The sequence below is a fragment of the Chenopodium album genome, chromosome 26 (assembly GCF_948465745.1).
Source record: "Chenopodium album chromosome 26, dcCheAlbu1.1, whole genome shotgun sequence".
In the NCBI taxonomy this organism is placed as follows: Eukaryota; Viridiplantae; Streptophyta; class Magnoliopsida; order Caryophyllales; family Amaranthaceae; genus Chenopodium; species Chenopodium album.
In genome coordinates this window covers 32,883,157-32,955,245 of record NC_137859.1, presented here as the reverse complement: position 1 = coordinate 32,955,245, position 72,089 = coordinate 32,883,157, and the positions used below count along the sequence as shown (strand labels likewise).

General features: G+C 34.8%; 4 protein-coding genes and 1 pseudogene across 5 annotated transcripts in view; 4 read left to right on the top strand and 1 right to left on the bottom strand.

Moving 5' to 3' along the window:
- LOC145617053 (ABC transporter G family member 39-like) overlaps nt 1–9,161 on the top strand; it is a 19,558-nt gene extending 10,397 nt beyond the window's left edge. The window contains exons 3-19 of the mRNA XM_081671752.1: nt 1–16; nt 1,541–1,628; nt 2,648–2,953; nt 3,041–3,131; nt 3,315–4,212; nt 4,435–4,535; nt 4,661–4,764; nt 4,865–5,027; nt 5,136–5,323; nt 5,635–5,970; nt 6,230–6,520; nt 6,627–6,710; nt 6,876–7,009; nt 7,168–7,395; nt 8,047–8,218; nt 8,389–8,643; nt 8,892–9,161. The exon at nt 1–16 is cut by the window's left edge and continues 73 nt beyond it. Of these exons, the coding sequence (XP_081527878.1) occupies nt 1–16; nt 1,541–1,628; nt 2,648–2,953; nt 3,041–3,131; nt 3,315–4,212; nt 4,435–4,535; nt 4,661–4,764; nt 4,865–5,027; nt 5,136–5,323; nt 5,635–5,970; nt 6,230–6,520; nt 6,627–6,710; nt 6,876–7,009; nt 7,168–7,395; nt 8,047–8,218; nt 8,389–8,643; nt 8,892–9,161 (3,725 nt within the window). The remainder of the gene's footprint in view (nt 17–1,540; nt 1,629–2,647; nt 2,954–3,040; nt 3,132–3,314; nt 4,213–4,434; nt 4,536–4,660; nt 4,765–4,864; nt 5,028–5,135; nt 5,324–5,634; nt 5,971–6,229; nt 6,521–6,626; nt 6,711–6,875; nt 7,010–7,167; nt 7,396–8,046; nt 8,219–8,388; nt 8,644–8,891) is intronic.
- Nucleotides 9,162–16,124: 6,963 nt separating this feature from the next.
- LOC145616243 (1,4-alpha-glucan-branching enzyme 2-2, chloroplastic/amyloplastic-like) lies at nt 16,125–35,882 on the top strand. The gene is made up of 22 exons (XM_081670937.1): nt 16,125–16,464; nt 17,968–18,116; nt 18,689–18,894; nt 19,949–20,047; nt 21,486–21,528; nt 22,436–22,495; nt 23,640–23,720; nt 23,907–24,023; nt 24,146–24,229; nt 26,090–26,211; nt 26,483–26,602; nt 27,063–27,192; nt 27,276–27,386; nt 27,800–27,928; nt 28,679–28,782; nt 29,501–29,645; nt 31,079–31,226; nt 31,342–31,442; nt 32,367–32,444; nt 34,098–34,253; nt 34,849–34,923; nt 35,122–35,882. Exons 1-22 carry the CDS (start codon nt 16,317–16,319, stop codon nt 35,302–35,304), a joined length of 2,589 nt encoding a protein of 862 aa, XP_081527063.1. The 5' UTR covers nt 16,125–16,316; the 3' UTR covers nt 35,305–35,882.
- Nucleotides 35,883–36,173: 291 nt separating this feature from the next.
- Nucleotides 36,174–39,550, bottom strand: LOC145618017 (growth-regulating factor 3-like). 2 transcript variants are annotated; one of them, XM_081672795.1, is made up of 4 exons: nt 39,166–39,550; nt 38,477–38,674; nt 37,759–38,086; nt 36,174–36,743 (listed from the first exon to the last, which is right to left on the bottom strand). In XM_081672795.1, the coding sequence occupies exons 1-4, from the start codon at nt 39,425–39,427 to the stop codon at nt 36,299–36,301; spliced, it is 1,233 nt and encodes a 410-aa protein (XP_081528921.1). In that variant the 5' UTR covers nt 39,428–39,550; the 3' UTR covers nt 36,174–36,298. The 2 variants fall into 2 exon arrangements, with proteins under 2 accessions (XP_081528921.1, XP_081528919.1); XM_081672793.1 differs by having other exon boundaries at nt 36,177–36,746; nt 39,166–39,547.
- An 11,409-nt stretch (nt 39,551–50,959) lies between these two features.
- On the top strand, nt 50,960–51,355 carry LOC145617052 (uncharacterized). Its single transcript, XM_081671751.1, has one exon. The coding sequence runs from the start codon at nt 50,960–50,962 to the stop codon at nt 51,353–51,355; it is 396 nt and encodes a 131-aa protein (XP_081527877.1).
- Nucleotides 51,356–71,477: 20,122 nt separating this feature from the next.
- On the top strand, nt 71,478–71,852 carry LOC145617050 (putative lipid-binding protein AIR1 pseudogene; annotated as a pseudogene).
- The last annotated feature ends 237 nt before the right edge of the window (nt 71,853–72,089 follow it).

Sequence of the window (72,089 nt, the reverse complement as noted above, 5' to 3'; positions counted from 1 at the left end):
TTATTAAACCCTCTCGGTATAAATCATCAAATAGTCACAATCTCATTCTTTGAATCTTCTCCTTCCTATTGTGTTATTCTAAAAAGTGTATAGTATGTGCGTGCTTAATGTCTTAGAAGTTCAATAGCTTGACTTACAATTTTGCAAGCACACATCTTAATCCAAAAAAAATATTTGATCTTATATTAGTTAAATTAAACTTTATTAGGAAAATATTTATTGTGATTAACCTAATACGATTTCACATAATTGGTTTTTTATATTAGTAAATCATATAGGCAAATTTTTTATAGGATTTTTGTGAAAAACTACCCTTAATATACAACTTTTTGTGATAAGCTACCTTTAAAAAAATTGTTGCAAACGACTACCTCTTTAAAGAAAAAAAAATGTTGTAAGGGACTACCACTTGTCGGAATTTGGCCGTTGACTCACTTTTCCGACGTTGACTACTCACGTGCCGGTCACGTGACCTTAAAAAAAAATTCTTTTTTTCTATGCATGCACCACCAGCATTGCCCCCATCTTCACCACCGCCCCACCACCACAACACCTCAACCCACCTCAAAACTCCCTTACAACCGCCCTCACGCACCCAAAACCAACCCAACCCCACTTGAAACCGCCTCCACCCCGTCGAATCCAACACAAGCCCTCGATTGCTCCGCAATTCCGCAACCCTCAAATAACAACATCAAAAACTTCCTCAATTGAGGAAAGAAAGGGGAGGGTTCTGGTTAGTTTTTGAGGGGGTCGAAGGAAGGTAGGCGAGATTTCAAGGGTGAGATATGCGTGGGTGGGATGAAATTTGACCGGAAATTGATAATTTATTTGAGAGGTGGCAAAAAATCAAGAATCGAGGGAAAGGGGAGGGTTTTGAGGTGTTCGGAGGAAATGATGAGCAGTAAAGGGAGGTTTGCAAGGAAGGGCTGCTGGATTTAATGGAAGTGGGGGTAGGGAGGAGAGTGGCCGGAAATCTATAATATGTTTGAGGGCTGCAAGAAGGGGTAAGGAGGGCTAGGGAAAAGGAGCATTGTAGGGGGTGGGGGATGGTCAGAAATTGGAAAAGGGAGGCGGAGGGGCAACAAGCGCGGCAGTTGGCAACTGTGTAGGGGTAGCCGGAAACTGGACAAGGGAGGGGGAGGTGACGGCGAGGGGATAGGGGTGGTCGAAAACTAGAAAAGGGAGAAGGAGGATGGGTGGGGGTGGTCGAAAACGGGAAAAGGCCGCCACATGGTCTAGTCAACGTCGGAAAAGTGAGTCAATGACCAGATTCCGGCAAGTGATAGTCCCTTACAACATTTTTAGTTAAAGAGGTAGTTTTTTACAAAAAGTTGTATATAAAAGTTAGTTTTCACATAAAATCCTTTTTGAAATTAGTAGTGCAAAAATCATATTGTTATACTCCGACCTCCGTAATAATTTTTAGAAATTAAGGATGTATTAACATAAACACAAGTTACATGAATGGATTAATTTAGAATCTATCTTAGATGTATATAAATTGATGCAATTTTTTATTCGATGTGCACATTGTTAGGATGACATTACTCTTGGGGCCTCCAAGTTCAGGAAAAACAACATTTCTTTTAGCTCTTGCCGGAATGCTTGACCAAAGTGATTTAAAGGTGATTTAATCTTATTATATTGGTGCTAATCGGCTTGAATAGTGATAACAATAACGAGAACGAACAATAATATATACTTCCTATGTTCTTTTTTACTTGACCTGTTTCTTTTATCACGCTTGTCAATGCAAAATTTTAACGATGAATAGCTTTAATTCTCCACAAATAAAAAATATAAAAGTTATACATTATGACAGTATTTATTGAGACGAATTAAAAAAGATCCAACATGAATATGTTTTTCCTTTCATATTATTCACAAAAGACGGTTAAAAGAGGGTTGGTGAATAGTGTAAAAGTCAAAGCGGGTCAAGTAAAAAAAGCACGGAGGAAGTACAAAATATGGTAACTCCTCCATTTTTTTAAAATACATCACTTTCTAAAAAAAGAAGTTTTAATTTTGAGGCATTACTTTCTTTTAAGTTAGGAAAATTTGACAATTACCACCTTCTGTTATGTCCATTTTAGCAATTATCACCTTTTATTTTTTTTTTTTTTGAAAATTACCACCTTCAATTTTCAAAAATATCAAAAGTTACCACCTTCTTGCCCCCCAACTACCACGTGACGTCATTTTAGGCCCATTCTTTCCTTTTCCTCCCTATTTCCCTCACATTTCTCATTCCTATTTGGATTCTCATCCCTCCTTTCACTTTTTTCCCCCCAAACCACCAATAATTGTTCATCAATTTTGATTTGGAGGAGTGAATTGAAGTGTTTTTGATTGTTTGGGGGGAAAAAAGTGAAAGGAGGGATGAGAATTGAGTTAGGAATGAGAAATGTGAGGGAAATAGGGAGGAATGAGAAAGAATGGGCCCAAAATGACGTCACGTGGTAGTTGGGGGGCAAGAAGGTGGTAACTTTTGATGTTTTTGAAAATAGAAGGTGGTAATTTTCAAAAAAAAAAAATAGAAGGTGGTAATTGCTAAAATGGACATAACAGAAGGTGATAATTGTCAAAATTTCCTTTAAGTTAATTAAAAAAGTCTCTCTAATTCTCTCCTATTACATGGGAATAGGTAACGGGAAATATAACATATTGTGGCCACGAACTAAACGAATTTGTTCCTAAGAGGACTTGTGCATATGTTAGTCAAAATGATCTTCACCATGGATTGATGACAGTAAGAGAAACGTTAGACTTTTCCGGACAATGCTTAGGAGTATGGACTATATATAAGCTTATGGAAGAACTACTATTGAATCAAGAAGAACAACGAGTAATGACGCCCGATCCTAAGATTGATGATGCATTGATGAAAGGTGTGGCGGCTACCAAAGGCCATGAAGCATCCCTTGTAGTTGTCACTGAATATTTGCTCAAGGTCGGTGATCATCTTTTTAGTTGATAATTAGTATACTAGCCTTTTATAAACAAGTTTAACATTGTGATAGTTAGACTTGACATACAGATACTAGGCTTGGATAATTGCGCTAATACCATTGTGGGTGATAATATGAGAAGAGGTATTTCGGGTGGTGAAAAGAAGCGTCTTACCATTGGTAATATATTTCATTTAAATAGAAAAAAGACATTTTCAAATATTACCTTCGTTTCCAGTTATTTGTAACAAGTGAATATTTTATGTCGCACAAATAATATTCCTTTGTTGCAAATAAGAAACAGAGGCAGTATATATGTAACGTCAACCTATGACCTTTTGTATGATTTTCATTATTATGTAGGTGAAATGTTGGCGGGACCAGCAAAAGTATTATTAATGGATGAGATATCAACCGGATTAGATAGCTCAACGGCTTTTCGAATATGCAAGTATATAAGTGAAATGGTTCATATAATGGACATGACAGTAGTCATCTCTTTGTTGCAACCTAGTCCTGAATTATTTGAACTTTTTGATGATGTTATTCTCCTCTCGGATGGCCAAATAGTCTACCAAGGGCCGCGTCACCATGTCCTTGATTTCTTTGAATATGTTGGCTTCAAATGCCCTAAAAGGAAAGGAGTGGCAGATTTTCTTCAAGAAGTTACATCGAAAAAAGACCAACAACAATATTGGTCTAAGGATCAACCATATAGATATATTCCAGTTTCCGAACTAGTTGAAGCTTTCCAATCATTCCATGTAGGGGAAGAGTTATCATCGAGCCTTAAGATACTATACCAAAGATCTAATGCTCACCCTTTAGCCTTGGTAAAAGAAAAGTATGGTATCTCAAATAAAGAACTTATTAAGGCATGTTTTTCGAGAGAATGGTTGCTAATGAAGCGAAATGTAATCCTCTACATATTTAAAAATGTCCAAGTTATGATTATGGCTTTGGCTACAATGAGTGCGTTCTATAGGACAAAAATGCACCACGAAACTGTGGCCGATGGTGAGAAATATATAGGAGCTATATTTTTCAGTCTTACAAATATTGTGTTGAATGGAATGGCCGAAAGTACTCTAACAATTTTGGGACTTTCGGTGTTTTATAAACAAAGAGATTTATTGTTTTACCCTGCTTGGGCTTATGGGCTACCTGTTTGGATCCTTAGTATCCCTGCTTCCTTCATTGAATCCGGATTATGGACTATTCTTACCTATTATACCATTGGTTATGCTCCGGATGCCACTAGGTAAGTCCTCGCTATTTATTGAGTCGTGTTCATCTTATTATGTGTACATTAGAAAACTCATATGAAATTATGCGCGTTAGTTTTATCAATCATTATTTTCCTATTTGTTTTGTGACCAATCTCACTAAAACTTATATGAAAATTATTGTGATTTGTTATTAGGTTTTTCTGCCAATGGCTTGCTTTCTTTTGTATCCATCAAATGGCTTTATCAATCTTCAGATTTCTTAGTGCTTTGGGGAGAACACTAGTAATTGCTAACATATTTGGCACGATTGTACTGATATTTGCTTTCGTCCTTAGTGGGTTTGTCATTGCAAAAGGTATGCTTTGAACTTACTAAATGATAGCTAATAAAAATTCAATGGTAAAGTCCTTATTTTGATGTTAATATTATGGTTTTAATCATTTTAATTCTCACAAAATATGGATATTTCCACACATATAGGGGATGTTGGTCGATGGATGATATGGGCTTACTACCTTTCACCTATGATGTATGGACAACAAGCTTTAGTCAGTAACGAATTTCTTGACAACAGATGGAGTAATGTAAGTTTGTGATCTCTCCTAAGTCCTATCTATACTTCCCTCACTTTGAAATCCATGTCTAATAATGTTTCGGTTGCTAAAATTGTTTGTATTGTTATAGCCTAATACAGATCCTAGGATTAATGGAACTATTGGTAATGTCATTCTTGCATCAAGAGGCCTTTCGAATCATCAATATTGGTTTTGGATAAGTATTGGAGCATTGCTTGGGTTTACTCTTATCAACAACATTTTATACATACTATCGTTAACATTCTTAAATCGTACGTGATTCATTTCTCTCTTTTCATTAGGCCTTAAAAATCACAAATTATTTGACAACGTACGTATGTGATTTTTTTTTTTTTTCATGCATGTTATTTTATTTTCAGCTTTTAGTGATTCAAAAGCCTTAGTTGAAGATGAAGATAAAGGCCAAAAGAAAAATGATGAGGAACTTCAAAGCACAAATTACGTCGTATTAGGTCATTCATCAAGATGTACCAAAGGAATGTATTTGCCTTTCCAGCCTCTTTCATTAACATTCAACTGCATCAACTATTATGTGGATGTCCCAACTGTAAATCTCTCATCTTCCAAACATTTACTTTTGTGCAGTTTTTTTTTTTTTTTTTTTTTTTTTTTTTTTTTTTTTTTTTTTTAAGTGCAAAGCTTTCAAAAATAAAAACTTGTTTAATCTCTATTGATTTTGAGTGTCATGGTTAATAGAATTTTTAAGCTTTCAAAAGGAAAAGTTGTACAATTGTGATAGCCTTAATATAGGTGCTTTAATTCATTTGTATATATGGTAAAAGCAATAATGAAAAAATATGTGATGAAATTATTTTCATGTGAAAGAAGGTCATTAAAATTTTGAAATTTTCACTCTAGGAAATGAAAGGTCAAGGTTATGATGAAAAGTATCGATTGCAACTATTACAAGATGTGAGTGGTGCTTTTCGCCCTGGAGTATTGACCGCGCTATTGGGTATAACTGGTGCCGGAAAAACAACACTATTAGATGTGTTGGCTGGAAAAAAGACTAGCGGATATATTGAAGGTAGCATCACTATATCAGGTTATCCTAAGAATCAAGAGACATTTGCAAGGATATGTGGTTATTGTGAACAAAACGACATCCATTCACCATGTACAACTGTTTATGAATCTCTTTTATTCTCTGCTTGGCTCCGTCTTCCTTCAAATATTGATGCTAAAACAAGACAGGTTTGTTGCATACATTTGATTTTGATCTTTACATAGGTAGTTCGTGTGCACAACATTATTAGATTAAATAAAAGTGAATCGTCGGAATCCAGCCAAAGGTTCCTCCTAACAACCTAAATGAGATATAAGGACCTTTTTACCACATTTTTCATAGAAGTCGACCACTTAAAAATAAAAAAAAATAAATAAATAAATAAAAAAAAAAAAAAAAAAAACTTTCTAACAAATTTTTCTTGTTTTCATTGTTCTCAAACAATAGATGTTTATTGAAGAAGTAATGAAATTAGTTGAGCTTGAACCACTAAAGGATGCTATTGTTGGCCTTCCAAGGATAAGTGGGCTTTCAACCGAACAAAGAAAGAGACTAACCATTGCAGTAGAGCTAGTTGCAAACCCATCGATTATGTTCATGGATGAGCCAACTTCCGGACTTGATGCAAGAGCTGCTGCTATTGTCATGCGTACAATGAGAAATGTTGTAAACAATGGTAGAACTGTTGTATGTACCATTCATCAACCGAGCATAGATATATTTGAGGCTTTTGACGAGGTAGAATTTAATATGCATGTTATGATATTATATCATGTTCTCTTTATTTCTTAATGATTGAAAATGATTCAAATTCAGTTCATTGTGTTTTGCACTTTATTTGCAGCTTCTATTGATGAAGAGAGGAGGGCGTCTCATATATGCTGGACCTCTTGGAGACCACTCTTCAAAGCTCATTGAATATTTTGAGGTAGGTGATAGATTAGATTGTTAAAAAAAAAAAAATAAAAAAAAAAATTGCAACATATATACATCTAGACTTTCTCATTATTGTTTACTTTTGTTCATATGTAACAAAATTATTGGTCACATTTAGTGAAACAAAACACTTAACAAATGGTCTCTTACATTGAAGGGAATCCCTGGGGTTCCAAAGATCAAAGATGGTTACAATCCTGCTACGTGGATGCTTGACATTACAAGTCCTCAAGCCGAGTCTCAAATGGGTTTGGACTTTGCCGAAATTTATGTCAACTCTCATCTTTATCGGTATGTAATTAATTAGTTTTTCGTATAAATATAGGATTACATGGCATAATCACAGGTTTCGATCTTTATAATCAAAATTTTTGTTTCATCTTTTTTTGTAACTTTACTACTCGCAATTAATTACTCGTATATATGTTCGTGAAATGCATTTATGGTAGGAGTAATCAAGAAATAATCAGTGAGCTGAATAATCCTTCGCCAAATGACAAGGATCTTCAATTCCCAACCAAATACTCACAGCCATTCAGTGTTCAATTTAAAGCATGCTTTTGGAAACAATACAAATCGTATTGGAAGAATCCACCTTATAATGCTGTTCGATTTTTCATTACAACACTTATTGGAGCTCTTCTTGGCGTTATATTCTGGAACAAGGGAAGTAAATTGTAAGTATTGGTTATATTGCTTTATAATTAGGATTATATTAATTTGATCATAGCAATGTATGCTTAATCACTTTAACCAAAATTCAACATGAGAAAAATGTTATTTATTGCATTTTGCACATTAAGCTAAAGAAGTTGTTCATTATCGAATATTAATCTAGAGTAATTATTGTGGTTAATCATCATGTACTACTCCGCTTTCTACACTATTCAAATTCATGTAATGTACTTTGACTAATATAAAAACAAAGTGATGTTTATTTCACCTTTGTTTCTACATACTATTGAAACATTTGATTGTACCAAGTACAAATATCTTGATGAAGCCGTCGCACCCTCGAACATAGATTCACCCGGCCTCAATCCAATAGTTAGCTAACTTATTATTACTAATAAGGCCTTAAGTTGTCAATTATATGCATCATGCATGTAACATTTGACAAATATCATCTATTAGTGGATCAGAATAGTTTTCACTATAATAAAACTTTTCATAGACTTGTTAGTTTAAGTTTCATATGTTTTCATAAGCCAAGTGAAATATGTATAGTGCGTAGTACGTGCCTATAAAATTGCAATTGTGAAATTGTTAGATATTTTATATTTTCTAGATCATTATGTCAATCAACTAGTTAAAAAATTTGTCAACAGATCCAAACAACAAGATTTGATGAACTTGTTTGGGATAATGTTCTCTACAATACTTTTCCTCGGAGGGACTAGCGCTTTGAATGTTCAAGCTGTGGTTGCGAGTGAGAGAGCTATTTTTTACCGTGAGAAAGAAGCTAGAATGTACTCAGCTCTACCTTTCGCACTAGCTCAAGTATGTACTCTTTTATCTCAATATTCTACTTTTTTTTTTTTTTTTTTTTTTTTTTTTTTGAGGAATTGTACAAGTATTTTAACTGAGGAAATTAAAGAGCTAACATTTTAAGCGTGCGAAAATGTGGTAGATTTAATTATTCAATTCCAATATGATTTTCATGCATGCAGCTAGCTATAGAGGCAATCTACATTGCAATTGTGAATCTTGTCTATTGTCTACTCCTTTACTCTATGATCGGATTTGAGTGGACGATTGGGAAATTCTTTTACTTCTACTACTACATCTTTATGTGCTTTACGTACTACACAATGTTCGGGATGATGCTTGTTGCATTGACACCGCGACAAGAAATTTCAGCCATTTTCTTGACATTATTTGTCACCTTATGGAATCTATTTGCTGGTTTTTTCCTTCCTAGAACGGTATGTTTTCTCTTCTTAAGAATTTACTCAATTACAATACAAAAGAAACCACTGATCTACTTAATACGCATACTGAAACATCAAACAGTATTTCTAAGCAAATAAAGTATATATACCTGATGATATAAAATAAGTCAATCATGGACTGCGTAATCATTAAAACAGTGTACGTGGTAGTCATATTTCAAACGACCACTATAAAATTGAGGACGAAGGTTGTAAATTATACTTAACATTGCATTTTGCAGCTAATTCCAATATGGTGGAGGTGGTTTTATTGGGCTTCACCCGTTTCATGGACAATGTACGGTTTGTTGACATCGCAAATTGGTGACAAAAACAATTTAGTTGAAATACCTGAAGTGGGTAATGTGCCCTTGAATCTTCTTCTAAAAGAAATGTTGGGTTATGAGTATCATTTCTTACCCTTTGTTGCTGTTGCTCATATTGGTTGGGTTCTCCTCTTTTCCTTCGTTTTTGCCTTTGGCATCAAGTTCCTCAACTTTCAGCAAAGATGATTCAATTCATATTCTATACTATGCATGTAAAAAAACAATATGAATGAACTTTATTTATAGGGAGAACATTGCCTTTAATTTCTATTCATATTCTTATGTATTCATGGATTTTTGGCATGTACTGATCTTTGCGATTTCAAGCCTCAATCAAACTTACTCATTTCTTATCCACCCCAACTCATTTAAGCTAATAGGGTTATATTAGTCCCTTGTTGTATGTAACAAAAGTGATCAGATTAATGCAATAAACGAAACAAAATAAATACAGATTTACCTATATAATTATAATTCCTATTAGTGCATGTAGCGCATGCAGCTAAGTTCCTGGGCGACAAGAGGGTAGTGTGCGTTTTATGAGGACCGTTCCTGACATTTTATGGACCCCAGGCAAAATCATAAATAAGGGCCATTAGAAAAAAAAAAAAAAAAAAAAATTCTAAAATAATATAACATATACTTTGTATCTAGTAAGGAGTACAAAATATACAATATATTGCATACGTACTCCATGTACGGGTACTACAGTAAATAAGAACAATGTTTCATTGTAACTTTATAGTATGATCTACTGCTATACTACGTAGTATACTTTAAGAGTATCAACAACCCAAATATTCTTCAATTACAAAGATTTAAAATAAAGTTAAATACTTGATCATAAGTTTGTGAATTTAAAAGTTAAAACTAGAGTATCTAAATTAAACAGTATTCCCCAATATTTATCCATGGATAAAAATAGAGAAAGAAGAGAGAAACTTTACCTAAATGTGAATGAGAATAAACACAATTAGTGGACACAAATACACGCAAACAACTCGATGAGATGATTAAATCAATGATTTTGTTATTTTCATTCATAGTAGGATAATTAAAGTGTACTCTGTACTGTATAACATACGAAACTTACGAATATAATTGAAACTAATGAGTAATAGTTTTAAGGATATTTTACGTGCTTATAACATTTTCATGATTTCATTTACAACTAATGAGTAATAGTTTTAAGGATATTTTACGTGCTTATAACGTTTTCATGATTTCATTTACATTATCAAAATATTTGGGGAATTCATAAGAGTGAAAGGCAAGAACCCATTAAATTTACTTGGTGGGAAATGAAGTTTTTTACTTGTATTTAATGCTTAGGGAATTGGAAAACAGGAATTGCAACAATTTTATAGTGAAACGAAGCGTATAAAGAATTAATGGCAAAGAACTAAAGAGTGTTGTCATGCATTAGAGTTTTCCTTTTTTAAAAAAATTTTAAGAAAGATGGAGTAATATATTTTTTTGGGCCCCCACTGGCCATGGGCCCTAGGCCACGGCACTCCCCACCTATCCTCAGGGCCGGGGCTGCCGGTTTTATCAATCTTGATTGAGAATGATACATGCATATATTACTCCGTACATATAAACTAATCTAAGGAGTTTATATAATATCCCTAAAACAAATACATACATTAAATTATATGTAACTATGTAACTATACTCCGTACATGTAAACTAATCTAAGGAGTTTATATAATATCCCTAAAACAAATACATACGTTATATCACTTATATGTAACTATATAAATCCCTTTCTTTTTAAAACATGACTCCAGTCTTAGAGAGAATGTGTGAAAATATGTAAATATATATTGTGTTAATAGGAGTATGATAATTAAAATTGTATGTCGAAAATGAAATGAATCAAAAGGTGACTCTCATGCATCAAACCGCATGTAAATTGGTAAAATTGTATTTGGAGTTAAAGGAGTGTAACAAACTTGCATTGGTTGCTCATGATACAAATGTTGACTAAGCTAAGCTTTTAAAGTGACGTGACTCACACTTTGATCCTGGTGTGAGTGGTCTTATGCAAACACAACTACACAAGACGTCAAATTTTGTAACATGTAGGTCTAATACAAGTAGTAGAAGTTGACACATAAGAATTGACGTTAATTTTTTAGCACATTATCTCAACTCAACAATAATTTGTTTACCAAACTTCAAATGGGAATATGGGATATTATTCTTCTGTGAACTAGCTAGTGAGTAAATCAATTAGAAGGGTCTCTTGCTTCATGGTTCAATATTATTTTACATCCTTCTTTTTAAATCAACTCATTGAAAATATGGGGTAATTGGAGAAAGTATGCATTAGTGAATTTCCATCTCCAATTAAAGAGATTTTAGTTCAATGGATTCTAATCTTATGAACTCAAAATTATGGGACAAACTCACAACTAAAAGTGTTATGAGCTCTCTGATAGGTCATGCATGTAAATTAGTGAGGCATGGTCGATCTCATCGCTATGATTAGAGAGCAATAGTGTATAATTACAACTTAGGAGGGAGCTGACAAGACGGAACCAATGCAAGCCACATGTAAAAAGTAGAACATTATTTTGGGTGTTTTTATGTGTGTATGAAACAATTCTCACACGACATTGGAACTTGGAAGAGTTTTAGAAATTTGACTATTTGTAGATTACTTACAGTACATGAATTTCGAATGAAAAATCACTTGACTTGTATGATAATCACCAAATCCATCGTTGTAAGAGTACACTATACTACGAGTATTTATTTTTCATAATCCTATTCATCTTTTGTTTTTTTCGATTTTACTCATATTGTACTAATTTCTTATTTTAATTGTTTTTGAATAACTCATACTTTTTTTTTTTGAATAACTCATACTCCGTACTAATTTGCTTTATTATTAATATTAATATTAAAATTATTATAATTATTTCCTATCACTCAATGTGATCACTGACATATGTGTTAATGGACGTGGTGTGTCACAAGACATCAGGACTACAAGCACCATTTATACTATATACTAAACTAATCGCCAGAGTTATTGCTTAAGTACAAGTATCACATTCACAACAAAAATTTTCCCACCTAAGTATTTTTACTTTTTTTAAAAAACATTGTCTCTCTTTTTTTCCCTTAAAAATAACATGATAAAAAAAATTAAAGAATAAATTAAATTTTTTTTTCAGAGGGAATAAATTAAAATATTTTTAATGATTTATGTACAACAGAATTTTAAGGGTGACATTAAATGAATTCAAATTTTTTTAAAAAAAAAAAAAAAAAAAGTTATATATAAGGATGTTCATTTAAACTAACTCTATTTTAATTGACTTTTATTATATGAATTCGTGCATTTGCACGGGGATAAAACTAGTTCTTAAAAAAACTGAAGTGGATTTTTTTTTTTTTTTTTTTTTGGTCCTTTTTGAAATATTGCAATATTTCTAAATGGCGAAGTTTATTGTCAGTAATCATCTACTTTAATTACTTTTATTATTATTATTTGGAAAATCAACTCTTTGTTTCTTTCCCCCTCTTCTAGCCTTGGCCCTTGGACCGCTCGGTCATGGAAAAAGAATGAACCATTGATCATTATGAAATTAAAGTACCTCTCAAAAAAATAATTATGAAAATAAAGTATATTATTTGATGATACACTAGTACACTACGTAATAGCTAATCTAGTGATTGTGATTATCGATAACCCTAGTTTGACTAATAAATTAAATTTTTTTGTCTAATCGATATGCAATATCTACTTTGACAGAAGTAGGTTTTTTTTTTTTTTTTTTTTTTTTTTTTTTTTTTTTTTTTTTTTTTGTGTTCTGCATGTTTCACCGGGTTAATCCGAATTCGGGAATCAGTTCTGGGTGGTTAGGTTTCAGTCCCTTTCCAATTGTTGTTACGGGAGATCAAACATGGGTCTTATCTACCAAGTGTAGTCCCAATCACCACTACACCAACAACCAATTGGTTAGATTGTTTAATTAATCTACTAATCAGTTGTAATATGCTATATTTATTACTTGTCAAATGATAGTTTATTAAGCGTTGACTTTTTCTTTTTAACAGAGTATAGTTTTTCTTTTTTTTTTGGTATTTCTACGTTGTATCATCTTTTTTTAAAAGTTACACACGCATTAGCTTTTTATATATTTTATATGGAGTACTATTTCATCACTGTACCGTCAACATGGTGTTAGGAATTCTGTCAATATTTTTATCGGAATCCAAGCTAAGTAAGTTAAATGACCTAAAAGTTAACTCTAGGTACAGGTAAAAAAAAGAAGTGAGAGGTCCTTAAAGGTGAAACTACCAAAAGTGAACTCCTTCCTCTATGCATAACTCACATTCCCCACCTTCTACTCTTTCGGGGAGTTTGGATTGTGGGAATGGGAGTTTGGGGATTAAAAGGTGGGAATAGGATTGAGAATTAATTGATGGGAATACATAAAAATATGTCAATACCTTGTTTGGATAGTGTGTGAGAATATATAGGGAATAGATAACAATTTTAGATAAATATTCTTACTAAGATTTATTATTTCATTCTTTTCATTAATGGTAAAAATGTCATTTTCCCCTTATTCCCATTCTCATCCATTTATTACCTACCCTCCCTAGGTAATAAAATAGTGGAAATTCACCCATAAAAAATTTCATTCCCAAACCCCTTTTTATTCCCATTTCCACCAACCAAACAAGGCTTATTTTTTATATTGGGATTAAAAATCCCAATCACACCCTTAATTCCCACTTACCAAACACCCCCAATCTTATGCCCATATTAAATGGTGCTTTGTTAAAAAAAAAAAAAAAAAAATGAAGGAAATAAAATAGTTGAAATTTTGAAATTTTATATTGAATCAATATATTTTATCCCTACCATTTTAAAAGTATGAGTAAACTCTTTTTACCTGTGTTAAGAAGATTATGCCCCTAAAAATGTTTACCCTACCTTTTTAACGGTATGAGTAAACTCTTATGAATATTATTGAGAAAATCATGCCCCTAAAAATTTTTATTTATGTATTTACCCTCTTTTAAAAGTAGGGTAATGATATATGTAGCCGTAAGGGCTATATATAAGCATTAAATGCGTACACTTCCTAAAATGGAATTAAGTTGAGAATTCATAACAAAATTATGCGCATATCGATGTGATTAATGGTAATCAATCCTCAAAATTTCCTTTTTAAGCTTCTTATACATACCCTTTTAGGGCTATGTTTATCATCTTTTTTAAAAAAGTATGACCACATCTTTATGAATAGTGTTGAGATGAATGTGTCCCTAAAATGTTCATTTACATATTTTCCTTATTAATGTTAATTATTATTTTATTTTTATTTTAACATTTAATTTATACCCATAAAAGTATTTTACACATTTTACCTAATGAACGCTACTAACAACTAAAATTATACCATAACGCCTAACCTAAAAACCTTTATGGCATGACTAGCTATAATGTGCGCGTTAGCCACCTAGTTAAGTTATAGTTACAAAAGTTAATTAAAATAGAATTTATAAATAGTGTTTGTCAAAAAAAAAAAAAAAAGATTCTAAATAGTGTTAAAAGTCAAATCTTGGGATTTACCTATTAATGAAGGAAGTTAGAACGAGTGAAGGTAAAATACGGAGTAACTTGAAAGCAAAAAGATACTCTTTTAAGGAAAGGACATGGGCACCGAAGAAGATGAAGTAGTGAAGGGACCCAATAACTTTTTTTAATATTTCTCTCTATCATACTCACTCGTGATATTTGATTCATGCGTGGATCCACCTGAATCATTTTCCACACCTCCTTCTAATTGAAGATGTAAATATCTTCAACACAATTTCACAACCTTTTAAAAAAAAAAGGTGTTAGCATATTGACTGAACCGAATTTAATAGAACTGAACTGAATATTTTAGGAGCTGAACTGAACTGAATATTTTAAGAGCTGAACTGAACTGAATATTTTAGGAGCTGAACTGAGTTGAACTGAACTGATAATAATCGTATGAGAACATGCCCTTAGTGACCTAATTAAAATAATGAGAGAAGAAATATGTGGGTTGAGTTCTTAAATTGTAAATTTTTTTCATTTTCACAACACATGCAAAAATTATAGTTTAAAGTTAATCGTTGATTTGTTGCACATTGACATGAATGATTCAAGTGAAATTTGATCATGCATTATTATGTTCCAAAATATTGCAACATTTAATTCTTTTAACAGAGATGTTTAGTGCTTTTAACACTTCTTATTAAGTTATTAACTAGGGCAGCTAACACACCATATTTAGTCATGTCCGGGAACTCTTTTAGCTTGACCTTATGCCATAAATTTGTGACACTTAAAATTAATGAGAATAAATAAGTAAGCAAAGTTTTGTTATAGATGTCTTATGTCTGCCTAATATTCATAAGACCATAGCTAGGCATGTTCGAGACCTCTTTTAGCTTGACCGCCTTATGCCACAAATTAATTGTTGACACTTACAATTAATAAGGACAAATTAGTAAACAAACATTTTTAAGGGTATAAATGTCTGTACACACCATTCATAAGAGCTTATTTGAACCTTGTAAAAGGTAGAGAAGATATGTGACTATTATTATGTTATTGATTAACAATTGAAAATAGAAATGTGACAAAATAATATTACAACAAAACATTGTAAAATTATATTGTTGTGATTAATCAATGAATTAAATATGAACATATCTTTAATATGAAAGGCAAAGAAGATGTGAAAATTCTACCTTAATAGAATTCATGACGTTTGAATCACAATAATTTTTTTTGAATCACAATAATAATCAAAGCTAATATGGTAACGTCTCAAATACCATATTACTCCATTGTAAAAAAAACAGCATCAACAAAAACTCAAGTATCACAAACGTCTAAACTAGGTAAAATAAACTTGAATAGCCAGATCGAATTAAAACAAGTATAGACGAAAATGGAAAAAAATAAACGATGGAGGATGAAAAAAGAGTAGGTCCAAAGTGAGTAGTCACCCAATCTCCATGCAATCTCTGATGCACACGTTTCAATAAACTAAAAATATCTTACATCGTATTTAAATTTATAAATTATTATATTCTTCCATTTTTAGTACTCCAAAATAAAATATTAAAATAAAATTGATTAATTCTGATTTCTGTGTCATTCGAGATCTTCCCTCCTATCCCTCTCTTATTTTCTCCTTGTTCCACTCTCTCTCACTCACTTCCAAGCTCGACCCTGTTTTCTCTCTCCACCTCTTTCTCTCTCTACTTTCTCTCTCTTCTTCTCCATTTATGTGAAACCCTAACTCTGAAGAAGAAGAAATCGAGGATTCAACAATGGTGTATACAATCTCTGGTATTCGTCTTCCTACTACTGTTCCGTCTATTCATAAGTCGAGCTGTTTTCATGGCGATAATCGGAGGAGTTCTTCTTTCTCTGTCTTCCTTAACAACAACAATAGCAAGAGTTCCGCTTCTCTTTCTCGTATTCGCTCTTTCTCTCTCTGATTTATTGCTGTTTTTTTGATGAATTTTGATTCAAATTTGGAAATGTTTTGATGATTGAAGTTTGGAAATGTTTTTTGTGTTGTTGAATTTGATTTTGTTTGAATTTCTGCATTGTTGATTTTGATGTACATTGATTTTGTTGCGTGAATTTCATGAAATTGAGATTTATTGGTTCTTGTTACTCCGTATTAATTTTTGGTGTTAGTATTAAATAATGCATGATTGTGTTGGACATTTTGATTGTTGGATGATTGATTTTGAGGAAATTAAGGATTTTTGGCATTGCGTTTATGATATTTGGGAAAGCATTATGCGAGTTTGAAAATTTTGATTATATCATGAATCTTCGGAATTGAAAGCCGTTGTTCTGTTGTTATGTTATCTGGTTGGCTGATGGAACAATTGACATTAGAAATTGTGGAATTCTCTTTTGTTCATCGAATTTAATGTCGATTTTGAGGAATTTTGGGTAATTGGTAGTATATTGGTTTAGTTCATGAAGAAATTATGTCTGAACTACAATATAATGAGTGATGATGTAGAACGGGGCAATTCTGATCTTCACAATTGTTTGTGTTTGATCGGAGGAGTTTGTGTTTGATTGGTTCATACAATGAGAGGTTGGGTTGTTGGTTGATATGACCATGTCTGTTTTTTTTGTGTATTATCAGTGGCATGCTTTTCTTACAGTCATTAGGCATGTTGACGAGTTGGATCCATGATCTGGTGTAGTAGGAAATGCTGTAGAGGATAAGTCCGATGGGGGACAAAATTTATGACGTCTTTGAAGCGATTGAGCTAGAGTGGTATAGCAGACGACAATTCTTTCTTTTTAATTGATGCACTTAGAGGCCAGATGGCAACAACAAGCCATAATTCAGCTTTCTTTGGAAATCTTTTTCTTTTCTTTTTTTGTATAATTGAAGGTTAGGCTAGAGTCATTTAGGAAGAGTGGAGCAGTAAAACGAAGTGGTATGATAATTGAGGACAAGGAGGCCTCTAAACATAGTCAATGGGAAGAATAATGCATGCTAATCATGCTTTACATCCTTGGGAAGCATCCCCTGAGAAACAAGTCTGCATCTCACAACTGTAAAGGCACTAGATATACATAACAAGGGAAATACTCTGATGGGATTGTTGAGATTGCAGACCGATGGTGTTGCTGTTTGAAAAGTGTAATATCTAACAATTCAATTGTATTTAAGATTTTAAGGTGTAGATCTTTAGCTTAAGTGAATTAATAATGCAAGCATCAATTTTTTTGAGGGGAGGAATAAGATACAAAGGGTTATAATTACAGATTTCATTTAATCAGCACATTTGTTGTCTATTTAATGTCTTTCATGCTTTGTTCTGTTCAACATCTGTTTGCTAGGGCTTTAGGGGGCAGGAGTTCAAGTGTCATTCTTTTTCCCCTTACTATCACCAATCCCTATATGTTGGTCTCTTAACTTCTGATCTTTGGCCTCTTTTCTAGGGAAGATTTATGCTCAGAAGCCCTATGATTCTGATTCTTCATCAGCTACATTGACGGAATCTCAAAAAGTACTTGTTCCAGGCAGTGACGCTGAAGGTTCTCCATCTGATGAAGGCTTAAGTTCTGATTCAAATTTGAATGACACTGAGGTGCGGAATTGGTTTCTTTGTCAATATTTTTGTGTTCTCTAATAGTGTCTAGCTGATGATTGAATTGGGTATGCCTTTAACTTCCTAATTTAGGGGAAGAAAAATGATGGCAAGAATCATTTGCACCAGTCTATGTAGTTGCTATCGAGAAACATATATAATTGGTTACTGTTAAGGGAGGGAAAACCAGTTTCATGAATCTTAAAAGCTATGCCACAATGTGTCAGGATTAATTTGATCAACAACTATACATACAATTGTGCATAAGTTGGAGATATAATGTTGCAAGCTCTGCAACCTTAATGGAAAGCTTTTATTTTATTTTAATTTAATTATTTATTTTGGTTTCTATCTGGTAGCTATTTTGGCTTTCCCAAGAATCCCAACTATGTTACGCTGTCTCAAAGACCACTGCACTTTAGGCATGCAATAGTGTGTGTTTTCTACTTTTCCAAAGGTTACATGCTAAGCAGAGTGGGTTATAGTTTAAATCACATTCTGATTGCCTACTATTTAAGTTATCTAAGCACTCTTATTCAACTTAAATGTGCATCTGTTTTTTCTCTCTGTAGGGTGTCCATGATTTACGTGTACAAACTGTGAAAGGAGGCACAGAGAGTGTGGCTGATAAGAAATCTATGGCTGAAACTCATACTCACGAAGATATAGATGTGCAAGATTCTGTCACCAGAAAATCAGTTCCTCCGCCTGGTAATGGGCAGAGAATATATGAGATAGATCCACTTTTGAAAAATTATCGTACGCATCTTGATTACCGGTGAGATTTTTTTTTTTCGTATCTTTATATTTTGTTATGCATGTGATGCTGGTTGCTTTATTCATCGCCTAGTGTCATTGGAGAGAAGAGTGGAAGTTTAGGTTTATTTTTTTTTTTTGAGTCGTGCATTTTGAAGAATCAATCAAGAATATGATTGGCGTATAAATTTTTTTTTTTTTGAAAAAAGAAGAGGGATGGTGAATGTTTGTGGGAGTTTCTTCTTTTCCTCTTTTGAATATATCTTTTTTTTTTTCCAGCTCCTGAAACCATATTATTTTAGAGAAACTGCCTGTGTAGTGTGTGTCTGTGTGGGGTTGTGGGCTTATTATTCTGAGCCAGATGTTCTAGCTAATTTTTCTGATGTACATCCAGCTGATTTTGGCCATTCTTATGGTCATATACATAAATTATCTTATATTTTCATCTACTTGAAATCTTTAATCTCTGGGACTACATAGCTTATACAATACAAAAGAATTAAAGATTTACTAGATTTCGCTTTTTTACCGATAATGTATTTTCTTTATTTTATATTAAATTAAATGCACTGGATTGAAGTGGACAGAACTTATGGCATTAAAACTCACAGGAAACTAGGAAAGGCATTATCTCAATATGGAGGGATTTTGATTTTGATTTTTTTTTTTTTTTTTTTTTAAGTGCAAGTCCATGCAACTATGCCAATTATAAGATTTGGGTTAGGAGTCACGCTATGATTCTTTCCATAATTTTCATGCTTAAATAAAGACGTTGGAGTTGTTTTATAGGATCCATTAAACTTTGGCAAACTGGATATTTCCTTTACCCTGATATTGAATGGACTTCTTCTCAAGAAGTTGATTTTTTTTTTTTTTTTTTTTTTTCATTGCTAACTTTATCACTTTCTTTAATTATAAATATTCCTTTTGGCCTGAGAACATTTGATTAAATAGTACGTGGTATAATTTTGTCTTTTAACATACACGCTCCTTTTGGCTTGTTTATTTGCTGCTCACATTTAATAAAAAATTAAAACTATATGGACACTTACATGTTGATCTTTTGTCTTTTGTAGGTATTCAATGTACAGAAAATTGCGTGAAGAAATTAACAAGTATGAAGGTGGCTTGGAGGAATTTTCTCGCGGATATGAAAAGATGGGTTTCACTCGCAGGTATGGTTACTATTTGATATTACCTAGGAAAACTTAGAGTTAAAGAAATGTAGTGTGTTAAACTCTTTTTTTTTTTCCTGTTTTTTTGTTTTTTTTTTTAATTTTTTTTTTTTTTTGGCTGAAATATAGCACACATTGGAATTATAAATGTTAAGTAATGGAGTAATTGAAGTTGACTAAATGCTCTAACAATAGTGGAGGAAGTAATGCTTGAATACTATTTTGGAAGCAGTATGGATTTGTTATGGTTGTGTTGTTAAAGTTTGAGAAATAGATACAAGGGTATCATTTAAAGGTACTTTATTAAATTACATAGCTAGTTAATTAAATCCTTCCCCTCAAACTCTATGTTCACTTAGTCACTTTCTTATCTGGCCAATTTGCATCCTCTAATAGCTATGACTTTGACTTTGAAATATGAAAATGTTTCTGATTTTAGATGATGTCATAATGGTGTCTAGCATATTATTCAGTTTTACCCCTACAATGGGGTGTATACTATGCTTGTATAATATTGTGATTCTAAGTACTGGAAGTTGTCATTCGTAAAATCAATATTTGTCTTTAATCTACTTAGCCTAAAATTACTTTTCTTTGACTTTGGGTTACAGGGAAATAAAATTCAAATGGCTTATGTATCTGTGCTTCATATTTTTTTTTGCGATGTGGTAGATGGTTAATAGCTGTTGTTTTTTGGATCAAAGGTCTAAAGAAAACCTATATATTATCCTAGGTGTAAGGCTGTATACAATTCCCTATGATTTATTTTGGAGGCAGGAGTGTTCCAGTTAGTATTAGTTTGAAAGACTTTAGATACTTGGAAAGTATTAAAAGAAGCCAGAGTTTTGCAATTGTTACCTATTAGACCGTAGGATTTTGTCAAAATGATTGGGATCTGGTTGCTATTGAAGAATGTGGATTGAGATTCTTTTATGACTTGGTTACCGTGTTCCTGGTCATCTGTTAATATATCTGGTCGTTGATCAATATTTCATAGCATAGTTTTATGGCATTTCCCTTAAAAGAAATGACAATTAACTTTGCGACTATGATATTTGTTCTGGAATTTGTTATGTACACCCGGGTGCACCTTACACCCAACTAACCCAAGGTTAGTTTTTGCTTTTCATTTGATGATTAAATGAAAAACAATCATCTAAATGAGAACAAAATACTCATGGGTGTATGGTGCACCCCTCTATTTGTTCTAGGATTATGACATTGGTCCCAAGCTACTTTATTGCCAAATTAATCAGTAATCTAAATTTAAAATTTTGAAAATCACTTACAAAATCTCTAGATGCCGGAGTTCATTACTATCTGTCCATCAACTGCCTTGCATCACAAATGATGGTGTGAAGTTACTGATGTCATCTTTTGCAGAAGTGTTCTTGCTTTTGATTTGCATCTCTTAATTTTCATGTTAAATATTATGCAGTGCTGCAGGGATAACATACAGAGAATGGGCACCTGGAGCAAAGGTTGGTTCTGCCTTGACTCTGTATCTAATTGGTCATTGCTTACATACATAGAAAAAAATGCATAGTGCAAATGGTCTATGGTTTTATTATGTTCAGTGAAAACTACCCTGTACAGATTGTTTAATGCTGATTACTAAGAAAGGCTAGAGCTAGATGATTATAAGAGTACCTAGAGATTTTTTTGTAACCTGAAGAGTATTTGAAGGATTTTATTGTGGCCAGTATACAGTTGAAGACTTAAGGTAATGGCATTGTGAAATATTAACGTATATATGGAGCAGTATCTTAATTTTATAACATATAAAGAAAGAAATCTTCACTTCTAACCTTTTTTGAGTAAATGCATTGTGGCATAATTGGTCTGGGCGACCAGCCAAATTGATGTAGGTAACTTTGTGTAGCAATTGCAGTAATGGTGAAATTATTGTACCAATGCTATGAGTTAGGCCCTGTTCAGAGATAGTGTTTTAGGTAACAATTAGCATTTTTATCAGGTCAAAATACTAGATTGAAAAAAACTAAACGTATTTGGCAAGGTAGCAGTTTAGCTAGCAATAAGTGGTCAGGGTAGCATTTGAGTGGCGATTCTCAATTGTATTGCCATGGGTTTTATATACTTTCTTTGTAATAATTTACTCTTTGTGCATTGTATTGGGGAAGAATTTGTGGGCTTTTGAGAGCTGTTATTGATACTGCCCTGGTCGCAATGTCATCTTCGACTTATTTGTATTACATTTGTCCTTTTCTCTTTTTTTTTTACTGTTGTTTTCTTCTTTTGGTCAGTAAAAGAAAATAAGAACCCATGGTATCCTTTTCCCTTTTTCTTGAATTTTGCTGTTAAGGAACTTGTTTGTTCCTCTTCTTTTCTTCTCTCTGCATGTACATCATTTTATCTGTTTGTTTACAGTCAGCATCTTTGGTTGGAGACTTCAACAATTGGAATCCTAATGCTGATGTTATGACTCGGGTATGCTATTCCTCTTGACCATGTGTATTGACTGTAAGCTATGATACTATTTTAGTTTTTGAAAATTGTGCTCAGTATATATATATATATTTGCCACTACATCTGTGGAATGCTGTATTATGGTCTTGTTAAGGTAGGGAGACAAGAAAGATGAATTGTTGACCCATCTGATGTGCTATGTTGTTCGCCTTTATTGAACTTCTTTGTTATAGTTGCTTTCTTCCCAGTGGGAACTCTGGTTGTTGAATCCAATTACCTAATGGTGATGTCTCTGAGAAATTTAAAAAGATCAGATCACTAAATTATTAATCTCCTTACTCATTCCCCTCCCCATCTTTTCCAAATAATAAGAAGAAGATCCAATGAAAACGTTGAATAACTAGATGAAGATCATGATAGAGGAAGCTTTCGCTTAAGCCATACCAGTTTCTAACTCCAATCATGGAGAATGAGCTTTATGATGAACTGATGTCTATTTAAAACATGTGTAGCAATATTTCCTATGTTCTAGTTTAAACGCAATGTTTTGGCTTTTAAACTATCATACACCCTACTTTGACCATATTTTTTTACTCGTATATTAAAAAGATGTTAATTTTTCTTTGTAAAAAAGATGTTAATTTCTAATAGATTGTTGGATTAGTTGCAATGTATATTTTTAAATATCAACTTTTTACAATTTTTTTATTTGACATATGATTAAAAATATTGATAGTAAAAGTAGTGAATCGGCAAGTGTGATAGTCAAAACTATTAAAAGAACAGAGGTAGCATGTGTCTAGCTGTTTACTGCTCTACTTTTGTCCTGTTTCATTTTAAAAGAGATTGGGATCCTGATAAGATAACCTTCTGTTTCTACCTATTTATTATTTTGGTTTCTGTTTTCGAAAATATTAGGTGCTCTGGTATGTATCCTAGTGTCTTTAAAAGGTAAATTATTGTCGTGCCCTGTAAGATATTCTTGCCGATTTTTAAGATATTCTTGTAAGATAAGAGCTTTTTAAAGTAGGTATTCTTCTTTTTGATGCTGATTTTGGTCTTGGCTAGTATCTGAGAATGAGTTTAAAGCTCTGTCTGTTTACTGTGTACTGGTATGTTTTTACTTCTTCTGCTTCATCTTCCACAATTGCTTGTGTGAATGCAGAATGAATTTGGTGTTTGGGAAATCTTTTTGCCGAACAATGCAGATGGTTCATCGGCTATCCCTCATGGCTCTCGGGTGAAGGTAATGTTTGAAATAAAGCTTGTGGAAATTAATGTGATAATGTATTGTTTGTTCATTATAATATAGATTGTGGGGTAGGAGATGGGAAATCCAGCTTATTTGTGGAGAAAATTTTGACACATCAGCTTGTACTGATAATCAAAATTATACTGCTTTTTTTCTTAAAATTTTGATTTGATTTCTTAGATTCACATGGACACTCCTTCTGGAATCAAAGACTCTATCCCCGCTTGGATCAAATTTTCTGTACAGGCACCAGGTGAAATCCCATACAATGGGATCTATTATGACCCACCAGAAGAGGTAAGATGTACTCTTTAATTATTTAATATCAGATGTAGTAAAAGTTGTTGCTTATGTGCTAACATCTCTTATTTTCTGTTTCCATGAGTGAAATAATACTTTCTGTGTTGTAATTCTTATAGGAGAAGTATGTTTTCAAGCACCCTCAACCAAAGAGACCAAAATCACTAAGAATTTATGAGTCACATATTGGCATGAGTAGTACGGTGCGCATTTCTTCTCTCCCTAGGAATGATGATGTTAAATACAGAATCAGTTTCTTAATATTTCTCTTCTTTTTTTCCTTTTTTTTTTTTTAAATTCTTAATATGTATGATATTTTGCTGAGTTGTTGCCTTGATGATGTATGAGATGCTCTTCTCTGTTCAATTAAGTGTTTGTTTAGTGAACATGTAAACACATAGGTTATAAAATTTCCAGACCAGTGGAAAGGTACAAGGCTGTTTGATTCCATAATGTAGATGAGATGACTCACCTAGTCCCAACCAAGTAAGGGGAATTATTTATTGGGAAGTCCTACTCATATTATCCTATAGTTATTTTAAAATGCCTTTTCAATTCACAGGTAATAATTTCCTTGGAATTGTAACTTGCCTATGCTCAATCACATGACCACTAAGTGTTGTAAAACTTGGATATAGTGTGTCTTATACGGCAATGCACATAAAATTTTAATAACTCTAGAGATAGGGTTTTACATTTACTTTTTTTCTTTTCTTTTCTTTTTTTTTTTTTTTTTTTTTTTTTTTTTTTTTTTTTCATTTTTACGTTTATTACCTAAATGCTTTTACTGTAAGGTATTGAGACATACTAGTAGTCTAATATCATGTATCTGAGCAATTCTTTAGTTCTTGTAGTACAGTCTAACAATGTATAGGAATTACGACGAAGGTGTGCACCATGCCTTCATGATTAACCTTATTGTGAAATGAATGAATATGTGATGTATTGTCAGTGGTCTCCTTGTCAGATGTTCAAAGAGATTGTAAGCTGTACTTGCTTCTAATACAGTCCTGGGACTGCTGGTCTTCCCTTGTATCTGTTGTTGTTAGTGTAACATAATACTCCTCGTATGTTTTATCTGAACATGTGTGTGTGTGTGCGCGTGCGTGTATTCGACAATATATTAATCAAAGACATTCAAGAAAGATGTACTTCCACTTTAAATATTTGTCAAAGTCGAAAACTAGGAGAAAAAGGGAACTTTTTTTAAAAAAATGTTCACAACAGTCTCGAAGAAGAAAATATAATAAGTAAAAACTGTTCAAGTGTGCACTTTCCAAATGGAAAATCAAAAATAGAGGTTTTAGCTTATTTGATATTCATTTGGAGACATTCAAGAAAGATGTACTTCCACTTTAAATATTTGTCAAAGTCGAAAACTAGGAGAAAAAGGGAACTTTTGTTTTTTTTAAATGTTCACAACAGTCTCGATGAAGAAAATATAATAAGTAAAAACTGTTCAAGTGTGCACTTTCCAAATGGAAAATCAAAAATAGAGGTATTAGCTTATTTGATAGTTATTTAAAGATATTCATTTCTTATTCTTCAAGTAGTTTTTAGCTTACAATCCCTCTTTGCAGTCTTTTATAGTAATAATATGGGGTATTGATTTATTTTGTATGTCAGAATGAGTTCCCCATTGGTATTATTCCGTAATTGATTCAATTTATATGGTCTTACCCAACACTGCGCTTTCCATTACACATGGGTCAGTTCATGTTCTCATCAACTTAAAAGGCAATCTTGTTTTATTTCGATGAAATTTAAGGTTCTATTCAGCAAAATTACCCTGAATAGAAAATTCCCTTAGATCCTTTTGACTTTGGATAACATGAAACTTAAGATCATTGCTTTCATCCATTTTCATTGTCATTGTCAAGTCATCCAACAAAAGGTCTCTACTAGTCCACTGTATCCATTCCTCTTTGAGGGTCTTAAGTCATCAATTCATCATTAGAATTGTGACAAATTTGCCTATTTAGTTCTCCTCACATGTTTCTTTTACATTTCCTTGTGTTTCTGAAAGTTGTACTATGCTTTGATATCCTCAATGTGAGTTGCAGGAACCAATTATTAATACATATGCAAACTTCAGAGATGATGTGCTTCCTCGAATAAAAAAACTGGGCTACAATGCCGTTCAAATAATGGCTATTCAGGAACATTCCTATTATGCTAGCTTTGGGTACGTTTAATACATCTCTATTGACTCTCTCTCTCTCTCTCTCTCTCTCTCTCTCTCTCTCTCTCTCTCTCTCTCTCTCTCTCTCTCTTTCTCTCTCTCTCTCTCTCTCTCTCTCTCTCTTTTTAAAAACTTTTGCTCGTATATCTTTCATATTATTTTTCGTAAGCTTGGCGGTTGCAATGTTGCATGCTCGGGATACGTTTATATGCCTCAATATCTGTCTCATATACTGTATCTGTATATGTATTAATATTTCACATTTTGTTCCTAGGTATCACGTGACAAATTTTTTTGCACCAAGCAGTCGTTTTGGTACTCCAGAAGATCTCAAGTCCTTGATAGATAGAGCTCACGAGCTTGGTATTGTCGTCTTGATGGATATTGTGCACAGGTAAAACTGTATTATGATTTTATGAACATTGGTTTTAGCTTTGAGGTTTCTTTAGGATGGAAGGCTAAATTGTTTTTCTCTGTTGGTTGTTTTGGTTCCTTTTCTGATAAGTTAAATGTCATATGGAAGCGAATCAAGTAATTCTATCCTGAAAGCAAAATGGAAGTGAATTATACATGCATCATGAAGTATTCATGCATCCAATTGGGTTGCCTTTTTTCTGTTGTAGCTAAAATCTGAATTGTTTTGTATTAATAAGTCACCGCAGACATATTTGGTGTTTGTTCTGGGTTTGGTTAACCAATTGGTCTAGTGTGTTCTGAGTCTTCTGACCATGTTTGCATTGACTTGCTGGGGTGTTTAATTTCATGTCCATTGTGATGTATGAGCTTTCTTATACATCTTTATTTTACTTGTGTACGATTCTTGCTAAAAATTTTTAAAATTTTGTGAAATTCAGCCATGCATCGAACAATGTACAAGATGGGCTGAACATGTTCGATGGAACTGATAGCCACTACTTTCACTCTGGATCACGTGGTTATCATTGGATGTGGGATTCTCGTCTTTTCAATTATGGAAGTTGGGAAGTAAGTATTTTTCTTCACTTTGTGAGTAGTATGCTTTCTGTTCCATTTTTGGTCAGTGTAAATTTATGTGTCATCTTCAGTAGGTGCTCAGGTATCTTCTATCTAATGCGAGATGGTGGCTTGAAGAATATAAATTTGATGGCTTCAGATTTGATGGTGTAACTTCAATGATGTACACTCATCATGGGCTGCAGGTAAAACTTGACCTCCCTTTTTCAAATCCTCCAATTTGCACTTTGCTTATTTGTTTTACTTATCACATCAATTTATCATCTTATTGACATCAAATTCAAATTTGTTCTTGAAGACAACAAGATTTCTGATCTTGATTTTAGTATCTGTGGAAACTGGAAATATGGAAACTCTGCTCAATATACTGTTCTTTTTGTCTGTAGAATTCAAATGTCATGAAAACATTTTTGTGTTCTTGCCCATCTATTCATCTTTTATCTAGAAATTACCAGATTTTATTATATAAAATTTTGCATTTCATCTTCAATTTGAAATTATTTTGTTAGCATCATTTCCGTGGTAGACCCTTCTCTTTGATGGTCTCTAATCATGTGTTGATGACAGATTTTTTTTCTGTTTTTTTTGTTTGTTGTAGGTAGCATTTACCGGAAATTATGAAGAGTATTTTGGTTTTGCAACCGATGTGGATGCTGTGAATTACCTAATGCTGGTGAATGACATGATACACGGATTATTTCCTGAGGCTATAGCCATTGGTGAAGATGTATGTCACTTGTCTTTTTAAAATATATGCTTAGTATTTTATTGAGTTCTAACACTTGTTACTGATCACTGAAAGTCTGAATTGATTTCTGTATGTACTTCTAATTACTAAAAATGCTGATTTAACTTTTGTTAATTGTTTTATTTAGAAATAATTGAGGACAATCATTTTGATCATTAATATCACTCATATTCTCATGGTTTGATGTAGTGTTTATTTGTCTAATTTTTTAAAAAGAATTCTTTTTATCAATAATTTTATTTTTTCCCCCTATTTTATGAGATCAAAATTATTTTGCCTATGTAGTGGTTTGTTCGTTTCACCTAAAAAAAAAGAGCAAGTTTCATGAAAAATAAGATTTGATACCATTCCAATACGATCAAATGAAGACTAACTAAGTTCAATTCACAACTACAATAAGTATACATATTGTAAATAAGTTAGCACAAGCTTAGCTTAGTGGAAGGTGAAAAGAACTGAGCATATTCTAAAGTTTGCGAATTATGGCTATGAAAATATTTTTCCTGTACTTCTGCATTTAATAAAAAAAAATAATAATAAAGCAATATAAAACCCTTTCTTATAATTATGTATTTTGTAATGTAACTTTATCATCATGTTTTATTTTCTAGCTATGTGTGGAAGGGCTTGTCTTTGGCCTGAACAAGGGGAGAAGAGCTGTATTCTGCTAACCTTGGTGTATTTTATTCTCCTAAATTATGTTTTACATTTGTTGCCTGCTGCTTACAGGTCAGTGGAATGCCGACTTTCGGTCTTCCAACACAAGATGGTGGTGTTGGTTTTGATTACCGTCTCCATATGGCTATTGCTGATAAATGGATAGAGCTTCTCCAGTATGTTCTGACCTGTGGCTGTATCATATTCATATTTTGTCAGCTGCTGATAGGACTTGCATGTGTGATCATGTTTGACTTGTATTCATATGTGATCAAATTCTGTAATTTCTTTGAGAACCACACTTTACACGGACTTCTATCCATTCATTATTGTCAGGATAAGGATTTGGAAGTAGTCAAGTGGTTATATAGCAGAATTAAAATATGTGTCAACTTGATTTGTTGGGGAACCGTTAAATCCTTTCCGGGATATACTGAAATGAAGTCTAATCCATTCAGTCTTCATTGATATATGTAATTTTTAAGGAACTTAGTTTGTCTGCTGTGGCTTAACATGAGTAGAATCAACTAGTTTAGGCAGCCTTGATATTTCTTTGTATATAATAGGAGACATGCTTTTATTTCTCTCTCTGTGTAGGATTTGTATGTAATATCTTAACTGTGAAGCATAACATTGAGCTTTCAGTTTTTGAGGAAGAATTCATCCCATGTCCTCAAGTTTACCAACCAAATAATCTGAGTAGGAGTCTTTTTTACTTTTGATTTTTTTAATACCAACATAACACTATCTGTTTGCGAGGATCAATCTTTGTTTATTACTAACAAATATTATTAGCTTTTGCTAGAAAGGTGCAAAGTTTGCCTAAGTGTCTTTTCATCTAAACATGAATTGATTAATGATATTGGCATTTTTGTATGACAACCACATCTGCAGATTAAGAGATGAAGATTGGAGAATGGGTGACATCGTTCACACACTGACCAACCGGCGGTGGGCTGAGAAATGTGTATCATATGCTGAAAGTCATGACCAAGCTCTTGTCGGTGACAAAACGATTGCATTTTGGTTGATGGACAAGGTTAGATGAGTCATTGAGTCCTGTTTCAGATTTGTTTCAGTTTCTTTATGCTCTCTTGCAGTTGCATTATATGGTATCTTTCTTATAGTTATAGAAGCTAAACTACAAAAATTTAGGGTCCATGTCAAACCCCCTTTTGGTTTGATGCTCAAATTTGCAATTATTTTATTCCAAGTAGATGACATGTACATAGTAACAAGATGGTGATATGTAAGGGTATTGAATTATTATGTTTAATAATCAATGAATACTGAAGTATCTATCAAGCATACGGTACTGAACATGTATGATTACTTGAGTAATATCACTGTAAGTCTGTTACCTCTGGGTTCAGGCTACTTATGTGGTGATTACTTATTTTAATTACTTTTCAAAATAATAGCTCGGTAGATTCCCCCAAGGATTTTGGATTTGACCTCTAAGTGCTTGCATAACTATCACATTATTTCCCTTAATTTGACTTGTCATACCTGAGATCAAAAGGCAGCTTTGATCCCATTCCGGTTACTGTCATTTCTGGATGGACTAATTTAATAAAAATCCTGCTTAGTGAGATTTCCATTTGTGCTCTTAATTTTATGCCCTTTCAACTGCAGAAGCAATTCATGACTTCATTGATCCTCTCCTACCCCGTGGTTTTTCTACTCAACTTACCCTATAGTTTGGTTATTGTACTAAAATAATTTTTCTGTTAAATGTGTAGATTGCTCAGGGACTTCTTCATTTTGGGCTTTTGGGGATTTTACTTTACTTTTGGGGTAGGGGTTAGGTGGGGTGGGGTGGGGTGGGGGTGTGGTAGTTCAATGCTTTTATTAATTGGATATTTTTAACTTATGGCAGACTGATTACCGGTTATTGTCTGGAAACACGAATATGATAAACAGTCTTTGCAATGTTTCAAAAGTTTAGGATGAATATGCTATGATGAAAACATGAAGTTTGTACCCTAGTGGAGAAAAAACAATATAACATTGGAGAAAAATAGTATAACATTCAAGGAATAGATGAATTTGGTTATGACACTGGTATAGCAGCTACAATAGTGACAGCAATGAATGTTTTCCAGACTTGAAGATATCCTACCCTGCTGATTGCATATTTTATTCTTCCTTGTCGATCATTACCCCTAATGTGCAAGTCATTCTCTTAATCCTTAAAAATACTACGTATATCCCTTGCAGTTTATATTAAATGTCAGATGTTTAGAAATTGTCATACAAGGATACCCTATCGTGGCTCTCCTGTCAATGTCTGCTGCGTACAAGCAGATTTAACCTTGAGCTGTGAACCTTTGGCCTGCAGACTGCTGCTGTAGAGGCCCTTTCTCATGTGCTCATATTTTCTTTATCTCCGTATTTATATCATTCTGCTTTTTCCAACTGCTAATTTGAACCAAATGTTTATTCTGCTTTCTGACCTGCTAAGGATTTCAGGATATGTATGATTTTATGGCTGTGGATAGACCATCAACACCACGAATAGATCGTGGAATTGCATTGCATAAGATGATCAGACTTATTACTATGGGATTGGGTGGAGAAGGATATCTCAACTTCATGGGAAATGAATTTGGCCACCCAGGTAAAACTGATGATTCTGTTGACTTTATTAGTATATATTTGCTCGAATTTTGCAATTTTCACATGCGATCCTTAAGTTCTGTAAGGGCGCTGATTTGACTTTTGATATATTTCAGAGTGGATAGATTTTCCACGAGGGGATCAACATCTTCCAACTGGTAAAATTGTCCCAGGAAACAATAACAGTTATGATAAATGTCGGCGAAGGTTTGACTTGGTATGTTCCTAACTTACAGTAGCTTCATTTTGTAGTGAAGCATTCTTGTTTGTCTATTAGCCATTTTGGTATGATTCCTTATGACGATTCATGTTAGCCCACCCCATATCAGTTTGGGACTAAGGCATTGTTGTTGTTGTTGTTGTTGTTGTTGTTGTAAGCCATTTTGGACAGTGTTGACTTCTATACAGGTTATCAAGATTCATTTTCTTTTTCTGAAATTTAAGCATTAGAGTCACTATCTGCTAAGCACATAAAATTGATTGGCCAAGAGATAATTTTCTTAATGTCTATGAAATTGGAAATTGTCCATTTTAATATTAGTTCTAGTGCTCAGGTTAGCTGAAACAGTGGCATCAAAGTTAATGCTTGTGTTTTGATTGATTGATTGATTGGGTTTTGTCAAATTTGGTGGTGATGAGGGTGTTGGATGCAATATACTATAAAAATTAGATGCAAACTGTAATTATTGATAATCCCTTAATGACTCAACTTAACTGGTCTTTGCAACTCACAGAGGCAACCCTTCCTTTTACTGAAATAAAGAGGGATGAATGATAGAACATAACTCAACTTGAAATTTCAAAAGTTTTTGATAAATTTTCCTTGATAGAATCCCATTGTAAGAGAGGAGAAAAAGGGGAGTGATTTTTGCTCAAGCTGTCAAGAAAGTAGAAAATGTGTTAGTGTTCTACAGCAAAATAGGATAGGAACTAGATGGTCTTTGTTTCAAATATCATGGAGATGAAACTCAATAGGCATTTTTCAACTTTTGAGCAAATGAAGTTCTGCCTGTTTGTGGAACACCTACATCTATAAACTTTCCAAGATTCTGAAGATAGCTGCTATAATCTATTCATCCTTATAGCTTTTTATTTATTAATTGTTTTTTTTTTTTTTTTTTTTTTTTTTGGGTGTATTCAGGGTGATGCAGACTATCTTAGATATCGTGGACTGCAAGAATTTGATCAAGCTATGCAGCATCTGGAAGAACAATATGGTGTATGTTTTCTTACATATTCTTTAAAGAAAGCTATTTGCCTAACAGGATGCCATTCTGTGTCTATACCAGGGATGAACTTTACCATACCCAAAGCCAGGGATGGGATGGGGGAACCAAGTACAATGTACTTCGTACAATTTATAGTGGATGACCTTCACCTTACCCAAAACTAATGACTATACTCACACTCACACCTGTGTTATTAATATATACTGTATACGATGTTCACCTTACCCAAAATACCCACAAACACACACCAAGCTCACACTGTATGTGTGTGTGTGTGTGTGTGTGTGCGCGTGTATTCTTTGACTTTAATAGAAGTGCTGAACACTATTCCATTTAACCTTTCCACATCCACTTTATGGTGATTAGTGAACCTTTGGTCACATTTTGTATGAACTGCCTCGGATCACGCTGCTGCAGCAAAAGACCGTTGGAAAGAAAATACGAGAAGTGTACACTACCCTTATGTGCTAAACACACTTATTTTAAATCAATAAATTTCTGAAAAGCTGTTATTCATCCTTAATCCCATGTCTAGCCTACCTACCTTGAACACCACGATACACGTTCATTTCTGACCGCATAAGAAATGCGTGAACACCTGTCTTCAAATTGAATGCTAAGTTGTCACATTTTTTCAAATCCAGGGATCATCTTGGCTGATATTAGCCTGCCATCTGGTGATTTGTGATGATAGGTATTTAATCACCTTATCCATACCGAGCTTTGATTGGGACTTAGGAATCAGATGTCGTAGCAAATTAGTCTTTCGTCAACCAACTAAAATGTTTTATGCACTTGTCTTCTTGTCTCCGTAAATTCTATCTTAATTAATACAAACATTTATCTTTATGCCATTACCGAGGCAGTGAGTCCCAAAGAAAAAACCTTTCGTTTCTTCTTGTTGCTTGTAATAACTTTTTGGGTCAGCAGAAAAACAAAATCTCGTAAGTCTCGGACACAAGTTTAGGAAGAAGACCAGACAGAAGAAAGCTGGTTAATTCATTTTTTGTATTACAAGAGACGGTAAAAAATATAATGCAAGTAGCAGAATAATTATAGAACTGGCACTACTCGTACTAGCATCTGAAAGGAAATTAGTGGGCATATAAATGACTTGGTTGAAGATTTTGTCAATCAAAGGTATGAGCAAAGGGGATTTTTGGATATTATTGGAGGTGGTAAGGAGACAGTAGAGATCCCTTTCCCTGCAATGGCCAATATCTTTAGACATCCACCACTTTTAGTGGTTTTGAATTACAAGATCCTTTGAATCCCCCCCTCCCCTCACAGCAATTATGAGATGTTCATTAACAGTTTAGAGATGTGTGAGCCAAAAGAGCCCCATATCGCTACACTTTGGATTGCTTGAATTCCTTCCTGCCTCTGGCAGATCTAATCTTGAGATTTAAGAATTAAGACTCCATAAAAAAAAACACTTAGTAAGTGCATGGGATACACCTGCCTCAAACCTAGTTGCTTCAATTCTAGTTTCTAGAAAATGATTTTTTGTACATATGCTCTGTTTAAGATTAATGCATATTAGCTTCTGCTCTATTCTTTATCCAATTTGTTGCATATCCTGGTTAAGGAAAACCACATGACAATGAAGTCAACATCATAGATTATTTCTGTATCTTCTGCAGTTCATGACTTCAGAGCACCAGTATATATCACGTAAAGCCGAAGATGATAGGATCATAGTCTTTGAAAGGGGAAATTTGGTGTTTGTTTTCAATTTTCACTGGTCGAGTAGCTACTTTGATTACCGGATTGGTTGCTTGAAGCCAGGGAAATATAAGGTATGCTTCTAAACTTAGGATATGTGATTGTTCATTTTGTTCTAATTTAGTTTGTATCTTCTTATAGTACTCCCGTTCAATTGTTAGTGTATGAGATTGATACCTTCTATAGACTTCTGAAAGGAATTAGTTTTCGATTGTTAATTAATGAATTCCAAGTTAGAATGAGGAACTGTTTGGCAAAAGCATAATTTATGATGGAAGAATTTTCTTGTGTATTCAACTAGATGCATTTGGTTCAACTGTTCAATTTTCTTTTATCCCTTTTAATTTTTTTGAAGTGGGAAATCATTAGATCTTCATAGAATCTTGAAATAGCATACATTTATTCAGTTGGCTGTGGTATTGAGACTGGAGTGTATCTTACATTCTTACTCAAAAGAAATACTTCGTAATATTTCCTTGAAGGCTTAAAAAATCTTGGTCATAAAGGAAATTATATCACCTCTTATGTCTGCAAGCATTAGTATAATTTAATATATTCAAGCAGCTTATCTTATGGTAAATCTTCAGAGAAGTTAGTTCTCGTCATTGTTCAAAATTGCTGAAAGGTCTGTCATAACTAGATGATTAAACCTGTGTTGTTATTTTGCAGATTGTTTTGGATTCAGATGACCCTTTGTTTGGTGGATTCAACAGAATTGACCACAATGCTGAACACTTCACTTTTGTAAGACGATTTTTCTTTGTGTACAAGCATGTTTCTTGTATTTTTTTTTTTTTTAATTTTGGAATTTGGGGGATGGGGTGAAAGTGAATTCTTATGTGAACCAAATTCTCTCAAAGGCAGTAGTGATATCCATTTCTAATCATGCTACATGAACTTACTTCTCGTGTCAAGTTAAACTTACTAAAACACGGTGTGCAGGATGGATCGTATGATAATCGACCTTGTTCCTTTTTGGTATATGCTCCTAGTAGGGCTGCAGTGGTGTATGCTCTAGTAGAAGATGACGCAGAACCAGCTGCAGATGATCTTGTAGAAGATGATACAGTACTATCTATGCAGGACCTAGTAGTTGAAGATGACGCAGAACCAGCTGAAGATTAAGCTTCATTTGCAGATTTATCATCTAGAATAATGTAGTGGGATATAGAAGAAGGGTCTTGGTTCTGTTGTGGGCATTTTCATGGCAGCTTGCACTCAAAATCACATTTAGGGGCTACAGTAGTTGCTGTGAGTCCACTGATGGACTGCTTCATAAATACAGAATGAAGACATCAAAAAAGCAGAAGTAAAATAACGAAGCATTGCAGAATGAGTGCAAGGGCTTAGAAGGCTGTTCTTTGCCCTTATAAGCCTCTGTAAATGTTTATAGTATCCTTATGTAAATTATGTCAAGGATATATATATCAAAAAATAGGGTTTTAGAAATAACATAATAAGTTTGTCCTAGAGCTTTTATCCTATATTCCTATTATCTATGCAAGGCAGTGCTTTTGCTTCAGGATCATTCTTTTTATAGCATAATATACGTCGTAACTATTCTGATAGTACTATCTAGCAGAGCACCATCTCTTTTTTTTTTTTTTCCTTGTCGAACGGGGTCATTAACAAGCCTTCAGGGTATCAAGTATGAACTATGAAGTACTTCAAATTTAGAGAAGCTCAAGTTGTGGCATCATGCAGCTAAATATCTGTCACTGACTTTCATTTGTATCCTTGAGTATTTTTACCCTTAATCTTGTAATTTATTAAAAAAATGTCAACCGAATTACTTTAGGATATTATTTAATTTGTGATTTCTTAATCTTCATAGATGGCACTAGAATGTACTTATGTGAAAATTAAAATGGTATGATGCAGATAATAAATACAGATGTGGCAAACTCTGCTACAACATACAAGAGTTAAAACAGCACCTTACACACCTGCAGGCTGCAGCTTCTGCCTTGTGGGGTAAGTTTAGTGCTGTACTGTCCAAAACATACAAGATTGGGAGGAAAAAAAAAAGACATAGATTATGCATAAAATTCAAAGAACTCTTTATTTTTATTCTCCAGAAAATTAAAAATAGAAAAAAAAAATGAAATCTGGATCATCTTCAGGCACTGACAAAGTTAGTGTCAGGAGCAGAGCAACGAGGTAGCTGATGTAAAACACTAGTGGGAGATGAATTGCTTGATGATCTCAAGGCTTCAGCCAATGGACCTCCCATTGAAGCCACGGGATTTGCTCCCCACCCACCGGCATTCCAATTCAATTGGTGAGCTTGTTCTCTCTCGTCATTCCCATTATTGTCCCTTCGACCCTGCTCATCACCATTCCCGGTTGACAACCTCAGGAAATCCGATGTTGGGTTTCCCGGGGTTGATATCGAAAGTCCTGTCGATGATGAAAGAGTGTTGCCTTCGCCATTGTCAGATCTCGGCCAGTCATCGAAGAATTGCATTAACACCTTGCTGCTATTGGTATCAGATCTTCCACCATCCGCTGAAGCTGATGATGATTCATGTTGAGGTCCAAATAGATTTTTGTTGTCAGATGACCTACTAAAAAAACAAAACAACATGTGAGATGATAGACCATATGCTAAAGCAAGGAACAAAACAAAAAAACTAAAAGGAATCTAACAGTATAGTACAAGTAAAGCACAAATGTCAGTTGCTTCCTGAAAGAGGTGGCTTAAGTCAGGTTTCATCAGAATCAAAATTTCTTGTCCAGTAGATTTTAGCATAGATTTCTACAGCCTTGCCACTCCCCTTTTCCCCCACCACTCAAAGTGAGATGCAGAATCATATTTCCTGCTGTTAAAATCATCCCTGAACAAAATCACCCACCCACACAAAATTTGTTTATATTAAAAAGTTTGCGGAATTACACCCGTGTAAACTGACCTGACTTGAGATGACCCGACCCAAACCCGAACAATTGAAGTACTATGATTTCAATCAGTACATCTCTATTATAAGCAAATTGCCACTAGACAAACTTATACACGACTCAACCGAAAATCAAAATTATTATAACTTGATCTGAATCCAATCTGATTGATACTTAAATTAGTATCAATATAATAGATTATGCAAATATATGTACGGAGCGTAACATATAGAGTTATGCATAAATATAATGGTCCCCAGTGATTCCTAAATTTTCTACTACTAACATGTCAGAGTGTCACACAACAAGCCATATTTAATGTAGAAAATGAAGTAGATCTCTATTACTCGGACCACATTGAAAGTATCAAGTAGTACAGCACAAGAGGATGATAAGCACGCTATTCTTTGTACTACTGTGCGACCAAAAAGTGCACCTCAAATGAAGGGCAATGAATAACCACTAACATCAATTAAGGGTTTAATAACTTCAGAATTAAGCCAAAACCATCCTAAAACCTTAATGAGATCATAATTTGGACCATTATCTCAATTCTTCATTCAGTCATTGCATCAGCAAGTTGGACCAACTATTGAGATCAAAACGTAGTATGTACAATAATAGCTCAATTTTGAAATCATCGAAAAGAACAAGAAAACATTGTAACAGAATAGTCCATACCCTGGATTAAGGTGGAAGGCATCAAGAGATGAAGCCCCTGATCTAGAGAGTGAAAACCGAGTTTCTGCACCAGCAGATCCAGCAGCAAAGGCGGTAGCAGCAGCAGAAGGCTTATTGAGTGATCCAACAAGAGCATTACTAGCAGAAACAGAAGCAGTAGCAGCAGCAGGAAATTCCACAGGCTTTCTTGAACGATTGCGGCCACGGTGCATGTGGCGCTCGCAATACTTGTGACCAGCTACCACATCCCTTGAACACCTCCATTTCTTCCCATCTGTTCTCCTACACCGCCCCGGTTCCGGATCCATTGCCCCTTTTCCCCAATACCCTGCTTGCAACACTACTCATGATTATAAAAGCACATTCAAAATCAAGAAAAGATCACAAATTCAAGAAATCATAACCAAATGACCCCAACAAAATATCATCATGAAATATATAAAAAAAAAAAAAAAAAAAAAAAAAAAAAAAAAAAAAAAAAAAAATCACAAATTCAAGAAATCATAACTAAATGACCCCAACCAATAAATCATCATGAAATATAAAAAAAGTCACTTAAGACCCTTTTCACCAAATTCATGTTTTGTTTTTCTTGCACATACACCAACAGACAACATTGGAAAAAGCACTTACATCAAAATAATTTCATAAATTTAAATCTCCCATCAAATAAATGAGTTAAAATTGGCATATTATAATGATTAGAGTAGAAACTCACAAGCAGCAGCAGGCTGAAAATGAGGTGAGTAATGATGAAGATAATAAGGTGCAGCTGCAGAAGTAAAGAGGCTCTTCTTAACCAGTTGAAGAAGCTCAGCAGGAACAGATGCACCAGCAACCATGTGTCTGTATATTAGTGCTTGTAACTCTAATTCTTGCCATTGTGCCAAGCTGAATGAATACCTTCCTCCTGCCCCTATTTTCACAATAACAATAAAATGGTTAAAACCCAAAATGCAGTCATCAGTCGTAGTAATCTGGCAAATGGTCCGGGATCATTAGTCGCGTTGATAGTGTAATTTGAACTAGTAATGTGACAACTAAATCTGCTCGGACATGAAAATGGATTTGATAACATTGAGAGAGTAATGATGGAATTTTATGAAACCCAAAAGAAATATTCCTAAAAGCTTTGAGCTTCTGAGTTCTGACACATTTCTTTGTCCAAAAAAAAAACAGAGGAAAACAGAGTTATTATCAAACAGGGGAATAACTTATAATCACTAACAGGAGTAGACTTCAGATTGAAAAAATACTTGAAAATATATTTGGTAGCAGTATTTACATCATTAAAAACATATATCAATGATAAAAGAGAGAAAAATGTAATCTTTTGATACATTGATTCCTGAAAAAAATAAATAAAAACAGGGGAAAACAGAGTATGATAAAGATGGGAAAAATTACTTGGTAATCTGGTAGGAATTGCAGTAGGAGGAGTAGAACAATGGTGATCAGGGTAAACAGACAAATGGGCGTTTGTAATTTTATTGTTTTGGGATTCAGAGGACTCAAACAAAGGCAGTGCAGCAACTTCTTGCTGTTGTTGGTGGTGGTGATGTTGTTGGGGAGAATCAAGGAGCAAATATTTAGGGATTTTGGCAGAGTTTTGTTGTTCATCTTCTGACTCATGCTGCTGATCTCTCCATTGCTTCAGATTGAAGTCCATGTAGAGAGAGGGTAGAGAGAGAAAGAGAGAGAAGAAGAGGAAAGAGTTTAGGAGTTGTAAAATCAGCTGAATTTATGGTAATTGGTGGGGGTGTTTGTTTGTTAATTGAGTTAGATTATTGGGTTTGTCTTTTTTTTTTTTTTTTTTTTTACAAGTTTTGTGTCATTGTGTGTGGCAGATGGGGGTGTGTGGGTTCTTTTGTAACTTTTGCAGGTAAATGCACACTGCAACGGTAGACAGAAAGATGTGTTTTAGTGTGAGAAAGTAGAGAGATAAAGGGGAGTCTCAACTCTAGAGCACTTGAGAAGTAAGATACAGTAGTCAGACTAGACAGTTGAGAGAGAAGACTGACTTAATACTCAACTAATTACTTCTAGTTTAATTAATTTTCAGATTTTTGTTTTAAGATGTTATAAATTAATTACTCCTTCTTTCTTTCTTTGTATATCCCGTTGCTCCCATTAACACCTTTGATAACATGTTGGGTTATTGGTTTGAGATTTTGGATGATTTGATTGATAAAGGATTAAGGCCATGTTCTTTAGAGTTGTTCTGCTCTGCTCAGTCTTGCTCTTCTTTTTTCTGCTCTGCTTTGCTCCTCCGCAGTGTGTAGAAGCCTAGCCCTGTTTTGCTCTGCTCTACACTGCTCTGCTCTGCTCTGTCCTGCCCTGCTCTGCTCTTTCCAGAAACTCAAAAGAACAGGGCCTAAGGGACATGTTTGGCATTGGTAGTTATATGTTGGTTGTTTCTCTTAGGCCCTGTTCTTTAGAGCTGCTCTGCTCTGCTGAAATCTGTCCTGCTCTGCTCTACTCTGCTCCGCTCCGCAGTGTCTGGAAGTCTAGCCCTACTCTGCTCTGCTCTACTGAAATCTACTCTGCCCTGCCCTACTGCTGCTTTGCTCTGCCCAGAAGCTAAAAAGAACAGGGTCTTAGACGGGTCTAATCACCTGTTTGTAATGGCTTTTTATGTTGGTTGTTTGACTGCTGGTCTAATAAGTATAATTGGTTAAGTTTGTTGTTGGATGCTTATACTAAAATGCAACTATAAGCATTAAAAGGCAATAACCAACACAAAAAAACTGGTCTTATTGGCTTGTTTGGCATTGTTTTTTGTTTTCAGTTTCCAGTTTTTTTGAAAACAAAAAACCAAAAACAGGAAACAAGAAAAAGGTGTTTTCACTTTTTGTTGTCAGTTTTCATAATTATCATGGTTTTAATAAGTTTGACTAATTTTTGATTCATTATGTCACATATATCGTATAATTTTTTAAAAAAAATCAAAAAACAGAAAACCACAGTGATGCCAAACGAACCCTTAGCTTTTGGTTTTTTTAGCTTTTGGTATTTGACAAAAAAAACTGGTCTTGTAGCTAACAAAAAAGTCAAATAATCAAACATATATTTTGACTGTTTGACCATATTTAAAAGCCAAAATCCATAGAAAAAAATTAAGAAAAGTTGTTTATCAAACAAGCCCACGTATAATACTATTTTAAAAGTCCAAACATTAACTCTTTTAAATGAGTTGATCCTCAAACAAATCACATTCACTTGCAAAATTTTGACCTAAACTTTACTAGAAATACAAACTTGTTTCCAGTTTCATCTTAAGGGAAAATAACATGAAACAAAAGGAGTACGGAGCGTAACATTTTAATTTTCTATCAATATTTTGTCCTCGTTTTTGCATTTGTTATGGAACTCGAACTTAAGTTCTCCCTATTTTCCTCGTTCTTAAATTTGGTGCTTAATGATTTGCAGTAATTAAATGAAATGGAGTACACCCTTTTATATAAAAAAAATTTAGAATTTTGTTTGAATCAGAGAAGATAACTCCTGCAGGCTGTTCCCTCCCTTTCCTTTAATCTTTGCATAGGGAGATGTGACAAAGAAAGGCATAAATTCAGGAATAGGAAAATCTACTAAAATAGCTAAGAAAAAGAGAGAAAGAGACCTATGCTTTGTTACCATGCTAATATTGACAGTTACATTACACTTACTGACTTACATACCATACTCCAACTCTAAATGACCTTTATGAGAGTGCAGTTTTTTTCTCATTGACATGTTAACTCAGTCAAAACTACTGAGTATTGTTCTAGTTTGAACTGCAAGAAAGAAGAATAACACTGTAACAATTGGCACTAGGGATGTCAGTAAGGCGGGTAGGAGACCCGCCTCATCCCCGCCCCAGCGGGGCGGGTTTGGGTCTCAGTTTGGCGAGTGGTGGGGCGGGGATGGGGATAAAAACCATACCCGCCATGGGTGATGGGGCGGGGGTAGATTTTAAGTTGTACCCACCCCATCCCCGCCCCACTTCGTACCCGCCCCATCCCCACCTCATGTCCACATCTATATACTTTTATACTATTTTATAAAATAATTACGTGAAATAAAATATTAATTATAATACTTTATACTACACTTATTATATTATAAACAAAAATGTGTGTAATATTAAGAATTTTTTTAATATTATAATCCGTATTAATTATATAGGATTGTGTATTTGAGAGACGGAGATTATGTGGGGATTAGGCGGGTATTTGGTGGGGATGGATATCCAAGTGGGGGGTGGGGCGGGGATGATTTTGGAGTTATACCCGCCGGGGCGGGGATGGGGATGAATTTTAGACCCGCCGTGGGGATGGGGATGGGGATGAATATGTTAGGTGGGGATGAGGATTGGAAGACCAACATCCGCCCCCGCCCCGCCCCGCCCCATTGACATCCCTAATTGGCACGATAGGACCAGTTACAACCTGTTATATTGTACTCCCTCCTTTTTTTTTTTTTTTATTTGCATCACTTCCCTTTTTGGAGTGTTTTTGTTTTAAATGCATCACTTCTATATTTGATAATTTATACTATATTTTATTATTTCTCTCTATCTTTAAACCCCACTCATTTTATTTTATCATTTCTCTCTCTTCCATGGTCCCCCCTAAAATAATAAAAATATCTATTCTCTCTCACATACTTTCTCTTTCATGGTCTCATCTTACTTTTATTATACGGAACATTATATTACTGTCCTAAAACTTTATGCAATACAAAGTGATGCAAATTAAAAAAAAAAACGAAGGGAGTAACATTTCCGTTATATAATTATCGTAATATTATGACTTTTGGATTATCTATGTACTCCTTTGGGTTTATTTAAGTACCCCAATTTGACTTTGGCACTATTCGCGTGCACCATTTAGACCATCGTTTGTGCTTTAACGTAAGACATAATACAATTAATGAATACTTAGCTTGTTAGAATGTCTCAAAGCATAGTTTTCAAATAAAAAAAATAAAAATTGGGTGAGTCGGACTCACGATGAGTCTAATATATCTTACACTAATAATCTAATATCTAACATTAATAATTTAAACTATTGTTAGATATTAGATTATCAAATGTCATATATTAGATTTCACATGTTAAATATTAGATTATAAATGTTATATATTTACAAGAAATTGGTGGGGAGCCGAGATACAATCTGGGCCCCACCCTTTTAGCTATAGCGAACCCGATCTTGCTGAAGATGTGAGCAGCTGCACGAGCACCAATATCCTGAGTCTTAGCGAACGCTTGAACCCACTTCAGCAACGCAACATCATCCTTCTCTAATTCCCCCAATGAAGAAAAGGAGAAAGAAAGAAAACCATAGCCAATAGCCCTGCAACGCACCCCATACTTATCCCGCTTCCGTTGAGCCGCCGCAGACACGACACGACCAGGAACGAAGTCAGACAACCCCAATATAATATTTTATTAAAAATTAATGAATGTGAGAGGAAAGATATAATAAAAAAAAATAGTAGTGGTTTGGGTGGGGACCATGAGAGGAGAGAAATATAATATTTTAATGTAGCTTTTTGCCAAAAAGGAAGTGTAACACTTAAAAAAACACGGCCGGAAATGGAAAGTGTAACACTTAAAAAAATACGGAAGGATTACACAAGTGAATCTAACATGACCAAACGTAATTTAGTTCAACGGGTAAAATAATGCATCATGACTCGATCTTGAACTTCAAATTTATCTGGTCTCAAAATTGACAACTCTAAGAGCATCAACACTCGTGGTATAATTTTATACCACGGTGTAAATATTTATCCAAAATCTGCATATTTTTACTACATTGGTGGTATAAAACTATACCATTTGATGGTATATACCATCCCATGGTAAGCATTTGCTTTGGTCCCCATGTAACATGAACCAACCAGGTCACGCCATGTGGCCTGGTTATCATGTACTTCCTCCGTTTTCTTTTACTTGCAACACTTCCCTAAAATGGAAATGTCACAATACTTGCAACACACTATAAAAGGAAAGTTATTTTAGGGAAAAACTACGCTATATCCCTTATTTAAAGCACATGGCCCACTAAAATTACACTCCTAACAACCACTCATCCTATTTTAAAGTTTATTATATCATGTAAACCCTATCTTTTTTAATTACCGCGCTAAAGGGTGTGTTGCATCTAAAAGAAAACGGAGGAAATATCTTCTTTTTTTTTTCAATTGCATTTTAAGAAAAAATAATAAAGTAAATAATTTTGAAAAAATTACCATTGTTCACAATTTTTCAAAACCTACACATAGACACCCATATTGATATAGTTTTATATATTTTTTGAATTCGCTTTTTACCACCTAAATTACTTATTTTATTTAATTAACTTTACAAACATTAATTAGCTATTTCCAATAATAAAATAAAATATAATTATAATTAAATTAATTGTATAAATAATAGATATAAGAGAGAGAAAGTGTGGTGGTAAACTTTTTTTATACCATGAGTGGGGTGATTTTTGAAGAAAGTATATTGTATTGTAGTATACATGATGTAGAGCAGTGAGAAAGTGGTAGAGAGAGAGGGTCAGTATAAATTTTTATACCATGAGTGATGATGGTCTAAGCTACACTAGATTTTGAAAAGCCGAGAGTTGAGACAAGAACACATTGTATTATTTCAAGATAAAAGAGCAAGACATTTTAACCCAAAAAAAAAGGAAAAAAAAAAAGAAACGAGTAAGACACTAGCTAGCTTGTTGTTTAGTTGTTCACTTGAGAGAAGGAGAGATAAGGAAAATCTTTCAAATGAGCCTCATAAAATTTATTCTGTAAGGAATATGCCTTGAATCGATAGCCTTAAATTGAGAGTTAGGAGTCAGGAACTAGGAAGAAGTGGGGCAAGACTAGGGATGGCAACGGGTCGGATCTGGACCGGGTCTAAATGGACCCGGATCCAGATCCGTTTTTATATCTAGGATCCATATCCAACCCGGATCCGTCGGGTCTGGAAAATGAAGACTCGGATCCAGATCCGACGGGTCCAACAGATCCGGGTCCAATATATTTTGCCTTATTTTTTGCAAAAATTTAATATTTGGGTCAAAAAATGCATTTTAAACTTCCTTCGAGGGTTATTAAGTTCAACCTAAATTATATTTATACAACTTAATCTAAAAATACAAAGTAACCAACTTATACACTTATATTTTGAAATAAAAATTATAAATAACGATAAAAGTACAATTTTACAAATGAGCTAGTGAATTTGATATGAGGCATCCAAAATTCATCTCTTGAAAGGGCTTTATCAATACTAACATTGTCAACATTTTTAATAAGGAAACAAACAATTGTAGTTTTTTTTTAAAATAGGAAAAATAAAAAACGGGTAAACGGATCTGGATCCGGGTCTGGGGGCTAGACCCAGATCCAAATCCGTTTTTTTCAACAGGACCCGGATCCATCAGGTCCAAAATTTGAAGACCCAGATCCGTGAAAGGATCCACGGATCCGGGCCGAGTCCAGATCCACTGCCATCCCTAGGCAAGACATGACCATGCCTTGGGGAGGCTTGGGCGGAAATGCCTCGACGAAGAATTGTTGAAGACTTACAAGGCACATCCGTAACTCAGCGAGCTTCAGAGGTATGCGGCTCTAACGAGGCACGTCCGTGCCTAAAGGAGGCACGTTCGTGCCTAAAGGTGGTGCCTCAGCAAAAGTTGAGTGCTAGTGCTTTAATTTTGGAGGCACGTCTGTGCCTCAACAATTTTGGTCGAATTAAGTTTCTTCGTTCGTGGATTTTATTTCCTTAAAGAAAGTCTATTTTTTCTAGTCTATGGGTTATTATAAATATCCCTAGGTTATATCCTAGCCGTATACGAGCAATGATCATTAGTTAAGTGATTATTCAGAAATCTGAGAGTCTTATGTGTATTTCTCATATGTGAGTTTTGAGAGAGATAACATTAGAAATCAAAGAGACAATCAATCTGTTTTATGTGATTGGTCTCAAATATGTTTTAAATCTGTAATCTGTTTTTTCCAAGATCAATAAAACTATTACTCTCGCCTCCTCGTGGACGTAGCCATCGTATTGTTGGTGAACCACGTAAATTTGTGTGGGTTTTCTTGTTAATTTCACAATCAATATTTGTCCTTTCTTACATCCGTTATAACATGTTCTTTAGAGTATATACGTTTGATGTGGGGAGTGATGTCACTACTCTATCTCACATAATTAAATTAAGTTGGTGTTAGACAATGAAACTAATTAGCTAATTTATTAACCTGGTACTTGTATAAAATTATTTATGTACTCATCTTTTACTACATCGATATAAAAGTTACCAACAACCATCTTTTTAAAATTTCAAAATTTTGTTAGGTATTTAGGGGTATGAGGAGTTTGATGTTCATCCTTTTGATACACAAAGTTTGTGAAAAATAGAGCTCACATAGCACCTAGATTTAATGCACAAAGGCCAAACCTGAAAGAAACAGCAATAGCAGAGGTGGAGTGCCTGGTTTCTGTAAATATGATGATTACATTTTACAGTAAGGCCCAATTCCTTAGGGCAACTGCAGAAGCCTTCTGCACATCCAATGATGGGGAATAAACTAACTACTTGTATTGTATTAAGATTAACCCTTTCTTTGTTTATTCACTAAAACATGGTTTTTTCAAAAACCCAATAAATAAATTAATGTCATATTACTAGATCATGTGTCCTTAACTTTACTAATCATAATATTAATTTAGTAATATAGTTTATGGAAATCGAGATATTCCCAACACATTGATAGTTAAGCAAGTGCTTGAAGTTTTCTTTTGTATTATTTTTACCAAAAGCACATGGGATGGTTGAATGGCTCATGGCACTGCACACCTTCTCATGACCGGCAACTGGCAAGTGTGCCATGCATTTTAACCTCCCAAAGCATTTTTGGTTTTTGCTTCCTTTTATGTTTGAGATCTTCCTCACTCCATAATTCTCCATACTCCTTTGTTTTGGATAATCAGAGAAAGTGGAGGATTGAAAAGGCATTTTCGGCTTTCCTTAAAAAAAAGAAAAGAAAAGTTTTGATATTGTTGAGAGGAGCTGAGTTACTATATATACTACCTTCGATTCATATTATTTGCAATAATTTAACATTTTTACTCATTTTTATGTTCAATCATTGCAAATAATATGAAACAGATGTAGCACAAAGAAATACACTTCCTCTGTTTTTTTTATTAATTGACACATTTCATTTAGACATATATTTGCCAACACATACTTTCAAATTAAATGTAAATATCTTTGATTGCGTATTAGCAAAAATTATAAAATATTGATATTCAGAAACTAGATGTTAAGATCGACGAAGATAACAATACTCCACATGACTATGTTTTTATCTAATACATAATCACAAAATGAAGTCAAAGTAAGTTATGTGAATAGTGCACAAAGTCAAAACGTGTTAACTAAAAAAACGGAGGTACATACTACTACATATGTAGACTTGTATAATTGTATGTCTGTACATGTTTATTGTTTTTAGGAAATTTTTAGTGGAAGTATGAAGGACTTAAATTTAAAATGGACCTAATCTGGCCTAATTTTACTGAACTCAACCTATTTGAATTGACACCGTTAGGTCAAAGGAAAAATTAGAAATAATAATCCCAATTTTTATCAATTTTGGTAGAATAATCCCAACTTTGAATTATACTGGAATAATCCGAACTTTAGGGGGTGTTCTTTTTCTTCAATCCTTAACCGGTCAACAAAAGTCAATGACCTACTATATCAAGTCACTAGACACGTGGCAAGCTCTGATTGGTCCAAATATAAAAAATAATAATTAAAAAAAACAAAAACAAAAAAAAACAAAACAAAAAAAAAAACAGAAAACCTAGCCAACCTCCCTCCCCCACCGTCCCCTTCCCCTTTTCCCCCACCACCATAGCCAGACCGCCACCTCTCCCCTCTCCGGACCGCTGCCTATTTATGTCGCCGTTTCCCCCCATTCTCGAAACCCCTTCCTATTCCCCCACGCAACCACCGAAACCCCAAGTTCGCAGCCATCGGAACCCCAAAACGCAGCCACCGAAACCCTAATATCGCATTCACCAATACCCCAAATCGCAAATTCAAGGGAGTTTCGCAAATTTAGGGGTGATTTAGGTGATTTCGGGAATAAGGGTGTGCTTTCAAGTGAGTATCGTGACCGGATTTCGTTTGACCGTAAGCCCACGCAACCAGCGAAATCACCCAAACCCCACGCAACTACCGTAACCCCAAAATTGCATCCCCGAAACCCCTAAATCGCAGCCACCAGTCAAAACCCCAAAAACCCACCAACGAAAACGAAGATTTCAGGGGAGGGGTTTCAAGGGAGTGTGCGAGCGGCTGCGCACGGGTGGCCGGGTTTAGTGGTTGGGGGCAATTGAGAGGAGAGAGAAAATTAAATGAAAAGAGGTTTCGTGCGTGGCTGAGGCAATTGGTCGACGGGAGGAGGGGAATTAGTGGGCGGCGACGTTCAGGCGAGGGGAGGGGGAATCTAGCGGAGTTGGGGCGGCTTTCGGCGTTGAGGGGTTGCCGGAGTTCGAGTTTGATCTCTGGGTGTTTTTTATTTATTTATTTTGTTTGTTTTTATTTTTTTAACCAATTAACATCTGACACGTGTCACTTTTTTATTAATAAATAAAATAAATTAACCTATTCAACCGGTCATCGGTTTTTGGGATTGAAGAAAAAGAACACCCATAAAGTTCGGATTATCCCAATATAATCTAAAGTTGGAATTATTCTACCAAAATTGATGAAAGTTGGGATTATTATTTCTAATTTTTCCTAGATCAAAAGGAAAATTGTATAATATAATCCGTTAGGTAAGAGCCAAATTTTCTCAAATTGGTTTATTATCTCAGTGGTGTTTGTGCGTGTTTAAAAACCTTTCAGATAAATCATGCAAGGTTAGTGTTTGTTGGGCCCGTATTATAATACGACCCATTACATTTAGGGCATCAATCCAAGGCCAATGATACAGCAAGAATGAGCAAAACGGATTGATTAGAATAAACAAGGCAAGTAGCATCATTCAAGAAGATACTTGCCAAAGATACACCTACAGAACAGGGAAGAAGATAAATCAGGAAGATCTTCCTCATTTTGAATATATTCTGAAGATATTTGTAAACCCTAGAGATCCCTAGGTATAAATAAGTGTAATTAGGCATTTTCAGCATTCATGTACACACGCATACTCTAAATATAATAAAATTACTCTACTTTTGCCTACGGAGCTTCATCCCTACTAAAGAAGGAGGTTTGTCCTTACTCAGTATTGTATTTCTGAACTTATTCTCTTTACATAGTTGAATTCTCATTGCTTACTTATTGCTTATTTATTGTTTATCTATTGCTTTATCAATCGTTTACAGTAAATTAATATACTTTTGGTAGTATGATTGTTATTACCCCTCAAACCTAGCAGATTCTCATATGTCCTTGTTGAGATTTGCCTAAACAATTTGGCGCCCACCGTGGGGCTGATAATCAATTAACCTACCAATTCGCCAAAAAACCAATACAAACACCATGTCTGGGCACCAAGTACCCTTTACCATGGCCGAAATCAATGAGGGAATGAACGCATTCTGTCAAACCTTAGACCAACAAAAGAGCCAGATTGAAACACTGTTGGCCCAAAAGGTTCAAACCGAAGCCAAACTCACCAGTCTCACCAAACAAAATGAAGCCCTCCGTAGCCAAATACAATCAGTCGCTTCTAAAACCGTCAACACCAGAAAGAACACTGAAAGTATAGCCATGCAGCTTGATATGTCAGGTACTTTTCATACCCCTAACGGGGAAAAAGGATCTAACACTAGGGAAACAACCCTAGATCTAGACTCTTTGAATGCAGGAACCCCTAAGCAGAATAGCCAAGAAGGATCTGAGGAGGGAAAGATAGAGAAGGTAGTCAAAGAGTACCTCAAAGCAATCGAGGCCAAGATTGCCAAGATCCCTGGAATGCCAAAGCCCATGGAGGAAGAGGCGTCAGATGGCTATATAGAGTCTCCTTTCTCAGAAGAGATCGCCATGGTAGAAGTGCCAAAGAGGTTCAGCACACCCAACATGGCCATGTATGATGGAACAACAGACCCTGATGAGCACGTGTCCCTCTACAAACAGAAGATGATGACAAGCTCAATCCCTAGAGACATCAGAGAGGATATCATGTGCAAAGGCTTTGGAGCCACATTATCAGGTCCAGCTTTAACTTGGTTCATTAATTTAGATAATGGGACAATTTGATCTTTTGCAGGAATGGTAAACCTATTCAAGGTCCAGTTCGCCAGCAGCAGGAAAATAGAGAAGCAGTCATCAGATTTATACCGTGTTGTGCAGAGACATGGCGAGTCCTTGAGGGATTATCTCAACAGGTTCAACAGGGAAAAGATTGGGATACACAAGTGTGATGCTCCTACAACAATTGAAGCGTTCAGAAGAGGGTTGCTAGACCATAGCGAGCTCTACAAAGAACTGACCAAGTATCCATGTACAACCTTTGAAGACGTACAAGCTAAAGCAATGGCCCAAGTCAGATTTGAAGAAGATGCATATGCAAGAAAGACTCCAGAGCTCAGAAAGGATGAAGATCGTCCGTCAAGAAGGAACAACAACTTTCCCAGGAGAGATCATCGATTCAAGCCGTATCAGCGTTCACGCTTTGATGAGGGATCAGTCAATGCTGTTGAAGGAGAGTTTTCTGATTGGAGGGAAGATCCTGAACTTCCACCCAAGTTACATGAGTATTGCTTCAATGTCAATCCTGCAGGAGTAATAAGGACCTTAAACAAGATGGGAGATACTGTACAATGGCCCAGAAGGAGTGATAGGCCTGGGGAGAAGAAAGATCCATCCAGATGGTGTGATTTCCATTCAGATATCGGTCACACTACTGATGAATGTGTCGCGCTCAGAAAGGAAGTTGCATACTTGCTAAAGAAGGGCTACCTCAAAGAACTCTTGTCAGATAGATCTAAGGCTTCAGGGAAGGATAGAGAGTCCAAGCAACGAGGTCTCCTCCTCCACCTCCAATTGTCAAAACCATCTGTTTCATATCTGGAGGGTCAGAAGTATGCGGTTTAACATATTCAGCAGCAAAGCGACATGCAAAAGAAAGCAACAAAGAGCAACCAGACAAGAGGGAAAAATCCAAGATAGACATCCCCATCATGTTTGAAGAAAGCGATGCAGTTGAAGGTCATCATGACGGTCTAGTGATCTCACTCCCAGTTGGAAATTGCATGATCAAGCGAATCCTAGTTGACAATGGAAGCTCTGCAAATATCATCATGCTAGATACCCTGAAGCATATGAACATAGATGAGAAGAATATCGTCAACAAATCAACAATGCTAGTAGGATTCAGTGGGGAAACCAAAAAGACAAGTGGGGAGATTACATTGGCAACGTACGCAAAAGGGATCAACCTACAAGTCAAGTTCTTAGTAATCGACACTCTGTCCTCATACAACATGATTTTGGGAAGACCCTGGATACATGAGATGAAAACCATCCCTTCTACATACCATCAAGTCATTAAGTTTCCTACTAGGTGGGGAATTTAAGAAATCAGAGGAGATCCTAGGGAGGCTAAAGAATGTTACAAGATAGCACTGAAAGCAACTGCAGAAAAGAGTTCAGCATAGCAATCAGAGGGTCAGCTGGGCCAAGAGAAATTGAGCATATTAGAAGAACAAGAAGCTACAGAAGTCCAGTTGAACCCCATACATCCAGATCAAAAAGTCAAAATAGGATCAGAGCTGAAAGCGGAACTCAGACAACAAATTTACGACTTCCTAGAAGAAGAGAAAGATGTGTTTGCTTGGACCCATGAAGACATGAAAGGCATTTCCCCAGAAGTAATCACCCACAAGTTAAACGTAGATCCAATGCATACACCAGTGAAACAGAAGAGAAGGAAATTCGCGCCAGAAAGGAACAAGATTATCAATGAGGAAATTCAGAACCTACTGAAGACTGGGAAGATCAGAGAGGTAAAATACCCAGAATGGCTCGCCAACGTGGTGGTAGTCAGGAAGAAAAACGGGAAATGGCGAATCTGCATAGACTTTATAGACATCAACAAGCTTGCCAAAAGACCCATTCCCTTTACCTCATATCGATGCCATGGTAGACGCCACAGCAGGACACGAGTTGCTATCCTTTATGGACGCCTACAGTGGTTACAACCAGATCCTCATGCACAAGGATGACCAAGAGAAAACCGCCTTCATTACCAGTCAAGGGATATACTGCTACAAGGTGATGCCTTTTGGATTGAAGAATGCAGGAGCAACGTACCAGAGGTTGGTAAACAAGATGTTTGAAGAACAGATTGGAAACACAATGGAAGTTTACATAGATGATATGGTAATTAAATCAAAGAAGGCAGAAGATCACGTCAAAGACCTTAGAGAAGCATTTGCCATCCTGAAACAATACGGCATGAAGCTAAACCCCACAAAGTGCACATTTGGAGTACAATCAGGAAAGTTCCTAGGATACATGGTTACACAAAGAGGAATAGAAGCCAGTCCAGAACAGGTCAAAGCCATCCTAGACCTAGAGCGACCAAAATCCAAGAAGGATGTACAAAGCTTAACAGGAAAAATTGCGGCACTGAACAGGTTCATCTCAAAGTCTTCAGAAAAGAACAGGGCCTTCTACGAAGTACTGAAAAAGAACAAGGAATTCAAGTGGGAACAAGAGCACGATGAATCATTCCAGAAGCTGAAAGAATACTTAGCCAACCCGTTGATTCTCTCCAAGCCCAAAGAAGGAGAGCCGCTCCAGTTATACCTTGCAGTATCTGAAGGGACGGTCAGTGCAGTTCTCACAAGAGAGGAAGAAAAGGAACAGTTCCCAATTTACTACGTAAGCAAAACCCTACTCAGTGCGGAAACGAGGTATGCATCACTAGAGAAAATCATTTTAGCTTTGTTCACTGCTTCAGTAAAGTTACGTCCATACTTTGAGAGCCATTCCATACAAGTACGAACCAACTATCCCATCAGAGCTATCATGAGAAAGCCAGAGATGTCAGGAAGGATGGAGAAATGGTCCTTACATCTAAGCAGGTACGATATACAGTATGAGCCCAGGACAGCAGTTAAATCACAAGCCTTGGCAGACTTCAGCCCTACCCTTGAAGAAGAAGCGCAGAAGGAAGTACTGGCACTACAGGAACCAAAAGCTGCGCAGAAATGGATACTCCATACAAATGGCGCAGCAAACATACGCGGAGTAGGCTTAGGAGTAGTACTGACATCACCCCAGGGAGACAAGATAGCACAGGCAATAAGGTGTAATTTCAAGGCTACCAATAATGAAGCTGAATACGAAGCACTAATCACAGGACTAACCGTTGCAAAAGACATGAATATACAACACCTGGAAGTAATTTCTGATTCTTTACTCATGGTAAACCAAATCAATAGGGAATATGCAGCAAGACACCAGGATGATAGCTTACCTAGAAGTCACAAAGAAGCTAATCAAAGAGTTCAAGGAATTCAAGATAGAACAAGTACCCAGAAACTTGAACACCGAAGCAGATGCACTGGCAAACTTGGGGTCAAACATCAACCCAGAAGAATTTGGAGCTATCCCCCTAGTGCACGTACTCTCACCAGCCATAGAGAAAGAGTTAACCATGAGTGTCTACGAAATTCAAGCGAGCCTTACAGAAGAAGAAGACAATAGCTGGACAACGCCTTTGAAGGAATACCTCTTGGGCAACACGAAACCAACAGGAAAAGTAACAGCTCAAGCATTCGCTCAGAAAGCCTCCAAGTATTGTCTGATCAGCAATGTACTCTTCAAGAAATCTGCAGCAGGACCTTTCTTACGATGCCTGGAAGGAAGAGAAGCTCAGCAAGTCTTACAATCCCTACACAGCGGAGAGTGCGGAAATCATTCTGGAGGAAGGAATCTAGCCAACAGAGCACTTAGAATGGGATACTACTGGCCCAGCATGAGAAAGGACGCAACAGAGTTCGCCAAGAAATGCCTAGCATGCCAAAAACATGCACCCTTGACACATAAGCCATCAGAAGAATTACACCCAACGTTGACACCTTGGCCATTCATGAAGTGGGGAATGGATATAGTAAAGCTACCCCTGTCATCAGGACAGAGAGTGTACTTCTTAGCAATGACAGATTACTTCTCCAAGTGGATTGAAGCAGAGGCATACAAGGAAATCAAGGATAAGCACGTCATCTCATTTATAAAAAGAAACATTCTAAGCAGGTTCGGGGTACCAGCAGAGATCATTACAGACAATGGATCCCAGTTCATCCGCAATAAGACCACCAACTTCTGTAAGGAATGGAACATCTCCCTTATCACATCTACACCAAGGTACCCACAGGCAAACGGACAGGCAGAATCGAGCAACAAAGTCCTTATAGGCAACATGAAGAAAAGGTTGGAAGGAGCCAAAGGAAAATGGGCAGATGAATTACCCAACATACTGTGGGCAGATAGAACGACTCCTAAAGGCGCTACAGGTCATACTCCTTTCTCATTGGTGTACGGATGTGAAGCAGTAATCCCAACAGAGGTAGAAGTGCCTACAGCAAGGTATGGGTTAATGAGAGAATAAAGGAACCAAGCAGAACTAATCCACAACCTAGACACAGTGGAGGAACTTAGAGAAGACGCACAAATGAGAATGGTAGCATATCAGCAAGAAGTAGCAAGATCTTTCAACAAGAATGTCAGAACCAAAGTCTTCAAGCTAGGAGATTGGGTTCTCAAGAAGGTACACGAAAACACCAGGGAAGTAAATGCAGGAAAGCTAGCACCCAACTGGGAAGGACCCTATGAGATCACTAAGGTAGTAGGTAATGGAGCGTACAGACTCAGAAATGCAGAGGGAAAAGATGTACAATGAAGCTGGATCGCAGCACATTTAAAACTATATCATTTCTGAAGAAAGGTACGTAATTGTCATTTCAATTTTGTCTTTTAATTTGCAAAAAACAAAAAACAAAAAAACAGGAAAACAAGCAAAAATACAAAAAAAATAAGAAAACACAAAAACACAAAAATCTCCAACAGCCAAAATCAGCACGAAAGGTACTCATTTCTCCCTACTCTGTGTCAATTTGATTTATGATCATTACGAGTACTGACTTTGGCATCGGAGGGCCGTTGGGGAAACCCATGGCCACCCCTCACCTTATTCTGTTTTGCAAGGAACATTAGTGACATTACTGGGCAAGAATGAAGCAAGCCACCGCAGAACGATGACCAGTCATTCACTACACCAAAAACTAGATTAGAGATCGTAAAATATAGAACGGTTATCAAAGGTAGGCGTTCTCTCGAAGAATATAGAACGCATTTATATTAAAGGCGTCTTGTATGTTAATACACATGGAACGGTTAGCATAGTTAACCGTTCTCTATTTCTAAAAAGGAAAAATATGCCTTTTCAATATAGAACGCTCCTCACGCAACCGTTCCATTTTCCTCCATATTTTATCATTACCCGTATTTAAAAAAAAAGTACACGTATAAACCCTAACAACACTCCTCTATTTTGAGTTTTTCAAACTCAACCGCCGCCCATGTTTTCTTTCTCATCCTCTTGTTAAAAAATTTCCTCTCTCTCTTCCTTCCACAGATCTAATTATAGTTGGCTCAAACTTCTTCCCGCATACCAAATTCTCAAATCAAATTCAATTAAAATAAACATCCAATATTTTCAGAGTTCATTTTGGATTCAGATATGGAGAAGTTGATGAACACCCACCAATAAAAAACCCCGACGTAATAGCGCATAAGGGTGCAAATATTTCATTATAGCAGCGACAATGGAGGACCAATTCGTCACCGTTCAAGCATGTACTGAAGCATGAATCAGAAAATGATAAATTAAAACAAAAGTCCAATGAAGCAATGCCTGTAATCGAAACAGGTGTAATCAAAACAGGTGGTGATAATAATCCATTGTTGAGGTAATATACACATATGAGCAATAATAAAATTTTAAATTTTAGATCTGAAATTTAAGTATTGTTTTTATTCACATAAATTCTATCTAATCGTAGTTTGAATGTTTGAAGATTAAAGTCTCTCGTTATTCATTTTAGAATTGGCTTTAATTCTGCAAGTACTGGCTAATTACATTAAGTAGATGAAGGCAAAGTTTATAAGGTTTAAACCTTTTATATTGCATGTTCTAGATTATTGAATTTATTTGAATCGTTGAATTTTTAGATCTAATTATACAATTATTGGTGCAGGAACACTTAATTTATAAGGATTTGAAGTGGAAAGTGCTCTTTCATACGAAGGAGATAATCAATTTCAATTGAAGTAAAGTTGGTATCATTAGCTATGGACAATGGACTTATGGAGTGGGAATGAATATATCTATTAATTAGTTTTTGTAATGTCGATATTTTGGTTTATGATTATCAAATCAAATCTGTGAATTGTATTATACTTTGTGTGAGTATATGATGAAGTTGGTTTTAATTCATTTGAATCATTTTATAGATTCCATACGTATAACATTGTAATACGGTGTATAACGATATAATATTTGTGTAGAAAATACCACAGAAATACAGCGAGAAATTGATGGTTTTTTTATTTATTTAGAAAATACACATTAGAGAACGGTTATCTAACATGACCGTTCTCTTTTTCATTGAAATATAGTACGGTTAAGCAGCCTACCCGTTTTGTTTTCCTTTATTATTTTTCTAATTTAAGAAGGGGAAAGAGAACGGTTGTGACTATGAACCGTTCTCTATCATACATTATATAAAACGCCTATTTGAATCGTTCTATATACTTTATACATCGCTTAGCAGAAGAACGGTTCTAAGGCGTTCTATAAGGCCGATACTAACGGTTCTATAAGCCCTTTTTTGTAGTAGTGATTCTTACACAGCACAGACCTACTATCCTTACAAGGCACGCAAACATATGTAAGCAATAATACAACTGTAATACAACTGCAGCACAATCACAACACACTATACAGAAACAAAATCAACACAGCAAGAGGGACAGAAATACTTAGTTGCATTGCAACAAAATAAGCAAATTATCCAGCTACAGAAGTGTAGCACAAAAGACAAATTATCCAACTGCACTAAGGCAGTAAACATAAACATCATTCAAAAGCTTTACATATTTTTAAAGGTGACACAACACCAATTAAACTAATTCTCCCCCATGTTATCAGCAGGGGCCACTTCCTCAGCAACAGGCTTCATAACTTCTGGAGCATCCTTGACTTCTTCATTGTGAGGGGAGTTCACTTCCTCATCAGCAAAGCTTAACAGCAGTGAGCCAGGAGCAGCAGTCCCTTCAGGAAACGCCTTCTCGAAGGAAGCCTTATCACCATCATAATCCCAGGCCTCATGCTTTCCTTGCTGAAACTCCTCCATCATCTCAAGACACGCCTTCACATAGTAGTATGTAGCAGAATCAATGGCCTCGTTAGCAGCTTCCTTCAGGGTACCCTTCAGCCCATCCCGCTCAGCAATGCAGTCCCTATGCTTAGTCCGTTCAGCCTTCAGGGCCTCAGTAGCAGCCTTGTACTTATCAGACAGAGCATCACGCTCCTTCTTCATAGCCTCATACACCCGAGTAAATTCTGACACCTTGCCTAGAACACCCAGGCAAGACTGAAGGCTCTGCAAAACAAAGATGAAATGTGAGAAGCATAACTCAGTAATGTTGATTTTATTAAATTTTTTTTTCGGAGTATATTATACCTGGAAGGACTGTACGGCAGCCTCTTGAGAAAGGTCAGCAAAGGTCATTGAGGATTGACGATCCTTAAAAGAAGGAAACAACAAGGTGTCCACATGCGGAGCTAAAGAGTCAAAAGAAAACTCAGCAGCATCAACATCAATAGGCATCTCCAGCTTCCTCTTGAGACCAGTGCGAGGCAGAGGTGGAGGAGGGACACCCTTTGGAGCAACCACCTTGATAGGAACAGTTTCAGAAGTCTAGGGGGACGAGCGAGACTTGAGACGACCCAAGATGGAAGATGAACTAAGAAGATCATGAGACCTTAGTGACCTCGACGTATCTACAAGGAACACAGAGGAATTCAAAACGTAGCACAACAAGGAACACCTTGATATGCCCAACAAGAAACACAACAAGTATATACAGCAAGGATGCAAATTGAATCAAGTAGATTGACAAGTATATTCAGTAAGTAAGTACATTCAGCAAGGATACAACTGATTCAAACAAATTACAAACCCACAAATTGAATCAAGCAAAAGCGAAACAAACTTACATCAACCACACATTTACAAGAAAACTAATATAGCAAAACATCAAAACGCACAAGAAGGAAAGAAAACAGACCTTGAGACATAGTTGGGGCAACTTTCTGCTCAGAATCAGATTCGTCCAGAGACTTGATTTGAATAACTGCTTCAGGCTGCGTCAACTTGATGAAGGATCTCTCGTCTGCACTCAACTCATACAACATGTCTATCAAGGACGGAGACTGAGAGCGCTGCTTCAATTTACTCACTGCAACCAACAAGCAAATAAGCCCAAATCAACAAAGAAGGAGAGAAGAACATAGAAGAATAAGAAAACAAAATACCTTCAGCCTCAACAGTGTCAATCAAAAAATCACAATCATCACCCAACGAGTCAATCCTCACAAAGAAGAACTTGTGATACCACTTCTTGTCAAACGCCTTCTCCAAGTCAGTCACCAAAGGACCAACACCATCCTTCAGGCGAAGACCAACCCGACCCTTACCACTGGTCCTAATAGTATAAGGGTAACACAAATCCCTCACATCAAGTTCTATACCCAATTTTGCACTCAGCAAATCCAGAATTCTCAACACCCTCCAAGTTTGGGGCAATAATTGACAAGGCGAAACCCTAACTCTAGAAAGGAATTGACGAACAAGAGCAGAAAAAGGGAAAGTATACCCAATTACAAAGGGATACTCAAAGAAACACACCCAACCAGGAGCAGTCCAGTCAGCCCTCTCCCTAGAAGATGGAATTTTCACCACAACCCCATCAGGAAATCGCGCAATAGCAGCGATGTTCTGAACCTCCTCCTTCGTAATAGTGGAAGGGTAGACATCTTTGGCAGGAAAGACGTTCTGCGCCACCAAGTTTGGCTTTTTCACACCCTCATCCACCCCAGCAAACATCACTTTCACATGATCATCCATCGCAAAAACAAGAGAAAAAATACAAAGTGAAAAACAGAGCAAATAGAGAAGAGAGAGAAAATACCTGATGAAATTGAAATTGGGGCAAAGCAATTGAAGTGATTAGACAAGAGCCTGCACACCCAATAAATACCAAAGACGGAAAAAACCGCCCTTCACAGTTATCGAGGAAGTTGCCTTAAAACCGCCACCACTTTCTATTTTGCTAACCGTTGGAACAATTTCTGAATTTCAAAATATTTTCTAAGCATTTTCTTTAGGTAATTTTCACTTCCAATACTTGGAAATAAAAATTAGGGGCAATTGTTGGGCCCGTATTATAATACGACCCATTACATTTAGGGCATCAATCCAAGGCCAATGATACAGCAAGAATGAGCAAAACGGCTTGATTAGAATAAACAAGGCAAGTAGCATCATTCAAAAAGATACTTGCCAAAGATACACCTACAGAACAGGGAAGAAGATAAATCAAGAAGATCTTCCTCATTTTGAATATATTCTGAAGATATTTGTAAACCCTAGAGATCCCTAGGTATAAATAAGTGTAATTAGGCATTTTCAGCATTCATGTACACACGCATACTCTAAATATAATAGAATTACTCTACTTTTGCCTACGGAGCTTCATCCCTACTGAAGAAGGAGGCTTGTCCTTACTCAGTATTGTATTTCTGAACTTATTCTCTTTACATAGTTGAATTCTCATTGCTTACTTATTGCTTATTTATTGTTTATCTATTGCTTTATCAATCGTTTATAGTAAATTAATATACTTTTGGTAGTATGATTGTTATTACCCCTCAAACCTAGCAGATTCTCATATGTCCTTGTTGAGATTTGCCTAAATAGCGTTTGCTCATGATTTCCTATTTCTCTAGATTTATCTATCATCTTGTGTACTACAAGCTTGTTGAACATTAGGGTATTCTTGATTTTGGAAGGAACTAAAAACGATGATTTGTGAAATTCTACAACATTAGATTTAGAAGTACAAGAATAATCAGATCAAGGAAATTTTGGAATTTTCTAGACATTTCTTTCAACCTCCTTATTATCCAACTATAAATATTGGTGTTGGTTATACCCAGTGGCGAAGCCAGGATTTGTAATCCAAAAAGACAAATTTCAGATGTTTAATAAATCGACAAAAAAATTTGATCACACAATTGTTTAATATGTATTTAAAATCGCATATGAAACATAACAAATGTTCTTATATGACAAAAGAGGAGTGATTAAAAGATTCATTGCTTCCTCAAAAAAAAAAAAAAAAAAAAAAAAGATTCATTGCATATATATTAAGAAAATTATCAACCAACAAAAGAAACAATCCTATATTCTAGGCCCAACAACCGCCATACCGTATTCAATCTTTATGATACTAGTTGTACATGTAAGGTATATATTGTTATTTAATGAAACTGTTTATGCTTAAAAAAACATGGTTGCTAAACGTAACCCTTACTTACTTAACACACCCTCTTGGAATACCCAAATTAGCCCTTCCTATTTCATTTCCCATTCATGCTTATTTTCTGTTCTTCCCTTTGCATCTGTTCCCTATTCAGTTGCTGCGAAATTTGAATCTATAAAATGGAGAAAAATTTGGATATTCGAAGAATTAGAGCAATATTTATAATTTTATATACACAATCAAAACATATAGATTATAAGAATTACTAATTTCTTAAAAGTGGGGTATATAGTGCGTGTTTGCTATGGTGTATATAACGAGTGCCGAGGTGAACGAATTGCTATTTTATTTTAGAACTTGAGATTTCTTCAACAATTAAATACATGTTGAATTATTAATTGAGATTTCTCAAGTTCTAAAATAATGAAAAAAAAACCATGTAGCTTTGCCATTGAAATTAAACACTCGTTCGTCTATCATTCTAGCTTTCAATGACCAACAACTATATCCAGTATTTCTAATTTTTACTCCGTATTTGATAGCTTTTGGTTGGGCCTCTTATTTAGGAGCACTTGACAAATGATGGTTCTTCCTTTCATTTCTTGTCGCTGGTTCGAAATAGTTTGAAGTTTGAATTACTTTGTTCAATTTTTGTGAAGTAATTTAAAGTATTTTGTTCAATATGTATGAAATAGCTTTACATATTTTGTTCAATTTGCGTGAAATGGTTTATACTATTGTATTTGATTTGTGGGAAATAAAGTTATATATGTTTTGTACATATTAGATGGGATAAATCCGGGGGAAAAAATGACAAACTTACATAGTGTTCGAAGTCAGAATCATCATATACTGGAAGCCCTTAGTTTTATTATAATACACTTATCAGAAGAAAAATACTTTTCTCTAAATTTGTGACTTTTATATAAGGTAAGGAAAAGAGAAACAAGTACATTGCATAATTTTTTTTATAAGGAAATGAAGGGAAAGAAGGTTGCGCTAAGTAAAGTGGGAAAATGGGGGACAATTGTCCCTGGCTTCGCCACTGGTTATACCCTAATTTTTTAGGGTTTAATGCATTTTCCTATTTATATATATTGGATTTTCGGCTGCTTGTCGTTCGTCGGATTTTTTTCCCTCTAATTGAGGGGTTTTCCATGTTTAACTATGTCTTTATTTTAAATTACTTTTGCCTTATTTCTCTCTTATATAATTTTTCTCAATATTTTCTTAAATATCTATTTTTAAAAGTGTTATTTCAATTCATTGACAATGTAAGCAAGGTAGAGTTTTCATAGAGACTCATTGAGTCTAGTCTCATAATTTTTCTGAGCTCTTAAATATAAAGAACTAGGTTTACCACGCACGATGGTAATTTTAAATATAATTATCAATTTAGCACTATTTTAATAAGTGTAAAAAAAAATGGTCTACAATTTAGTGTGAACTAAACTACTAAATATTTTCTAAAATGAAACATAATCTTGAACAAAATTTATTAGCTAAATATATATAGTTAAGATTTATTCGATCAATCATATGTTTTTTTTTCGTAATTAAATTTCTTTTTACACACTTTATTATCACTCTATTATTTTATCAAAAATCATACAATCTAGACTCTTTTTGCAAAAATAATTAATTAAAATCATCTTTATTATTATGGATTGTAGTGTAATCTATATGATATTTTTTCTAATGATGTGATTTTTTTATTCTTTTCCAAATTAAAGATTTACGCAATAATTAACAAATTTCTACATTAAGGTAAATTTTATTTTATGCAACTTTTTATTTGACCTTATTAAAACTTTACTTAAATAAATTTCTGCAAAAAAGGAAAAAAAAAAAAAAAAAGACACACCATCAGATGACATGTGTGTCATCTGCTGGTGTGTCATTGATGGTGTGTCTTTTAGTATATAAATATAATATAACACAAAAGTTTAAAAAAAAGCGGGTTTACAATAAGTTATTGAATGGCGATGGTTACCAATTACACGCGTGAAATTCAAAATTTGTTACCACTCTCATATTTTCTCTCTCCTGCTTTTTTTTCCTGTTTCTCTTTCCTCTACTCTTCTTTTTCTCTCTCCTCTTCTTTACCCCTCTTTCTAGTTTCTATCTCCTTGGTTGTCAAGTCTCGTTTTCTTTCCTCTTGCTTTTTTTGTTGGTTCTTCAATTTCACTCTTGTTTTTCTATCTAATCTTGGTTTTCAACTTAATTTTATAATTTCTTTTGTTAATTCTTCTTTTACATTCAATTTTGAGGTATGTATGTTCATCTTTTTTTTTTTTTTTGTGTTTTTGGTTATTTTAAGGTATTTTCATGTAATGATTTTAGTTTTCGAATATGATGTGAATGTTCAGCTTTCAAAGAAGGAGACAATTGCTCCTCCTACTACTAGTTCAAACGAAAAAATTTAAGGTATTTTTTCTGAATTTTGTGACCTATTTTTTTTTTTTTAAAAAAAAAGTTGGCGGAGATTAGTGTGTTTTTGTAAAATATGGGTCACTTTTGTGAAAAAAAAGGGTCACTTTAGTGGAAAAAAGGGTCACTTTTGTAAAAAAAGAGGTTCATTTTTGTAAAAAAAACACTTTTGTGAAAAAAGAGGGTCACTTTTGTAAAAAAAAAAGGTCACTTTATAAAGAAAATAGGGTCACTTTTGTAAGAAAAAAGGGTCACTTTCCGCAAATTTTTCGATGTACAATAAAATTATTGTAAACCGGGGGCATGCAAAAGTAATTGATAATATAATTATTGATTGATTATTGATTATTGATTATTGATTATTGATTATTGATGATTGATTGATTTACAACCTTATGTATAGCTCATAACTGTTTTGAGATATTAATATATATAACTAATATTTGCCTAAATATTTATTTTTTCAATTATAGGTTAAAGTCGCTATGAAAAGTATTGCAATTAATATGAAATAAATTAAAAAAAAAAAAACACAGATGTTGTGATTAATCACTACTACATTTTTAATCAAAAACCCCGTCTGGAATAAGAATTCTGCGATGCAAAAATGCAATAGCATTGCAAAATCGAGTCTAATGATGGCTACCTCATAACAGTAACTTAAATTGTTGTGTAATAAGAGAGTTAAATTTATTGTTGTGTGATGTAAAAGTGAATGATACGTGATTTCAAGATTTATATCAATTCAAATTGATGCTTTTTAACATTTATTCTGAATGGTTGGTTACAGAATTTAGAGATAAAATCTTTGAATTACATAAACTAAATTATGGAGGTTCCTCCTCCCACTTATTTCAAACTCAACTTCAACAATTCAATTTGGAAAAATGTCATAGTAGGTGCATATTCACAATTTTCCTTGTCAGCTATTGTGCCCTCATAATTTGGGCTCCAAAACAACGACCTTTATCTAATAATCGACTCTCCATTACGATTTAACTCTAACTCAGCCGATTAAGGCATAATAACAACTTACAATGCAACAGTTTATTATTCGTCAATGCAACTAAGGGCATTTGAATCTCGGAAGCGAAGGGTCTGTTCACATTTACTGAACTGAACTGATTGAAGCTGAATTGAACTAAACTGAACTGATTGGAGCTGGACTGAACTGAATTGAGCTGAAATGAAGATTTTATGAGAGAGGAAAATTAAGAGCTGAACTGAACTGAACTGAACTGATTAGAGCTGAACTGAACTGAAATTAAGTAAATGTGAACAGGCTTGAATACATCATAACGACGTTGGTGCACTCATCATGTCATTTGAAACTAGAATATTTGTTATACCTAGAAGTAAATCATGTAGTAGATACGATTGCTAATATAAGTCATTTAGTCTCCACCGCTTTAGATATTGATATTTATAAAAATTCTAAGTTGTTCCGTATAATATTTTCAAATACATTAAGCGCTACTCCTCCGTTCCTAAATAATTGACACAGTCAAACTCGATACACATACCAATGCACAAGTTTGGTCATAATTTTTATGATTAAAAAATATAAATAAGTTGATATTATAAAACTTTATATAGTACATAATATTAATATCTATTTAACAATATATTTCATGATCATTTTGTTTATCTATAGGTCACTAAAAAACGATGGTCAAAATTAGTATATGAATAGTGAAAAACATCAAACATGTCAATTATTTAGGAAGGGATGAAATAATATTTGTCTTAATTCTCGTTACTAACAGAAATTTGGGCTCTTAAAATAAAATAATGGGCCATAGCACTTTGTGGCTCCCCTTACATAATCTTACCTTAAGGGGGTGTTTGGTAAGTGGGAATTGGGGCTTGGGAATGGGAATTGAGGAGGTGGGAGTATGTATTGCTTTGTTTGTTTTGTGGGAAGGAGAATTGTAGATGGGATTGGGAATGGGAATAAAATTGGTCTATTCTTATGATTTTATTACTTGGGGGGAGCAAGTAATAGAGATAGGAATTGGGAATATATAGAAAAAGACCATTTTGCCATTAATGAAAGCATAAGGATATAATATTAGTAAGGGTGTTATTGTAAATTTGCTACTTATTCCCAATCAATTTTCTTCACACTCCAAACAAGGAATTGTCAATATTTTATCGAATTTCCAACTATAAATCCCAATCCCATTCCCAACCATTTAATCCTCAAATTTCCATTCCCACTTGCCAAACGACCCGTAAGACCTACAAGGATGGTAGCAATAAGATGGTAGATGGTCCCTCAAAATGACTCGTGCAGTCGCGCTGAAGCAGAATATTAGGTACAAGACCCATCAACGTTACGCTCAATAAACTCACTCGAATTCCAAGATATGTTAGTGATCCATTCATTCAGTCGCTTGAATGTTCGTGTATTAGAAATCTTTACTTCTTTGTGCTCAAAATAAAGACAGTCGATTTAAGAAATAAGGATCGTGCAGGCTAGTGTAGTCATGTAATGTGCAATTGATGTTTCTAGTAAGAAAATTTAATTGTGGGAAGAGGATAGTCTAACTTAAAGAATGTCTTTAGGGTTAGTGGAGAGATTGGTAAGTTGGTAACAATATCTTGCAATGTTTGCCTACAAAATAACAAAGTGAGTTAATTCGGGCCCTTACCCTATTCGACAATCTGGTCAATATAATGCTAGAATGATTCGTAAATTCGTATGAGTAATTTCTCTTATTTTTTTTTACTTGTAACACTTTGACTTTAAGTAAAGTGCAATTTTTAATAAGTTTGAAACGAATGTATCTATTGAGTTAGAAACTTAGAATGAAACTAAATAGTTCTCTAGTTCTTCCACTACTAGAAATGATCCATTTACCGATGGCCAAAATCCATCGGTAAAATTGTAAAAAACCATCGGTATCTCATTTACCGATGGCTGCCATCGGTAAAAAACCATCGGATTATACTACGTCGGGAAAATCGAAAATACCGATGGAAAAACCATCGGTAAACTTAATACCGATCGTTTTACCGATGGTTACCAACTGTCGAAGCTTTTTTAAATCCCGATGGCAAAAGCCATCGGTGTTTTGTTCCCGATGGTCAAAGCCATCGGTATATTTGGATCACCGATGGCTTTTGGCAATCGGTAATTTTTTAAAAAAAAATAAAAAAAAAATTAAAACCCCTGCCCACTCCCTGCCTACCCACCCCCCTACGTACGGCCCTGCCTACCCACCCCCTGCCTACGGCCATGCCTACCCCCACCCAACACCGCCGCCGTAAGCCACTAAGCACTGCCAACCACCACCACAACCCTGTTCCACCTACCACCACCACCGTAAACCACTCAACACCACCAACCACCACCCGAAACACCCTAAAAATAAACAAAAATCAACACAAAACAATCCACACAACCCCCAAAGAAACCAGAAAAACTAACAAAAAATCAAACATTGATGAAAATTAAAGTTTAAAAACAATAAACACACGATATTTAACAAACACAACACGAAAATGGTAGAAAATTAAACCCACAAAAATCACAAAATCCACAAACGAAATTAACTTACAAAATTAAACAAAAAATCCACATACCTTTCAAATTTCTTCTTTTTTGGGTTTAAATGGTTAAACTCGACCATGAAAATTCCAGATCTGGAATTTTCATGGTCGAGTTTAACCAAAAAACCCGTAACCTCGTGACGGTGATGGTTGAACCCAAAAAAATGTGCAGAGAAGGGAGGAGGAAAGACATAGAAGAGAAGGAGAAGAGGAAAAGGTGAAGATAGTAGAGAGAAGAAGAGGAGAGAGGAGTGAGAAGAAAGAATGAGAGGATAGATCTAGAGGAGATAGAAGAGGAGAGAGAATAAAGAATGAAGAAGAGGAGAGGCGTGAATTATGGAGGAAGAAAGAGAAAGTGAAAGGGGGCGGAGGAAGAAAGAGAAAGTGAAAGAAAAAAATAGGGTTTCCTCCCTTTTTTTTTTTTAATATTTTAAGAAAATACCGATAGGTCAAAGCCATCGATATTTTTATTTTACCGATGGCTTTTAACCATCGGTAAAAAACATTAATTTTCTTTTAAAAAATTAGATTTTACCGATGGATGAAAACCATCGGAAATAATTTACCGATGGTAAGGCCATCGGTATTTTAAAAAATACCGATGGCTTGATAAAACCATCGGTAAATTATATTTTTACCGATGGATTTTAGTGGCCATCGGTATTTCCCATCGGTAAACGCGCGTATTCTTGTAGTGTTCCTTATTATAGTTGACACATTTTTTGTTTTTTAATATTATTCACAAACTCTATCTTAACTAGATTTTGTGATTCATAGTTATGATAAAAACATAGTTTATGTGAGATTTTATTAGATATGTCACAATGTACATTTTCATAATATCAAATTTCTATAATTTTTACTTGTTATAATTTGAAATGCCAATGGTTGAATTTCAATGTTGACAAGCAAAAAGAAACCTGATAATAAAAAATTAGGGAGGAAATATATACAGAGTACTACGTAACTAATACGGACAGTTGATCATCTCAGTCATACCCCCTTCGTTTTTAAATTCTTACTTCATTTCCTTATTTGAAAAGTTTGTCAATATTATATTCATTTCTCTCAGCTAGTAGACTCGACATAAATCATCTTTTACTCCGTATTAATAAGAGGTTTTTCAGTGCGGCACGCCAGGTGGTTCGACAGGGGTTACTTGTAAGATGATATTTGTATTCTGGGGTTACTTGTATGAGTTACTTGTATTTCGGAGTTCCTTGTATGAGTTCTTTGTAAGTGTTACATGTAAGGTGTTACTTGTATTCTAGGGTTACTTGTATTCCGAGTAACGCCTACAAGTAATCCCAGACCAAAACCCCATTCTAAACCAGTAACACCCTATAAGTAACCCCTGACCAAAACCGGTAATACCCATATAAGTAACCCCAGAATACAAGTAGCACCTATAAGTAGCCCCTATTAAACTAGTAACATCATATAAGTAACCCCTTCCACACCATGTGGCCAGTCGCATACAAAAATTTTATACAACAACTTTTGTAATTATTAATTTTATATTCTCTCTCCTTCAATTATCTCAACAACTTTTGCTTTTTACAATTTTATTTTTCTACTTACCCCACTACCTCTATATTTTATTACTTTATACAAAATCTCCTAAAACTCCATGCATGAAGAAAGTAAGTACTCCATATATAAAAACGGAAGGAGTAAATTGTTTAAATGTACTCAAATTGATAACTGCCCAGTTTTCATGATTATTGGGCTAGCCCATAATCGTGATTCGTGTTTGGTCAATATTGATCATATAATTTCAGGCCATGTTATTCAACCTGAACCTACTTTTTGGGGAATTTTGACTTTTTGAGTTGTGACCTTGTGACGGTTGACTTGTTTGAGACATTTTATTACTAGTATTTCAAATTATAATGTACGTACTGCTCTCCTTTTTTTTTAATTATTTTTTTTAACAAAACTTTTTCCAACTTTTTTTTTTTTGAAGGGAAGATCAATTCATTAATAAGAAGCCATACGACATCTACAAAAGAGATCAGAAACGATAAATACAATAAAAATTGAATCAAATAACAATTCTAATTCTGAAGAACTATGATCGCGAGTGAGAATTGACATTTTGAATCGCTGTCCTCTGCAACCTTCTTCTACAAGGGGGCCTTACGATTTTTGATAGTTTTTGAATTGAATAAACCCGATTCAATTAATTGTAGTCGTTGATCTGACAACTGATTCAACACCGCACAAACCACCACCAAAAAATTAGAACTTCCAATAACAAAAGAGAAATCATCTATACCGATCAAGACCATAAGAAGGATGGGATCTATTATTATAAGCGATTAAAATGGGATTATGGGGCTTACCACTAATCAAAGAACCGCCCCTACCAATAATCACAATGGAGACCAAGGAGAGAAGGATGATCAAAGAACCAGGCGTAGCCCCTACCAATAATCACAATGGAGATCAAGGAGAGAAGGATGAAGGAGGAAAAGGGGAGAAACATCGAAGGAAAGCCCTTAAAAACTGTTAAAACCCTAGCAAAAAAATAGGAAAAACACCCTCTCAAGAAGAAACCTAGAGGGAAAACCCTAGTAAAAAACTAGAAAGCATAAGCTACTTCCAACATTTTCTAATTAAAATTTTCATGTTATATGGAGGGTGTGTGTATAATTTTCACACATACAAAGCACTCTTTAACCATCTTTTCATCTTTTGTACTGTACAATTTAAGAAAAATATAATTATTTGGAGTCTTGTTAGATTTTTCTTGAATTTATCTTTCAAAATATTGATTTTGTATTTAATATAATTAATGATATAAAATGTATATAGGCAAGCGTAAAACTTCAAACTGTGCAATTATAAAAGAACGGAGGAAGTATAAATCCTTATGCTTCTCGTTTCGTTAGTGTCATTATTGTAATTTGCAACTTTATAAACTGGTTTTCAGTTTCATTTTTAGAAAGTAAATGAAAATCTGATTAAAGTAAATAAAATTATTGAATCAAAGGTATAATACGAAATAGTTTTTAAAGTTACAAAATTACAAAAATGTCATCCATGACACATGATATATCTTAGGCGTTCGATTATGATGAATATTGATGAGCCAAGTGCTCGTTGCTCAGCTTGGATCCTTGTTTATGTTTTAGCCTTAGTTTTTTCACATAATTTTAATTATTCACAGGGTCAATATAAAATGAGAACTAACTCTAAAATGAGAACATGTAATTTTATAACTTTTATGAACTGCTCCCTTCATTCCAATTTTATGGCTACGTTGTCATTTCGGGTGTTTCCTTTCTTTGGTTGATTACGCTTTTTTACTTCCAATAATATTTTTACACAGTTACCCTCATATTAACCTAGTGACTTCCAATGCAACTATTCGTATTTACTGAAATACTTACATAATTTCAAAGCAACTATTCTCATTTATCAAAACAAGCTAAGCGACACACAAAAATTCGTGTGTGAATATATCAAGCTTGATTCTCTGGTTTTTTTTTTTTTTTTTCCTTTCAGATGGTAGTTTTTTATGGGTGGTAGTTTTCTTTTAGATGGTAGTTGGTTTTAATTTTTTTCTAAAAATTATAGCTTAAAAAAAAAATTAAAAGGGGTATTTTGGGAAAGTGAAATTTATCACCCAAAATCCTCTTTCACTTTATATATAGGATATTCACCACCAAAGCAAATTTTTTTTATTTACCGAAATATTTACCTACTTCCAAAATAAAGATGTCCATTTTATCTAACCTCGAAGCATTTTTCTTAATATTATGTGTTTGCGACTACATAGTGATCAACTACAAAATAGTCGCAAACGTTGCAACTACTAGTCTCCCTCAGCCGCTTTAGTGACTAATAACGCTAGTTGCAAAACTCGGTCGCTAATAAATTATATACGTTTATGTAGCGATCAACCCTGAAACACCTTGCGACTATTTAGTGACTAATAATGACCTAGTTGCAAAATTCAGTCGCTATATAATGTTTTTCTGGTAGCGATTATCTTTTGTGGCTCTCGATCTACATGTTAATTACATAACAAAATTTGTAGCCGGAAAATTTGACAATTACCATCTTCTGTTATGTCCATTTTAGCAATTATCACCTTCTATTTTTTTTTTGAAAATTACCACCTTCTATTTTCAGAAACATCAAAAGTTACCACTTTCTTGCCCCTCTACTACCACGTGACGTCATTTTGGGCTCATTCTTTCCCTTTCCTCCCTATTTTCCTCACATTTCTCATTCCTAACTCGATTCTCATCCCCCCTTTCACTTCTTTTCCCCCAAACAATCAAAAACACTTAAATGCACTCCTCCAAATCAAAATTGACGAACAATTTATTGGTGGTTTGGGGGAAAAAAAGTGAAAGGGGGAGATGAGAATCCAAATAGAAATGAGAAATCTGAGGGAAATAGGGAGGTTAGGGAAAGAATGGGCCCAAAATGACGTCACGTGGTAGTTGGGGGGCAAGAAGGTGGTAACTTTTAATGTTTTTGAAAATAGAAGGTGGTAATTTTCAAAAAAAAAAAAAAATAGAAGGTGGTAATTGCTAAAATGGACATAACAGAAGGTGGTAATTGTCAAAATTTCCTAAAATATAAGCATGTAAAATAAAGACTCACTTGTATATAAGTACTAAGTAGGTATAATGTCCTACACGTCGAACACCGAGCAAACTAAAAAATAAATCACTACACATGCTCTGATTAAACATATGTAATGCATCAATTAATCCATGCAATCCCATTATCGACGGGATTATCATCACATACATTTTATATTTAACTTACACGTAACAAATCATCTTCCTCCAAGGCTCCAATCAACAATTAACAATTTGATCTAAAGGAAATAATAAATAAGACAATCATGTAAGGCTAATTTTGTAGTTAACAAATAATACAGCTCAATTTCATGCATACTACCATTTGTTTTTCCTCTAAACATTCTATTGACTACCCTTTTTGTATCTATAAATAGCTGATAAAACTAGTGAGTATTCATCATCATACAAACAACTCTTGTTTTCCTTCCATATTTTACAAAAGATTGTATTCTTCTCTTTTGTTAGCAAAGTCACTCAAAAAAGAGCTATAGAAATGGCCCTCAAGATAGCAACCTTGGCCACTCTTTTTCTTGCATTGAATCTCGTCTTATGTAACCTAGCCTTCTCTCAGTACACACCCCGACCCCTTGAAACATGTCCCAAAGATACCCTTAAGTTGAATGTGTGCGCAGATGTGCTCAAAGCCGTGCACATTGACATTGGATCACCTAGTGGAAAGAAATGTTGCAGCCTCATCGGTAACCTCATTGGCCTTGATGCTGCTGCTTGCCTTTGCACCGCGGTTCATGCTAACATCTTAGGTGTTGTTCAACTTGATGTTCCCATCGATGTCGATCTTTCACTTATTGTTAATAAATGTGAATATGAGCTTCCAAAGGGCTTCGAATGCCCACCAAGCCTTGAGTAAACTCCATCATATATTCTCTCTTTTATGGGATATGATGTTAGTAATGGTGTCTTGCATGCAATTTCATTCCTAATCTCAATTATGTACTCTGTTCATGTGTGGCTTGTTTGATTTTTCTATGGTTATTGGTTGCAATTTTTATTTCATACGCAGTAATTTTCTCTTCCACATAGTATGTATGTGCGCGTGTCCTTTGAGCTTCATAATAATAAGATTTCAACTTTTTTTTAATTATTT

Excerpts from the sequence above, each read along its gene's own strand:
- LOC145616243 (XM_081670937.1), top strand. The coding sequence starts at position 16,317 with ATGGTGTATACAATCTCTGGTATTCGTCTTCCTACTACTGTTCCGTCT. Across the intron at positions 24,024-24,145 it reads ATTATGACCCACCAGAAGAG|GAGAAGTATGTTTTCAAGCA; the intron begins GTAAGATGTACT and ends TAATTCTTATAG. Across the intron at positions 31,443-32,366 it reads GTCGGCGAAGGTTTGACTTG|GGTGATGCAGACTATCTTAG; the intron begins GTATGTTCCTAA and ends GGGTGTATTCAG.
- LOC145618017 (XM_081672793.1), bottom strand. The coding sequence starts at position 39,427 with ATGGACTTCAATCTGAAGCAATGGAGAGATCAGCAGCATGAGTCAGAA. Across the intron at positions 38,675-39,165 it reads AATTCCTACCAGATTACCAA|GGGCAGGAGGAAGGTATTCA; the intron begins GTAATTTTTCCC and ends TTGTGAAAATAG. Across the intron at positions 36,747-37,758 it reads GCCTTCCACCTTAATCCAGG|TAGGTCATCTGACAACAAAA; the intron begins GTATGGACTATT and ends TTGTTTTTTTAG.
- LOC145617052 (XM_081671751.1), top strand. The coding sequence starts at position 50,960 with ATGTTTGAAGAAAGCGATGCAGTTGAAGGTCATCATGACGGTCTAGTG.